Genomic DNA, 72089 nt, shown 5'->3' with positions numbered 1-72089 from the left:
CATTATAAATGTAGACGCAAGCGTTCATCATAGAAAAAGTTGATGGGGAATACGTGCAGATGTAACATTTTTAATATAAAATGGCTGTCAGTAATGGTTGCAGGTAATTGAACTGTACAGATTGAAAGTTCTAAAGTTTGATCCAGTTCTGTACTGAATTAATTGGTCTCAGCCAGGATAGCAGTATGGATGCCACAACTGGCTTTTGATTCTGGATCTAAAAGGGATCTGCCAATGTTTGCAATCCTGATTGCTGTCCAGTAACTCATACTGGACAGCGTGGCTACATTGACATTGTGGATGCATCCTGTCCTCACCCAAGGGCTTAAGCTATTACTTGTTGTGCAGCTCACATATAGAAGGATGGCACTCTTACAATGTACTGGTGATGCTACCAACACCTCTGAGCCATACATCAAGAACTAGTGGCTTTAGGAGAGGTGGAATAAAACTTTGATGTGCGGTTCAGTATTTTTCTTGTGGGAATTGAAATTATTGTTTCAAAAATTGCTGCCGTTGCTATCTGTCTTTTTTGAGATGCAGAATGTTTGAATTGGTTGGTTCTTTTTTCCCTGATCTCCCTTTGGGAAGTCTTTTGTAAGGCTTGGTTGTAATTTGGAATGGAGTGACAGTTCTTTTTTCCCCCTCTGTCTCTTGGAGGAAATTTTTGTATAAATCTTGCTACACTGTTCTAGAGTATTGTACCACAAATGTGTGAATTAGCATGACTCATTTTAAAAACAGAATAAAGGAAAACAATGTTTTACACTGTTGTGATACTAGATCAGTGGTGTGAGCTTGTGCTCAGAGTAAGTTTCTCAGCAGCTTTAACCTGTGGTGGTATTCTAGATTTAGGAGACAGAGCCTTAGTTTTAGTGTCTTATCCAGTTTAAAAATTTTTTTTTTTAAATTCGCTTATGGGATCTTGGCGTTGCTGGCAAGGCCAGCATTTATTGCCCATCCTTAGTTGCCCTTGAGAAGGTGGTGGTGAGCCACCTTCTTGAACCGCTGCAGTCCGTGTGGTGATGGTATTCCCATGGTGCTGTTAGGTAGGGAGCTCCAGGATTTTGACCCAGCGACGATGAAGGATCGGCGATATACTTCTAAGTCAGGATGGTGTGTGACTTGGAGGAGAACTTGGAGGTGGTGATGTTCCCATAAGAACATAAGAAATAGGAGCAGGAGTAGGCCAATCGGCCCCTCGAGCCTGCTCCGCCATTCAATAAGATCATGGCTGATCTGATCCTAACCGCCAATCTACTATCACAGAACTATCTCCTAAATCTAACAGAATTAGACACATGAAATAGGAGCAGGATCAGGCTACACGGCCCCTGGGCCCACTCCGCTACCCACAGGGCCATGACCGATCCGAACCTAGACTCGTCCAAATTCCTGCCCGCTCCCCGTAACCCTTAATTCCCTTTACTTCTAGGAAACTGTCTCTTTCTGTTTTAAATTTATGTAATGATGTAGCTTCTACAGCTTTTTGGGGCAGCATATTCCATGGACCTACCACCCTCTGAGTGAAGTAGTTCCTCCTCATCTCAGTTTTGAAAGAGCAGCCCCTTATTCTAAGACTATGCCCCCTAGTTCTAGTTTCACCCATCATTGGGAACATCCTCCCCGCATCCACCCGATCCAACCCCTTCACAATCTTATATGTTTCAATAAGATCGCCTCTCATTCTTCTGAACTCCAATGAGTAGAGTCCCAATCTACTCAACCTCTCCTCATATGTCCATCCCCTCATCCCCGGGATTAACCGAGTGAACCTTCTTTGTACTGACTCGAGAGCAAGTATGTCTTTTCTTAAGTATGGACACCAAAACTGTACGCAGTATTCCAGGTGCGGTCTCACCAATACCTTGTACAACTGAAGCAATACCTCCCTATTTTTATATTCTATCCCCTTAGCAATGAAAGCCTACATTCCATTGGCCTTCTTAATCACTTGCTGCACCTGCATACTAACCTTTTGAGTTTCGTGCACCAGGACCCCCAGATCCCTTTGTACTTCAGTACTTTCCAGTTTCTTGCCATTAAGATAATAACTTGCTCTACGATTTTTCCTGCCAAAGTGCATAACCTCACACTTTCCAGTATTGTATTCCATCTGCCAAATCTCTGCCCACTTACTTAGCCTGTCTATGTCCCCTTGCAGGTTTTTTATGTCCTCCTCACTCACTACTTTCCCTCCCATCTTAGTATCATCTGCAAACTTTGATATGTTACACTCGGTCTCCTCCTCCAAATCGTTAATATAGATTGTAAAGAGTTGGGGACCCAGCACTGACCCCTGCGGAACACCACTAGTTACTGATTGCCAGTCTGAGAATGAACCATTTATCCCAACTCTCTGCCTTCTGTTAGATAGCCAATCCTCTATCCATGCCAGAATATTACCCCCAATCCTGTGATTTTTTTATCTTATGCAATAATCTTTTGTGAGGCACCTTGCCAAATGCCTTTTGGAAGTCTAAATACACTACGTCCATTGGTTCCCCTTTATCCACCCTATATGTTACTTCCTCAAAGAACTCCAGCAAATTTGTCAAACATGACTTCCCCTTCATAAAACCATGCTGACTTTGTCCTATTAAATTAAATTATGATTATCCAAATGTCCTGTTAACTGTCTCCTTAATAATGGACTCCAACATTTTACCTACCACAGATGTTAGGCTAACCAGTCTATAGTTTCCAGCCTTCTGTCTATTGCCCTTTTTAAATAAGGGTGTTACATTAGCAGTTTTCCAGTCTGCCGGGACCTTTGCCGAGTCCAGGGAGTTTTGGAAAATTATTACCAATGCATCCACAATCCCTACCGCCACTTCCCTCAAGACCCTAGGATGTAAGCCATCAGGTCCAGGTGATTTATCCGCCTTGAGTCCCATTATTTTACCGAGTACCACTTCCTTAGTGATTTTGATCGTGTTTAGCTCCTCCCCCCCTTTAGCCCCCTGTTTGTCCAGTGTTGGGATATTCTTAGTGTCCTCTACTGTAAAGACTGATACAAAATACTCATTCAGTGCTTTTGCCATCTCCATATTTCCCACCATTAATTTCCCGGTCTCATCCTCTAAGGGACCAACATTTACTTTAGCCACCCTTTTTCTTTTTATATAACTATAAAAACTCTTACTATTTGTTTTTATATTTTTTGCTAATTTACTTTCATAATCTATCTTCCCTTTCTTAATCAATCTTTTTGTTATTTTTTGCTGTCTTTTAAAGTTTTCCCAATCCTCTATCCTCCCACTAGATCTGGCTACCTTATATGCCCTTGTTTTTAGTCGAATACTATCCTTAATTTCTTTACTTAGCCACGGATGGCTGTCTTTTCTTTTACACCCTTTTCTTTTCAGTGGAATATATATTTTTTGGAAGTTGTAAAATAACTCCTTAAATGTACACCACTGATCATGTATCGTCTTAACCTTTAATCTATTTTCCCAATCCACTCTACTCAATTCTGCTCTCATACCTTCATAGTCTCCTTTATTCAAGCTTAGCACGCTTGTTTGAGATCCAACCTTCTCACCCTTGATATACCTATCAATTCGTCCAATGAAAAGCGACGAGTTAAGAAAGTAACTATAGGTTTTTATTGACTAAATAACAGAGCCCACCCTCGTGGGTGATCGGATCCAAGAAGGAGGAATACCAGCCAGTCGACCACCTTTATACCTGGGCAGGTAGGTGGAGGCATGGGCGGAGTCGGCAGTGGTCAGCCCAGGTATAGCAGCGTGACAAGAGGCGACCTCATACAGTGATACAACAATGTGAACAGTGATAACTATAGGGAAACGATCTAACAGTGATAACTATAGTGTAACGATAGTGAACGGTAAAAGTGGTCTACCACATTCACCCCTTGTTTAGATTTGAGTCCGGCGGGGTGAAGTGTACTACCAGTTCTGGTATGTCAGTCTGTCCGGAGGCCTCGTAAGCCTGTCTGATCGTCGCAGCGGCGGTGTTGCGTTCTCCGGTGTTAATGCTGGCGTCTGCGAGGTAGGCGAAGGCTCTTGGGGTTCCGGCGTACCGTCTACCTGGGCTGGAATTGGGGGGGTGGTGGGGGGGGGTGAAGGTGGTGTCTCCGGAGTGCCCGAGGGTGCGAGGTCTCGTAAGGAGACTGTGTCCTCCCGCCTGTCTGGGTATGCCACGTAGGCGTACTGGGGGTTGGCGTGCAGGAGGTTCACCCTCTCGACCAGGGGGTCCGTTTTATGGGCCCTCACGTGCTTTCGCAGCAAGACAGGCTCCGGAGAGGTCAGCCAGGTTGGTAGCGTGGTTCCCGTAGTCGACTTCCTGGGGAAAACAAACATTCGTTCATGGGGGGTGGCGTTAATGGCAGTGCAAAGTAGTGACCGGGTGGAATGCAGCGCCGCCGGGAGGACCTCCTGCCAGCGAGAGGTTGGGAGGCCCTTAGACTTTAAGGCTAAGAGGACGGCCTTCCATACCGTCGCGTTCTCTCTTTCCACCTGGCCGTTCCCTCGGGGGTTGTAGCTGGTGGTCCTGCTAGTGGCGATGCCTCTCGCTAGCAGGAACTGACGGAGTTCCTCGCTCATGAAGGAGGCGCCCCGGTCACTATGTATATAGTTTGGGAACCCGAACAAGGCAAAGAGGTCGTTCAGGCATTTAACGACCGTGGTGCTGGTCATGTCTGGGCAGGGGAAGGCAAAGGGGAAACGGGAGTACTCATCAACAATGTTGAGGAAGTACACATTACGGTCGGAGGACGGGAGGGGCCCCTTAAAATCGATGCTCAAGCGCTCGAAGGGGCGGGTGGCCTTGATCAGGCTTGCTCTGTCCGGCCTAAAGAAGTGCGGTTTGCACTCGGCACAGGTCTGGCAGTTCCTGGTCATGGTCCTGACCTCCTCGATGGAGTAGGTCAGGTTGCGGGCCTTAATGAAGCGGTAAAGCCTGGTGACCCCGGGGTGGCAGAGGTCGTTGTGGAGGGTCTGAAGTCTATCAATTTGCGCGCTGGCGCATGTAATTCGCGATAGAGCGTCAGGGGGTTCGTTCAGCTTACCAGGCCGGTACAAGATATCATAATCGTAGGTGGATAGCTCGATTCTCCACCTCAAGATCTTGTCGTTCTTGATTTTACCCCTCAGCTTGTTATTAAACATAAAAGCGACCGAACGCTGGTCGGTGAGGAGGGTAAATCGCTTGCCTGCGAGGTAATGCCTCCAGCGGCGTACCGCCTCCACAATCGCCTGGGCCTCCTTCTCGACCGAAGAGTGTCGGATCTCAGGGCCCTGTAGGGTCCTTGAAGAAGGCCACACCGGTCTCCCCTCCTGGTTGAGGGTAGCGGCTAGGGCGAAGTCGGATGCATCGCTCTCCACTTGGAAGGGGATGGACTCATCCACTGCATGCATAGTGACCTTAGCAATGTCTCCCCTGATGAGGGAGAAGGCCGCGCGCGCTTATTCCGTAAGGGGGAAGGAGGTGGACTTCATGAGGGGTCTGGCTTTGTCCGCATAATTCGGCACCCATTGGGCATAGTAGGCGAAGAGCCCCAGGGTTCTCTTCAGCGCCTTTGGACAGTGGGGAAGGGGTAGCTCCATGAGGGGACGCATTCTTTCGGGATCGGGGCCGATGATTCCGTTCTCTACTACGCAGCCGAGGATGGCAAGGCGCGAGGTGTTAAACACACATTTCTCCTTATTGTAGGTGAGGTTCAGCCGTTGGGCCGTACGGAGGAATCTTTCCAGATTAGCGTCATGGTCTTGCCGGTCGCGGCCGCAGATGGTGACGTTATCTAGATAGGGGAACGTGGCTTGCAGCCCGTTCTGGTCAACCATCCGGTCCATCTCCCTTTGGAAGACCGAAACCCCGTTGGTGACGCCGAAGGGGACCCTAAGGAAGTGGTAGAGGTGGCCATTCGCCTCGAAGGCGGTATACTGGCGGTCCTCGGGGCGGATAGGGAGTTGGTGGTAGGCCGACTTAAGGTCGATGGTAGAGAATACCCGGTATTGAGCAATCTGATTGACCATATCAGATATGCGGGGAAGGGGGTATGCGTCCAGCTGGGTGTACCGGTTTATGGTTTGGCTGTAGTCGATGACCAGGTGGTTTTTATTGCCGGTCTTAACGACTACAACCTGGGCACGCCAGGGGCTGCTGCTCCCCTCGATGATGCCCTCCTTCAGGAGACGCTGCACCTCAGAGCTAATGAAAGCTCTGTCCCCGGAGCTGTACCGCCTGCTCTTGGTAGCGACGGGTTTGCAGTCGGGGGTGAGGTTAGCGAACAGGGAAGGTGGCGGGACCTTGAGGGTGGATAGGCCGCAGGTGTTACGCGGTGGGCGATTTAAAGGCTGCTGGTTGTCGACTGTGAGCGGGGGGAGGGGTCCACCGTATGCTAGAGTGACGCTTTGGAGGTGGGATTGAAAATCCAGCCCTAGTAGGACGGCAGCGCATAGCTGGGGCAGGACGAGGAGTTTAAAGTTTTTATACTCTGTGCCCTTAACCGACAGGGTCACAACACAGTAGCCGCTGATGTCTGTGGCGTGGGACCTCGATGCCATCGAGATCCGGTTGCGCGTTGGCTGGACAGTGAGGGAGTAGTGGCTCACCGTGTCTGGATGTATGAAGCTCTCCGTGCTTCCGCTGTCGAACAGGCAGGTCGTGGCGTGGCCGTCTACTTTGATGTCCATCATTGACTTGGACAGCTGATGCGGGCGAGCTTGGTCTAGTGTGACGGAGGCTAGTGTGTGGCTGAGCGGGTCGCTGTAGGTGAAGCGGTCGTCAGGTCTGGAGGTAAGGTGGCGGTCGAGCGTGGTGGGTAAAATGGAGGCGCCCACGAGATGGGGCAAAATGGTGGAGAAGATGGCTGCCCCCACAACCCACATGAGGCACTGCTGGCGTCGGTTGCCTGGATCAAAGATGGCCGCCCCCATTGCTCATCTGTGGCCTTGATAGAAGATGGCCGCCCCCACAGTTCGCATGAGGCACTGCTGGCCTCTGCTGCTCTCCCTCTGCAGGCCTTCGCGAAGTGGCCTTTCTTCAGGCAGCTGGAGCACGTCGCGTTTTTGGCTGGGCAGCGCGACCTCGGGTGTTTCGCCTGCCCACAGAAGAAGCAGCCGGCGGCCCGGTCGCGGGGGTCCGAAGTCGCAGCCGGTACCGGGGGTGGCGGTCCCGATCGGGTCCAGGACGCCGACGCTGAGGTAGGTCCTGGGGGCGGCGTTACGAGGGGTATTGCGGTCGGGGTCGGGCCCGAGTCCCAGAGTCGCGAACTGTACCTGGAATACACCTCGAGGTCCCGCTGGGTCACTTCTAGGGAGTAGGCCAAGGCTGCAGCTGTGTTCAGGTCGAGGTCCTTTGATTCCAGCAGTCTCTGCCGTGAGTAGTCGGACCGAAGGCCTTTCACGAAGGCATCACGGATGTTATCTTCAGTGTTTTCTGCAGCCGATACTGCTTTAAAGTCACAGTCCCTGCCGAGTGTTCGTAGCGCCCGTAAAAATTCAGCTACAGACTCTCCTGGCTGTTGCGGGCGGGATCTTAGGAGGTGTCTGGCATACATGGAATTTACCGGGCTCCGGTACTGCTGTTTCAGTAGGTTGATAGCGGCCTCGTAAGTAGTAATGTCCTGGATGAGTGCGTATACTTTAGGGCTCGCTTGGGCGGTCAGAACTCTCAGTTTGGATCTCTGAGGGACGCCGGATTCTTCCAGGTACGGTGGTTTGAGGGCTCGCAGCCAAGCCGGCTGCTGTGGCTGTTGTAGCTGGGCGTCTGGCTGGTCGTTTGGCTGCTCCGTTGACTGGTTGTTTGGCTGCTCGTGACGACATTTTAAAATTTAGTCAATAAAATTGATATACCTATCAATTCGTCCAATGAAAAGCGACGAGTTAAGAAAGTAACTATAGGTTTTTATTGACTAAATAACAGAGCCCACCCTCGTGGGTGATCGGATCCAAGAAGGAGGAATACCAGCCAGTCGACCACCTTTATACCTGGGCAGGTAGGTGGAGCCATGGGCGGAGTCGGCAGTGGTCAGCCCAGGTATAGCAGCGTGACAAGAGGCGACCTCGTACAGTGATAACTATAGGGAAACGATCTAACAGTGATAACTATAGTGTAACGATAGTGAACGGTAAAAGTGGTTTACCACAACCCTCTAATTGAATATGGAATTCAACCATGTTATGGTCACTCTTTCAAGGGGATCCTTTACTAGGACATTTTTAATTAATCCTGTCTCGTTACACAGGACCAGATCTAAGGTTGCTTGCCCCCTGGTCGGTTCAGTTACATACTGCTCAAGAAACCCATCCCTAATACACTCAATGAACTCATCCTCAAGGCAGCCCTGCCCAATTTGATTTGTCCAATTAATATGATAGTTAAAATCCCCCATAATTATAGATGTTCCCTTATTACAAGCCTCAATTATTTCCTGATTGATACTCCGTCCAACAGAGTTGCAACTGTTCGGAGGCCTATAGACTACGCCCACTAGTGTTTTTTTCCCCTTATTCCTTATCTCCACCCAAACTGTTTCATTATCCTGATCTTTTGACCCAATATCATTTCTCTGTATTACAGTGATTCCTTCCTTTATTAACATAGCCACCCCACCTCCCCTTCCTTCCTGCCTGTCCTTCCTGATCGTTAAATAACCTGGTATGTTTAATTCCCAGGCATTGTCACCTTGCAGCCATGTTTCTGTAATGGCCACAAGATCATACCCATATGTAGTTATTTGTGCCATTAACTCGTCTATTTTGTTACGAATGCTGCATGCATTCAGATAGAAAACTTTCAAATATGTTTTGTGACACTTAGTTCCTGCTTTTGCCCTTTTTATTACTTTACCTTTTACTCCATACCTTCTGCCCCTTCCTGACACTCTGGTTTTTAATTTCCCCACTGCTACCTAAGTCTATGACCTTCTCTGTTGTCATTTTTATTATTTGCTCTCTAGGAACCTCCCCCCCCCCCCCCATGCACCTGCTGCCCTTGTCCTTCTAGTTAGAAGAGGTCGCGAGTTTGGGAGGTGCTGCCGAAGAAGCCTTGGCGAGTTGCTGCAGTACATCTTGTAGATGGTACACACTGCAGCCGCGGTACACCGGTGGTGGAGGGAGTGAATGTTTAAGTTGGTGGATGGAGTGCTAATCAAGCGGGCTGCTTTGTCCTGGATGGTGTCGAGCTTCTTGCGTGTTGTTGGAGCTGCACTCATCCAGGCAAGTGGAGAGTATTCCATCACACTCCTTACTTGTGCCTTGTAGTTGGTAGAAAGGCTTTGGGGAGTTGGGAGGTGAGACACTCGCCACAGAATACCTAGCCTCTGACCTGCTCTTGTTGCCACAGTATTTGTGGCTGGTCCAGTTATGTTTCTGGTCAGTGGTGACCCCCAGGATGTTGATAGTGGGGGATTCGGCGATGGTAATGCCATTGAATGTCAAGGGGAGGTGGTTAGACTCTCGCTTGTTGGAGATAGTCATTATTGGCACTTCTGTGGCGTGAATGTTACCTGCCACTTTTCAGCCCAAGCCGGAACGTCATCCAGGCCTTGTTGCATGCAGGCATGGACTGCTTCATTATCTAAGGAGTTGTGATTGGTGCATCTGACCATGCAGCACTCCCTCAGTACTGCACTGGAGTGGTAGCCGAGATTATATATTCCTCTCTTAATTGAATTGCTTTTAAAATTTTGCTGGACGCAAGACCTGTGCTATGTGTAGCTGTGTATATCTATGCATATTGTATCCATAGTTGTACACATTTACACTCTTCTATCTTTCCTCCCTTCCTGCTTCCTCAAAAAAAAAAAAAATGCCCTAAAAATGTAAATGGTCATAACACTACTTCAAATGCTGTAGCTGTTTTCAAAGCAAGCTACTTTAGGTAAAAGTTGACTCTTCAAATTGTATTCAGGTCTGTGCCTCCGTGAAGGGTCCTGATACTGACATTTGTGTACCTTCAGGTTGACCGACTTTGAAATGCTGCCGGCTAGGTTTCTGATTTTAGTTTAGGTTTATGCCTGAATAAAATCGAGATGTAGCTGTTTATAATGTGTTAAAGTCTGCCAGTGATGCGCAGTGGCAGCTGTTGCATCGTGGACATTACACAACGCCTCAGATAATGAAGCAGTTCATGCCTGCATGCAGCAAGACTTGGACAACATTCAGGCTTGGGCTGGTAAGTGACAAGTAACATTCGTGCCAGACAATGACCTTCTCCAACAAAGAGTCTAACCACTGCCCCTTCACATTCAACAGCATTACCGTCGTCTAATCCCCCACCAGCAACATCCTGGGGGTCACCATTGACCAGAAACTTAACTGGAATAGCCGCATAAATACTGTGGCTACAAGAGCGGGTCAGAGGCTGGGTATTCTGTGGCGAGTCCCTCGCCTCCCTGACTCTCCAAAGCCTTTCTACCATCTACAAGGCGCAGGTAAGGAGTGTGATGGAATACTCTCCACTTGCCTGGATGAGTGCAGCTCCAACAACACAAGAAGGTTCAACACCATCCAGGGCAAAGCAGCCTGCTTGATTGGCACCCCATCCACCACCTTAAACATTCACTCCCTCCACCACCGGCACATCGTGGCTACAGTGTGTACCATCTACAAGATGCACTGCAGCAACTCGCCAAGGTTCCTTCGACAGCATCTCTTAAACCTGTGACCTCTACCACCTAGAAGGACAAGGCCAGCAGGTGCATGGGAACACCATCACCTGCAAGTTCCCCTCCCAAGTCTCTCACTATCTTGACTTGGAATATATTACCGTTCCTTCATTGTCGCTGTGTCAAAATCCTGGAACTCCTCCCTAACAGCACTGTTAGGAGTACCTTCACCACTCGGACTGCAGTGGTTCAAGAAGGCGGCTCATCACCTTCTCTAGGGCAATTAGGGATGGGGCAGTAAGTGCTGGCCTGGCCAGCGACACCCACATCCATGAATGAATAAAAGAAACCACAGATGAGCAGTTTGTCTGGCAGCAGTCTGTGATGAACATCACGGGATCTGTTTTGCCGAATGTTGTAGGAACAAAAACAACAAGCATTATATCTTTGTATTTGTTATAATCTTCATTCCTGTTCCGAATGGTCATCTAACACATTTTTAAAAGTATGTTAACACGACATTAAAAACATTTTTTTCTGGGAGTCTATTCCACAGAGGGCTGTGAAGGCTAATTCAATAAATATTTTCAAGAGAGAATTGGATATATTTCTGAAGGCTAAGGGGATTAAGGGTTACGGAGAAAAGGCGGGGACGGGGTACTGAACTGGTAAGATCAGCTATGATCTCAGACGAAGATCAGCCATGATCTCATTGAATGGCGGAGCAGGCTCGAAGGGCCGAATGGCCTACTCCTGTTCCTATCTCTATGTTTCTATGTTTCTTTTGGAGGGGAAGTAGAAAAAACAGAAGTGATTCCCTCTGGTTTTAAGTTTTGTTTGTATCTTGTTAATTTTATACACTGGTCCTCCTAGTTCTATTGAATACATCAGATATTGGACAGACGGATCTTAACACGGGGTCAAAACGGGAGAATAATTTGTAGGGAAGGAAATGTTATCACAATCTTAAAAACTTCTCAAAGCGCTTCACCACTAGAGAAAGAGCAGGGGAGTGGGACAAATTGGATAGCTCTTTCAAAGAGCTCGCACAGGCAAAATGGGTGGAAGAGCCGCCTTCTGTGCTGCATGAGTCTGAATTACTCTGAAATGCAGTCACTGTTACACAGTGAAATCTGACTGCTATTTTATGCACAAGATCGTAAAATGTAAATGGCAACTGTAAACAATGGAGGGATGTAGTCAGGAAACCTCCCATCAAATAGTGCCATGGATTCTTCAATCTCCACTAGAACAGAAAGCTATGCCTATCATTTAACTACTCATATTGGAAGGCTGGCACCTCTGACAATGCAGAATGCCCTCTAAATTATGGGCAGCAGGGCAGGGGAATTCTACCAATTGAGTAAAGCTGACACTTGCTTAGCTGGAGGTATTTAACACTCCTCTCCCAGCAAGTCAGCAAATGCATGGGTTTTTCAATTCACATTCAGGGTGTGGACATCGCTGACAATGCTGGAATTTATTGCCCATTCCTACTTTCCTTGTGAAGGTGATGATGCCATTGAGTGTCTTGCTAGGCCACTTCAAAGAGCAGTTAAGAATCAACCACGTTGGTGTGGGACTGGAGTCACATATAGGCCAGACAGGTAAGAAAAGCAGGCTTCCTTCCCTAAAGGAATTTAATGAACCATTTGGGTTTTTAACGACAATTCGACAGCTTCATGGTCACTTTTACTGATAGCAGCTTTTTATCAGCTTTTTATTTCTGGATTTTTCAAAAATTCTCAAACGGCCATGGTGGTATTTGAACTAGAGTTCTCTGAATTATTAGTCCGGGCCTCTGGATTCCTAGTCCAATAACATGCTATTGAAATTTCACAATGGCAAATTGTGAAATTGAATTCAATAGATATGGTAATTTGTGAAAAATTAGCCTTGAAAGCTGCCAGGTTATCATTAAAAACCCAACTAGTTCAGTAATGTTCTTCAGGGAAGGGAACCTGTACATGTGACTAGTTCACACTGACCTTTTTATCTGAGTGGCCTAGCAAGCTGTTCAGTAATAGCTTCAATAAAGGCCCTCCACCGGGAACCTCTGGATGAACAATAGATACTAACGTCGCCCACGTCCCAAGAACAAATTAAAAAAATTTTTTTTTTTTTTTTTTAAGTGTAATGTTTTAGGGATGTATTGGGACAAAATGCATTTATATATCCCATTTGAAAGATTATCAAAATGATTAACTGTGGGCGTTGAAGGAAAGCCAGCCATGTGTTTTTAATGAAATGAGAAATTTGGATAGAAACAGAAGTCATTTTTAAAACTGCTTTTAAAAAGTTAATTCTGTATTGGGAGAAAATTGGAAAGAAAGAAGCAACTGACTTTGGAAATACGGGAGAGATGCGTGGGAGAAGAAAAAATGGCAGAAATGTGACATGTTTTTGAGCGCAGGCATTCCTTTGTTACTTGTATGGGTAGGAGATGCATTTGAATTTATGGAAATTAAAAAAAATCTTTTCATTGAGTTTGTTAATAGGAAGCAGCAGGACCAGATGAAATGTATCCAGTGGTGCTTTTATATTGTCCTTAATTTAATCTGGGAAACCATGAGTTGACTCCTAGAGTTTACACTGCTGAACCTGGCTCCCTTGTCCTGGTGGCAGATTTTGCGAGTCTCCCACTAGGTTAAGGGAGCTGGATTTATTAACATAAACTTTGAAAGTCAGCTCACAAGACACCAGTCTTCTGGAATATGGATTAAAACAAAGCCAATATAAAAGCTGCTTCTAGAGATGGGAGTAGGAAGAGGGGAAGTTCTAACCTTCAGCTCACTGAATACAGTGGCAGTACCAAGCAATTGGAAAAATATCTCGTGTTCCAATTCTTAAAAAGGTCAGAAGCATGATCTACAAAATTATAGAGCTGTTAGCTTGACATCAATTGCAAGAAAAACATTGGAGTCTGTTTATAGAGGAAGCAATTCAAAATTATTAAGAGGAAATATGATTCCAAGCCAACACAGGTTTATAAAAGGCAGGTCGTGCACAAGTTTATTGGAATCTTTTTAGGATATGATGCTGTTGGATGTTTTGACTTTCAGATGCTATTTGCTGTCAAATGACTTGAGACTAAAGAAAGCTCCAATAAATGCTGAAATTGCCAAAGTAATAGGAAACCAAGAGTAGTGATTGTAAAATTTTAACACTTTACACTAAAAATCAAGCAACACACTAGGAACCAACATTAGCGATGGCGCTTTTAACCAATTAAAAAAAACATTGCTGTTAGGATGTGGGTGACATGGGTAAGTAAAGCCGCATTTAGTTGCCCTGAGTGGTGGTGGGCCTTCTTGAACCGCAGCAGCCCTTGAGGTGCTGGTGCTCCCACAGTGGTGTTGGGTAGGGAATTCCAGGATTCTGGCATATTGAGAATGAACAACAAAAGGGAAACCCTGTACAACAAAAGCGAAAGTGTCAAAGTCTCCAGGCATTCTGGCACCAATATCCAAAACCCTCGCATTAGGACTTAAAACAAGATGTCCAATCTGTGAACTGAAAGCCACATGTGGTGTGCAAACCTAGGGAACCTGCTCCATAAAGCCCATGCAATTGCATTCTGCTTGTATTTCTTGCTGTTTTGTCCAGTCTTGAATGCGTTGCAATTTCCTCCAGCTAAGCATTGATAAGACCAAAGCCATCGTCTTCAATTCCCGCCACAAACTCTGGCCATGGATTCCATCTCCATCACCAGCCACTATCTTGGGCTGAACCAGAAAGTTCACAACCTTGGTGCTCTATTTATCACTGAGCTGGGTTTCCGACCCCCTATCTACCCCATCACAGGAACGGTTCCTGCAGATTAGAGGGTGGCAAATGTAACCCCACTATTTAAAAAAGGAGGGATAGAGAAAACCGGAAACTACAGACCGGTTAGCCTAATATCAGTAGTAGGGAAAATGCTAGAGTCTATTATAAAGGATGTGATAACAGGACACTTGGAAAATATCAACGAGATTAGACAAAGTTAACATGGATTTATGAAAGGGAAATCGTGTTTGACAAACCTACTGGAGTTTTTTGAGGATGTAACTGGTAGAATAGATAAGGGAGAACCAGTGGATGTGGTGTATTTGGATTTTCAGAAGGCCTTTGATAAAGTCCCACATAAGAGGTTAGTGTGCAAAATTAAAGCACATGGAATTGCGGGTAATGTATACTGGCATGGATTGAAGATTGGTTAACAGACAGGAAACAGAGTAGGAATAAATGGGTCTATTTTGGGGTGGCAGGCGGTGACTAGTGGGGTACCGCAGGGATCAGTGCTTGGGCCCCAGCTATTCACAATATATATCAATGATTTGGATGAGGGAACCAAATGTAATATTTCCAAGTTTGCTGACGACACGAAACTAGGTGGGATTGTGAGTTGTGAGGAGGATGCAAAGAGGCTTCAAGGCGATTTAGACAAGTTGAGTGAGTGGGCAAATACATGGCAGATGCAGTATAACGTGGATAAATGTGAAGTTATCCACTTCGGTAGGAAAAGCAAAGGCAGAGTATTATTTAAATAGTGATAGATTGGGAAATGTTGATGTACAGAGGGACCTGGGTGTCCTTGTACACCAGTCACTGAAAGCAAACATGCAGGTGCAGCAAGCAGTTAGGAAGGCAAATGGTATGTTGGCCTTCATTGCAAGAGGATTTGAGTACAGGAGCAAGGACGTCTTACTACAGTTATACAGGGCCTTGGTGAGACCACACCTGGAGTACTGTGTGCAGCTTTGGTCTCCTTACCTAAGAATACTTGCCATAGAGGGAGTGCAGCGAAGGTTCACCAGACTGATTCCTGGGATGGCAGGACTGTAGAGATTGGGTCGATCAGGCCTGTATTCACTAGAGTTTAGAAGAATGAGGGGGGGGATCTCATTGAAACATATAAAATTCTGACAGGGCTAGACAGACTGGATGCAGGGAGGATGTTTCCCCTGGCTGGGTGCTCTAGAACGAGGTGTCACAGTCTCAGGATACATGGATAGAGAATTGGCTAACTAACAGAAAGCAGAGAGTCGGGATAAATGGTTCATTTTCCGGTTGGCAAACGGTAACAAGTGGGGTGCCACAGGGATCTGTGCTGGGGCCTCAACTATTTACCATCTACATTAATGACTTGGATGAAGGGACCGAGTGTAATGTAGCCAAGTTTGCAGATGATACAAAGATGGGTGGGAAAGCAAGTTGTGCAGAGGACTCAAAGAATCTGCAAAGGGATATAGACAGGCTAAGTGAGTGGGCAAACATTTGGCAGATGGAGTATAATGTGGGAAAATGCGAGGTTATACACTTTGGCAGGAAAAATAAAAAAGCAAATTATTATTTAAATGGAGAGAGATTACAAAATGCTACAGTTCAGAGGGACCTGGGGGGTCCTTGTGCATAAAACGCAAAGTTAGCATGCAGGTACAGCAAGTAATCAAAAAGGCAAATGGAATGTTGGCCTTCATTGCAAGGGGGTTGGAGTATAAAAGCAGGGAAGCCCTGCTACAACTGTACAGGGTATTGGTGAGACCACACCTTGAGTACTGCGTACAGTTTTGGTCTCCTTTATTTAAGGAAGGATATACTTGCATTGGAGGCAGTTCAGAGACGATTCACTAGGTTAATTCCAGAGATGAGGGGGTTGACTTATGAGAAAAGGTTGAGCAGGTTGGGCCTATACTCATTGGAATTTAGAAGAATGAGAGGTGATCTTATTTTGAAACATATAAGATACTGAGGGAGCTCGACAAGGTAGATGCAGAGAGGATGTTGTGGGGAAACCTAGAATGCGGGGGCACAGTTTTAGAATAAAGGGTTGCCCTTTTAGAACTGCGATGAGGAATTTTTTCTGAGGGTCGTAAATCTGTGGAATACTCTGCCCCAGAGAACTGTGGAGGCTGGGTCATTAAATATATTTAAGGTGGAGATAGACACAGATTTTTGCAAGATAAGGGAGTGAAGGGTTATTGGGAGCAGGCTGGGAAGTGGCTTTGAGCCCAAGATCAGCCATGATCTTAATGAATGGCGGAGCAGGCTCGAGGGGCCAAGTGGCCTATTCCTGCTCCTATTTTTTACGTTCTTATGTAAGACATTTAGGACTGAGATGAGGAGAAATGTCTTCACTTAGAGGGTGGTGAACCTGTGGAGTTCTCTACCACAGGAGGCTGTGGAGGCCAAGTCACTGAATATATTTAAGGAGGAGATAGATATCTAGACGCAAAAGGCATCAAGGGTTATGGGGAGAGAGCGGGAACATGGTATTGAGATGGAGGATCAGTCATGATCCTATTGAATGGCGGAGCAAGGTCGAAGGGCCTACTCCTGCTCCTATTTTTCTATGTTTCTTGTATTGCCCGCATCTGCTGCTGAAACTCTGATCCGTGCTTTTGTCACCTCCAGACTTGACTATTCCAGTGCTCTTCCATCCTGCCTCCCATCCCCCCACCCTCCGCAAACTTCACTTCATCCAAAACTCTATCTGTATCCTATCACCCATGTGCCCACTGACCTATATTGGCTCCTACTCCCTTAACGCCTGAAATTTAAAATTCTTATCCTAGTGTTTAAATTCATGGCCCCCCCCCCCCCCCCCCAACAAAATCTCTGCTTCTGGCCTCCTCCCCCTCCCTTCATCACACCATTGATTGCCACGCCAGCAGCCGTCTAGGTCCCATGCTCTGGAATTCCCTCCCTAAAACCCTCTGCCTTTCCACCTCCCTCTTCTTTAAAACCCACCTCTTTGACCAAACTTTTGGTCATTCCTCTTGATACCATTTTCTTTGGCTCGGCGCTCTTTTTTTCTTGCACCACTGTGAAACGCCTTGGGCTGCTTTATTTTTCTACACTGAAGGCACTATATAAATGCGAGCTGATATTTTTTATTTTCTGGGGTCTATTGGCTTGGAATGGGCTGCCCTTCGTGCAGCTGCTTTGTTGGTGGATAAATGTTAAATCAAAGCACCAAGATCTGTTCGTATCAGCAGTTTAAGATGTGCAAGTTAATGGAGAAGTGGAGTGGCCAGGAGACTAAAGTTTGGATATGCCTGCAATAAGGGATTAAAAGGCTAGGTGAGCTCGCTGAGTAATCACTTATGTGGGAGAGGATCATTGGCTCCCCAGACCTCCTGAGAAGACCCCAGGTTTTTCTCGTCAGAGAAATATACATCTTTTGGCAGTGATGAAAGCCCCTGAAATATGATCACACTGCAGTGGCCACCCCTTTGGGTGGTATCTACATTCTGATTGTTGTAAGAATCTATTTTTTGAGCCCTATTTCAAATCTTCTGGGAACCTGAGAACCGATGGATAGCTAAATCAATAGTGGCTAATCAAGAATCCTACATCGTCCAAAAACTGAAATCTTGGGCCCCAGTGGTCTTTTCCTGTTGTACTGAAACCTGATCATACAATCCAGATTCAGTACATGGAATTAGTGAATGTGGATTGGGTGTGACACCTTTTTTAACACACATCCTAGACAATTTTTTAATTTTCAAAATCTAGTGAGAGGAGCTGCCTTGATTTTGCTAAAGCCCCCCCCCCATGTAGTATTAAGCCATACCAGCTGAAATATCTGTTGAGGCACTACAATTGGCCTCAGCACACTTGTACTGGGGAAGGGGGAAATTAGCTGGAGCATTTGCTTCTAATTGTTACCCAGTGACTCCTGATGAAAAATGTGCATGTGTAGACATCAGGTGAACACCAGATTGGACTCGCCCATTTGCCGTGATCTGTACAGACCTAGTCAAATCACCTCCAGTTATCCGTATCTCATCTGGGTGACTTAGTAACCCCTCTAGATCATATCTAGGTGTCTTGGTAATCTTTCTTGATCTTGTCTGAATGTCTCTAACATCTGTCGATCTGATCCAGGTGTGTCTAATCTGGATCTTGGCAGGCTAGATAGTGCGCAGAGAAGTGGAAGGTGAAGCTCAACATATAAAATTGTGAACATGTCAACATTAGAAGTAGCACCAATGTGATATACACATAATGGAAATATGCTCGCAGTATCAGAGCAGGAAAGATACCTAGCAGTGGACGGGTTATTAAAAATCATAAATTTGGTGTTCACAGGCAGTGAAGAAAACAAATAAAAGGTTGGGATGTATAGCTGGGGGTGAGTTATAATTCTAAGGGGGTGATGTTGAATTTTCATCAGTCCTTGCTTTTAGGGCACAGCTGGTGTAGTGTATGTTCAGTATTGCAGGAAAGATGTAGAAATATTGGAGGGGGTTCATAGGAGGTCTACAAGGCTAATTCCTGAATTTCAATGGACTGAGTTATGAAAAGATTTCTTACCCTGGGACTTTACTCTCTGGGGAAAGAGGAGGAGGGGGAACTTCATGGGTATGGAGTTTGCTTGCTCAGCATCCCACCAACTAGCCTGAACATCATCTCCTTCCACTACCAGCATACTGTGGCTGCAGTGTGTAGCTGCAGAAGCACTGCAGAAACTCAGTAAGACTTCTGTGGCAGCATCTCCCAAACCTTGAACCTCCACCACTTAGAAGGACAAGGGCAGCAGCTGCAGGTGAATACCATCACCTCCGAGTTCCCCTCCAAGTCATACACCATCCTGACTGAACATATATTGCCGTTCTTTCGTCGTTGCTGGGTCAAAATCCTGACACTCGAGAGTCATCTGTCAGGCATAGGATTCGAAGACCTGGGTGGGGAAATGTTAAAATTAAGGGTGACAAAAACGTTGGGGGCTTTAGCCAATTTTCTTTTTGAAGAGGGTGTTGGAAAGAAAGACTTGCATTTATATAGCACCTTTCACGATCTCAGGACGTCCTAAAGTTTTTATAGCCAATGAAGTACTTTTGAATTGTAGGCATTGTTGTAATGTAGGCAATGCGGCAGCCAGTTTGCACACAGCAAGCTCCCACAAATAGCAATGAAATAAATGACCAGATATCCGTTTTAGGTGTGGGTTGAGTAATAAATGTTGGCAAGAACATCGGGAGAATTCCCCTGCTCTTCGAATACTGCCATGGGATCTTTTACATCTGCCTGAGAGGGCAGTAACTTTTCATCTGAAATACGGCACCTCCGACAGTGCAGCATTCCCTCAGTACTGCACTGGAGCGTCAACGTAGATTATGTTCTCCAGTGGGACTTGAGCCCCACAGCCTTCTGACTTGAGGAAGTGTGCTACCATTGAGCCAGAGCTGACACCTCAAATTGATAGCATTGTGGAACACATTGCCAGTAGGGTAGGTGGAACAGAAAATTATGGCAGGGTTTTATATAAAAAGGACTGGATCAATTCCGATAGGAAAAGGCGATAGTTTTAGTTCTGGAATCTTGGTAAGGAAACTGCTGAAGGATTATAAGGGTAGGTGAGGTGGATCAAGGGTTTTGAGCCCAAAGTGTTACTGTGTTAATATTCAGAATCTCTATTTGGGCGAGGTACAGGAGGGTGGCTGGTGCCTGCAAAACAGCATTTGGCACCTTCAGCGGAGGACTAAATGTAACAAGAATCTAACAGATGGCTATGGTGAAGGCAGTGATTCTGTGCATAGTCTAGTGCTGAGTATTATGTGAATCTGGATAGGTGCTGGCCTGGTGGCACAGTCCTGAGAACGGAGGGGATGTGCTGCACATCAGATCTACAAATGGTGGTTGGGTTTGGAGTTAATGTAGCTTGTGCAAATAGCTTCCTTGCTGGTGTTGATTCAAACTGAAGTGCAGGGTACTGTTTCTAACCTCCTATTAGCACTGTTCTTTCTCTCTCCTCTTACCCTCGGCCCAGGCTACTGGCATTCCACAAAGTAAGTTACAATTATGTCTACTTTCATCATCTGGAACAACATTTATGTAGTGTCTTTAATGTTTAAAAAAAAAGACCCAAGGCACTTCATAGAATCATAGAAATTTACAGCAGAGAAGGAGGCCATTCGGTCAATCGTGTCTGTGTTGGCCGAAAAAGAGCTATCCAGCCTAATCCTAATTTTCAACTCTTGGTCCGTAGCCCCGTAGGTTACGGCACTTCAAGTGCATATCCAAGTACTTTTTAAATGTGATTAGGGTTTCTGCCTCTACCACCCTTTCAGGCAGTTAGTTCCAGATCCCCACAACCCTCGGTGGAAAAAGGTTCTCCTCAACTCCCCTCCAATCCTTCTACCAATTGCTTTAAATCTATGCCGCCTGGTTATTGACCTCTTTGCAAAAATACTTCATTGGCTGTAAAGCGCTTTGAGATGTCCGGTGGTCGTGAAAGGTGCTATAGAAATGCAAGTCTTTAAGGGGAATAGGTCCTTCCTACCCACTCTATCTAGGCCCCTTATAATTTTATACACCTCAATTAAATCTCCCCTCAGCCTCCTCTGTTCCAAAGAAAACAACTCCAACCTATCCAATCTTTCCTCATAGTTAATATTCTCCAGTCCTGGCAACATCTTCGTAAGTCTCCTCTGTACCCTCTCTAGTGTAATCATATCTTTCCTGTAATGTGGTGACCAGAACTGTATGCAATACTCTAGCTGTGGTTTTATACAGTTCTAGCATAATTTCCCTGCACTTGTATTCTGTGCCTTGGTTAAGAAAATAAAGTATCCCATATGCCATCATAACTACCTTATCTACCTGTCCTACCTACAGGGCTCTGGATATGCACTCCAAGGTCCCTCTGTTCCTCTACACTTTTCAGTATCCTACCATTTTATTGTGTATTCCCTTGCCTTGTTTTCCCTCCCCAAATGCATTACCTCACACTTAACCGGATTGAATTCCATTTGCCACATTCCTGCCCACCTGACCAGTCCATTGATATCTTCCTGCAGTCTACAGCTTTCTTCCTCAATATCAACCACACGACCAATTTTTGTATCATCTGTGAACTTCTTAATCATGGTACCTACATTGAACATAAGAACATAAGAAATAGGAGCAGGAGCAGGAGTAGGCCAATCGGCCCCTCGAGCCTGCTCCACCATTCAATAAGATCATGGCTGATCTGATCCTAACCTCAAATCTTCTATCACTCTCCATCCCACCCGAACCCATGTGATCTCCCGGGAGAGGCGAAAAACCAGATAAAAAACCCAATGGCCAATTTGGGAGAAAAAATCTGGGAAATTCCTCTCTCACCCATCTAGGCGATCGAAACTCTTCCAGGAGATCACTCTGTCCCTATATTTTCTACAGTACTTACCTTCTGTAAAGGCAATCTCCACCCCAGCCAGGAACAGGAATAAAACCATCTCCTGAAATCTAACACAGAATTAGAACACAGTAGGAGCAGAACCAGGCTACACGGCCCCTGGGCCCACTCCACTACCCACAGGGCCATGACCATTCCGAACCTAGACTCATGTCCAATTTCCTGCCCGCTCCCCGTAACCCTTAATTCCCTTTACTTCTAGGAAACTATCTATTTCTGTTTTAAATTTATTTAATGATGTAGCTTCCACAGCTTTCTGGGGCAGCAAATTCCACAAACCTACCACCCTCTGAGTGAAGAAGTTTCTCCTCATCTCGGTTTTGAAAGAGCAGCCCCTTATTCTAAGATTATGCCCTCTAGTTCTAGTTTCACCCATCATTGGGAACATCCTCACCGCATCCACCCGATCAAGCCCCTTCACAATCTTATGTTTCAATAAGATCGCCTCTCATTCTTCTGAACTCCAATGAGTAGAGTCCCAATCTACTCAACCTCTCCTCATATGACCACCCCCTCATCCCCAGGATTAACCGAGTGAACCTTCTTTGTACTGACTCGAGAGCAAGTATGTCTTTTCTTAAGTATGGACACCAAAACTGTATGCAGTATTCCAGGTGCGGTCTCACCAATACCTTGTATAACTGCAGCAATACCTCCCTGTTTTTATATTATATCCCCCTAGCAATAAAAGCCAACATTCCATTGGCCGCCTTGATCACTTGCTGCACCTGCATACTAACTTTGAGTTTCGTGCACCAGGACCCCCAGATCCCTTTGTACTACAGTACTTTCCAGTTTCTTGCCATTAAGATAATAACTTGCTATGATATTTCCTGCCAAAGTGCATAACCTCACACTTTCCAGTATTGTATTCCATCTGCCAAATCTCTGCCCACTTACTTAGCCTGTCTATGTCACTTTGCAGGTTTTTTATGTCCTCCTCACTCACTACTTTCCCTCCCATCTTTGTATCATCTGTAAACTTTGATATGTTACACTCGGTCCCCTCCTCCAAATCGTTAATATAGATTGTAAAGAGTTGGGGACCCAGCACTGACCCCTGCGGAACACCACTAGTTACTGATTGCCAGTCTGAGAACGAACCATTTATCCCAACTCTCTGCTTTCTGTTAGAGAGCCAATTCTCCACCCACGCCAGAATATTACCCCCAATCCCGTGATTTTTTATCTTGAGCAATAATCTTTTGTGTGGCACCTTGTCAAATGCCTTTTGGAAGTCTAAATACACTACGTCCACTGGTTCTCCTTTATCCACCCTGTATGTTACTTCCTCAAAGAACTCAAGCAAATTTGTCAAACATGACTTCCCCTTCATGAAACCATGCTGAGTTTGTCTTATTAAATTATGCTTATCCAAATGTCCCGTTACTGTTTCCTTAATAATGGACTCAAACATTTTACCAACCACAGATGTTAGGCTAACAGGTCTATAGTTTCCAGCCTTCTGCCTACTACCCTTTTTTAAATAAGGGTGTTACATTAGCTGTTTTCCAATCTGCCGGGACCTTTGAGTCCAGGGAGTTTTGGAAAATTATTACCAATGCATCCACAATCCCTACCGCCACTTCCCTCAAGACCCTAGGATGTAAGCCATCAGGTCCAGGCGATTTATCCGGCTTAAGTCCCATTATTTTACCAAGTACCACTTCCTTAGTGATTTTAATCGTATTTAGCTCCTCTTCCCCCTAGAGGCCCCTGTTTGTCCAGTGTTGGGATATTCTTAGTGTCCTCTACCGTAAAGACTGATACAAAATATTTGTTCAGCGTTTTTGCCATCTCCATGTTTCCCACCATTTAATTTCCCGGTCTCATCCTCTAAGGGACCAACATTTACTTTAGCCACCCTTTTTCTTTTTATATAACTATAGAAACTTTTGCTATCTGTTTTTATATTTTTTGCTAATTTACTTTCATAATCTATCTTCCCTTTCTTAATCAATCTTTTAGTTATTTTTTGCTGTCTTTTAAAGTCTTCCCAATCTTCTATCCTCCCACTAGATTTGGCTACCTTATATGCCCTTGTTTTTAGTCGGATACTATCCTTATTTACTTTACTTAGCCACGGATGGCTATCTTTTCTTTTACACCCTTTTTTCCTTCAGTGGAATATATATTTTTTGGAAGTTGTAAAATAACTCCTTAAATGTACACCACTGATCATGTACCGTCTTACCCTTTAATCTATTTTCCCAGTCCATTCTAATCAATTCCGCTCTCATACCTTTATAGTCTCCTTTATTCAAGCTCAGCACGCTTGTTTGAGATCCAACCTTCTCACCCTCTACTTGAATATGGAATTCAACCATGTTATGGTCACTCATTCCAACGGGATCCTTTACTAGGACATTTTTAATTAATCCTGTCTCATTACACAGGACCAAATCTAAGGTTGCTTGCCCCCTGGTCGGTTCAGTTACATACTGCTCAAGAAACCCATCCCTAATACACTCAATGAACTCATCCTCAAGGCTGCTCTGCCCAATTTGATTTGTCCAGTTAATATGATAGTTAAAATTCCCCATAATTATAGCTGTTCCCTTATTACAAGCCTCAACTATTTCCTGATTGATACTCCGTCCAACAGAGTTGCAACTGTTCGGAGGCCTATAGACTACGCCCACTAGTGTTTTTTTCCCCTTATTCCTTATCTCTACCCAAACTGTTTCACTATCCTGCTCCTTTGACCCAATATCATTTCTCTGTATTATAGTGATTCCATCCTTTATTAACATAGCCACCCCACCTCCCCTCCCTTCCTGCCTGTCCTTCCTGATTGTTAAATAACCTGGTATGTTTAATTCCCAGTCATGGTCACCCTGCAGCCATGTTTCTGTAATGGCCACAAGATCATACCCATATGTAGTTATTTGTGCCGTTAACGCATTCATTTTGTTACGAATGCTACGTGCATTCAGATAAAGAACTTTCAAATATGTTTTGTGACACTTAGTTCCTGTTTTTTCCCCTTTTACTACTTTACCTTTTACTCCATACCTTCTGTCCCTTCCTGACATGTTCTGTTTTTTAATTTCCCCACTGCTACCTAAGTCTATGACCTTCTCCGTTGTCATTTTTGTTATTTGCTCTCTAGAAACCTCCCCCCCACTAATTAGTTTAAAGCCCTCTCTACAGCCCTAGTTATATGATTCGCCAGGACTCTAGTCCCAGCACTGGCCAAGTGGAGTCCGTCCCAACGGAACAGCTCCCTCCTGTCCCAGTACTGGTGCCAGTGTCCCAAGAAGCAAAACCCATTTCTCCCACACCAGTCTTTGAGCCACGCATTTAACTCTTTAATTTTATTTATCCTAGCCAAATTCGCTCGTGGCTCAGGTAATAATCCAGAGATTATTACCCTTGAGATTCTGTTTTTTAATTTGACCCCTAGCTGCTCATACTCCTTTAACAGAACCTTCTTCCTTGTCCTATCTACGTCGTTTGTACCAACATGGACCACGACAACTGGATCCTCCCCCTCCCACTCCAAGTTTCTTTCCAGCCCAGAAGAGATGTCCTTAACCCTGGCACCGGGCAGGCAACACAGCCTTCGGGACTCCCGCTCTTGACTGCAGAGAACCCTATCTATCCCCCTAATGATACTATCCCCTACCACTACAACATTTATTTTTACTCCCTCCACTTGAATGGCCCCCTGTACCATGGTGCTGTGGCCAGGTTGCTCATCCTCCCTGCAGTCCCCACTCCTGCCCTCACAGGGAGTAAGAACCTCAATCCTGCTTGACAAGAGCAAGGGCTGCGGCTCCTTCAACACTACATCCTGGATCCCTGTACCTTCCTCACTCGTAGTCACACCATCCTGTCCCTGACCACGGACTACATCTGCAGTAATTAATTTCATAGGTGTGACCACCTCCTGAAACAGAGTCCAGGAACTTCTCCCCCTCCCTGATGTGTCGCAGTGTCTGAAGCTCGGTCTCAAGCTCTTTAACATGGAGCTTGAGTTCCTCTAGCAGCAAACACTTATCGCAAATGTAATCACCATGAGCCTCAATGGGGTCCACCAGCTCCCACATTTCGCAACAGTGACACATCACCTGTTCACCCATATCTGTGTAATTAATTAAATTTCTTATTATTAGTTATGGAGACCCTCTGCCCCGATATAGATGATAATATTACACCACTATTTAATAGGACTTACCAACTTAAAGGTATAGAAGAGAAGGAAGAGAACCTATCAACCGGCTGATCACCAACCTCCCTCGTGGAAGCTGTCTGGGGTACCTGTCCGGTTGAATTGTCTCGCTGCTCCGTGTCCGCAGTGTTGGATTAGCCTGAGAGAGGGAAGCAAAACAGAGCAAGCACCCCCTCACCTCCCACTTGCCCGAACTCTGCCACTTACCAAACTCTACTTACACTCAATGCGACCGCACTCAGCGCTGCCGCACTAAGCCCGCCCCTTTTTATACCTGGATTCTACTTCCGGTTTAAACTCCCCAATAGCTTAATTTACACACAAAAATTAAACTTACTTCAAATAATTCACTTTTTTACTCACTAAAATTCAGTAAATGCACTTAAAAGACTTTTTCTGCCACTTACCAAAGTCTGCTTAAACTCAATGCGATTGCACTGAATCATTGATATATACCACAAAAGCAAAGGACTCAGTACTGAGCCCCGCAGAACCCCACTGGAAACAGCCTTCCAGTCACAAAAACACATGTCGACTATTGCTCTTTGCTTCCTGGCACGGAGCCAATTTTGGATCCTACTTGCCACTTTCCCTTGCATCCCATGAGTTTTTACTTTTGTGACCAGTCTGCCATGTGAGACCTTGTCAAAAGCCTTGCTAAAATCCATGTGGACTACATCAAATGTGCAACCCTAATCGACCCTCCTTGTTACCTCCTCGAAAAATTCAATTAAGTTAGTCAGATACTACCTTCACTTAACAAATCCATGCTGACTGTCCTTGATTAATCCATGCCTTTCTGAATGATGATTAATACTCTCCTTCAGAATTTTTCCCAATATTTTCCCACCACCGAGGCTAGGCTGACTGGCCTGTAATTACTCAGTCTATCCCTTTCTCCCTTTTTAAACAATGGTACAATGTTAGCAGTCCTCCGGCACCACACCTGTAGCCAGAGCGGATTGGAAAATGATGGTCAGAGCCTCCCTTGCTTCTCTTAACAGCCTGGGATACATTTCATCTGAACCTGACGACTTATCTACTTTCAAAGATGCTAAACTCCTTAATACTTCCCCCCTCAATATGTTTATCACATCTAATATTTCACACTCCTCCTTAACTACAATGTCTGCATTGTCCCTCTCTTTTGCGAAGACAGACGCAAAGTATTCATTAAGAACCATACCCATGTCTTCTGTCTCAACACACAGGTTACCTTTATTGGTCTCTGATAGGCCCAACTCTTTCTTTAGTTATTCTCTTGCTCTTTATATATTTATAAAATATCTTTGGGTTTTCCTTGATTTTACTTGCCACTATTTTTTCATGCCCTCTCTTTGCTTTCCTAGTTTCCTTCTTAATTTCACCTCTGCACTTTCTATACTCCTCTAGGCTTTCTGAAGTATTTAGTTCTTGGTATCTGACATAAGCTTCCCTTTTTTCCCTTGACCTACCCTGTATACCCCTTGACATCCAGGGGACTCTAGATTTGGGAGTCCCACCCTTTTTTCTTTGTGGGTACATATTTGGTCTGAACCCTCACTATCTCCTCCTTTAATGCCTCCTACTGCTCTGACATTGATTTACCTTCAAGCTATTTCCAGTCCATTTTTGCTAAATCACACTCAGCTTAGTAAAATCACCATTTCCCCAACTGGGAACTTTTGTTCCTGGTCTACCTTTGTCCTTTTCCATAACTATGCTAAATCTAACTGAATTATGATCTCTACCACCAAATTGCTCTCACTGATGGCCCTTCCACCTGCCCAGCTTCATTCCCTAAAACAAAGTCCAGAACCGCCCCCTCTCTTGTTGGGCTTGCTATGTACTAGCTAAAAAAGTTCTCCTGAATGCAGTTTAAGTATTCTGCACCCTCTATACCTTCTAAACTGATTCTATCCCGGTTAATATTAGAGGAGTTGCAATCCCCTACTATTACTGCTCTAATGGCCCAGAAATTCGGGTCTCCACGGGTGACTACACACGGGGTACTCACCCATAGGCCGAATGGACGTGCCGGTTTTCTGCATGCACTGCGCATGCATGGGAAACCGGCACTTGCTATCCTCTGAACGAAGAGGTTCAGAGGTCGAACGGCGTGCAGGAGAGGCTGCGCGTGCGCATCAAACTTGCGTTTTTTTTGCAGGTTTTCCCGGGATCGTAAGCCTGCAGGATTTAGAAATGTAAAAAGCAGCGTAAGGCCTGCTTTTTACAAGGTAAGTGGTCAATTAATTAAAATTAAAACATTTTTTCCACAGGTTTATTATTTTTAAATACTTTAAAGCAAGGTAAGTTTATTTTTAGCCCTGTTAGAATATAAAATTATTTTTTTTCAAAAATTTAAATTATTGTTTAAAATAGTTATTTAATGTAATTTATAGTTTATTTAAAAAGTGTGATTTAAAAAAAAAAAAAAAAAAAAAAAAATTATTTGAAGGTTTACTGCTATTTTGGGACCGTAGTATTTATAAGTCTTGACAGCTCTTCCTGTCAAGACTTATGAATGGGCTTTTCCCACCTCCGATTGGCTGCCCATGGCCCACGTGATCCCAGGGGACGCATCACACCAACTGCGCCCCTGGGATACACAAGCACTGCGCGCCGGCAGCTGGGCCAGGCCCCGGATCGAAATTCCACGGGGCCCTACAGCACAACGGCCGGCGCGCAAGGTAAGTGCAGATTGGGGACTTGCACCCACGGGAAGCCCCGGACCCGAATTTCTGGGCCATTGTTTTTGCACTTCTCAGAAATTTGCCTACATAGTTGCTCTTCTATCTCCCTCTGACTATTTGGGGGGGTCTTTAGTACACTCCCAGCAGTGTGGTTGCCCCTTTTTTGTTCTTCAGTTCAGCCCATATGGCCTCATTTGATGATCCTTCCAACATATCCTCCCTCCTCACAGCTGTAATTGTTTCTTTAACCAATATTGCGACCCCGCACCTTTTTTTATCCATCTCTGTATCTCGTCTGAAAACCCTGTAACCAGGAATGTTGAGCTGCCATTCCTGCCCTCCTTTCAGCCATGTTTCAGTAATAGCTATGATAATCATACTTCAGAACTGAATAGCAGTTAGAGAGCAAGATACACTTAGGGGACTCCTGCACCACCTGCCTGCTCCTCCTTGTCTATCTGGCAAAGGGTAGTGGAGAATGCGGCCATTGATCCGATTACTTCTCGCGTGCTAATGCTCCTGGAAGTGTTCTACTCTTATTTTAAGACTTTTCAATGCAAATTGGGTCCCCCACCCTTAACTTTTGGCTTCAGGGACTGTAGTGTCAAGGAATGCAATCAGAAGTGAGTACAATTACTTTTGTTGAGTGCTGCGGGATAACTGCTTCCTTTACAACAAGAGTGATTCTACCTGACGCAGTAGTGGGGAAAGAGACTGATTAGGAAAGCCAAGTGTGAGAGAAAGTATTTAACCTAATGGATGGGAGTGCCCTCCATTAGGTTTGTCAAACACCTAATGATTGCCATCCAACTTGTGTGCTTGCTAAGTGGATGCATTACCAAATATTTACATAGTGACCATTACTTTCAATCATCCAGTTTCCATAATGTACCAATTCATAGACTGTTAAACCTTTCATTTTGGCTTCTTTCAGGACACGGCTGTGCTTACGATGGCTGACTTCAATCTGATTGATGCACTACACGAAAGTACACCCAGTGTTGAATCGGAAATTAAGAGAGATTTCATTGCTTCTCTGGAGGCAGAGAAATACGATGATGTTGTTGGAGAAAGTGTGACGAAAGAAAGTTATGTTCCACTGCTGGATGACGATGAGACAAAACCGTCTCCTTCCAAGGCTAAAGAGAATGCGGTGGTGCACTTGTATGGAGAGGCAGCACCTGAACAAGAAACTGATCGGGGACAATTGACAGAACGTGAGTGTGTGTGCATAATATGAGCTTTAGATCAGAGCAGTGAGTGGAAGCCTCACTGAGTGGTGTGACAGTAGGGCTTGTCTGTTGAACCTTGGGTGTTCTTGAGCAGTAGAGTGCCATGTAGCACTGGGCTCTCTGTTTAAATCATTCCTAAGTGTTTGTCTAGCATGGCTGCATGAGGGTTTCAAGACAGAGCTTGGAATGAGGAACAGCCATTCAGCCCATTATGTCTGTTCCTTCTATCAACTATATACATCTCATTTGGCTGCACAAGGTACTGGTGAAACTAATTTCATTTTGAGTAATTTCAGCTGTTAAAGATGATCAACATAGGAACAGGAAGTAGGCCATTCAGCCCCTTGACTCTGTTCGGCTATTCAATTAGATCATGGCTGAATTGTACCTCGACTCCATGTACCCGCCTTTCTTTCTTATCCCTTGAGACTCTTGCTTAACAAAAATCCATCTATCTCGAAAATGTCATTTGACCCAGCATCCACAGCCTTTTGGGGGAGAGTGTTCCAGATTTCCACAACCCTTTGTGTGGAAAAAGTGCTTCCTGATTTCACTCCTGAATGGCCTACATCTCCTCCAGTTTGAATTGAATTGAAAGCGGGTGCCAATTGGTGTATGGACAGTGCTCTAATCCATGGCTGCCTACACTATATATTTTTCTTAAACTCCTCCCTATATTTCTTCTCTCTTCTCTACTTTATACTATCGCCAATTTAAGAACATAAGAGCAGGAGTAGGCCATACGGCCCCTCGAGCCTGCTCCGCCATTCAATAAAATCATGGCTGATCATCGACCTCAACTCCACTTTTCCCGTTGGATCTCCATATCCCTTGATTCCCCTAGAGTCCAAAAATCTATTTATCTCAGCCTTGAATATACTCAAAGACTCAGCATTCACAGCCCTCTGGGGCAGAGAATTCCAAAGATTCACAACCCTCTGAGTGAAGAAATTCCTCGTCATCGCAGTCTTAAATGGCCGACCACTTATCTTTAGACTATGCCCCCTAGTTCTAGACACTCTAGCCAGGGGAAACAACCTCTCAGCATCTACCCTGTCAATCCCTTTCAGAATCTTGTATGTTTTCAATGAGATCACCTCTCATTCTTCTAAACTCCAGAGAGTATAGGCCCATTCTACACAATCTCTCATCATAGGACAGCCCTCTCATCCCAGGAATCAATCTAGTGAACCTTTGTTGCACCGCCTCCAAGGCAAGTATATCCTTCCTTAGATAAGGAGACCAAAACTGTGCACAGTACTCCAGGTGTGGTCTCACCGAGGCTCTGTACAATTGTAGCAAGACTTCCTTACTCTTATACTCCAACCCTCTTGCAATAAAGGCCAACATGCCATTTGTCTTCCTTATTGCTTTCTGTACCCGCATGCTAGCTTTCTGTATTTCTTGCACGAGGAAACCCAAATCTCTCTGAACACCAACATTTGAAAGTTTCTCACCATTTAAAAAATATTCTGTTTTTCTATTCTTCCTACCAAAGTGAATAACCTCACATTTCCCTACATTATACTCCATCTGCCACCTTACTGCCCACTCACTTAGTCTATCTATATCCCTTTGCAGACTCTGTGTTCTCCTTACAGCTTACTGCCCCACCTAGCTTTGTATCATCAGCAAACTTGGATACATTACACTCGGCCCCTTCATCTAGGTCATTAATATACAGGAAACTTTCTGGTATCCGGCACGGACGGGACCGACGTGGTGCCAGTTCAGCAACAATTCCGGATAACCGAACGCTATAGTGAAAGATACGGACCTTAGAGCTCCGTATGAAGCAACAAACCCTGTTGCTTGCTTCAGAAGAACGTCCACAAGTTGCAAGCGTCTCTGTAGCTTAGCAACAGCTGCAGCCAAACCCTTGCCTTCCTCAATTTGTTGCTGTGCAAGTAATAAAAGTTAGCTGAAACCGACTCCTGAATTTTGCCGGTTAACCGACATTTCCAGTTATTTAGGGGCTGGTTAATCAAAAGTTTCCTGTAGATTGTAAATAGCTGAGGCCCCAACACTGATCCTTGCGGCACCCCACTAGTTACAGCCTGCCAACCTGAAAAAAATCTGTTTATCCCTACTCCCCTGTTTTCTGTCCGTTACCAAATCCTCTATCCATGCTACTATATTACCCCCAACCCCGTGAGCCCTACTCTTGTGTAATAACCTTTTATGTGGCACATTATTGAATGCCTTTTGGAAATCCAAATAAACTACATCCACTAGTTCCCCTTTATCTACCCTGCTAGTTACATCCTTTTACTTGGGAGGACACAACCATCTATAAACACTACTCTAAAACTGGCTTTTTTTAATGGTTGTCTACCCTTCAATAATGGGCACAAACCTGAGTTTTCTTCCTTTGCACCCCCCAACACCCCTCCAACCCTCTTCTCTCCCAAACGTCTTAATTTCTTGGAGTAAAATTTCATGATTGCAGTGTGCCCTCAAGCAACTTGTCCTACTGGCCATTACCAGCACGTTCCAGCTGCACAACCTCTATTATTGAGCAGGACAAAAGCATGAATACCACGAGGATGTCAGCCCTCCAGCTTTCTCACCATCCTGACTTGGACATATATGGCTGTTCCTTCATCGCTGTTGGGTCAAAATCCTGGAATTCCCTACCTAACACCATTGTGGGGGCACTAACACCATTGTGGGGGCACCATCACTACAAGGACTGCAGTAGTTTGAGAACATAGCCTTCTGGCACCTTATGGCAGCTGTGCTTTCATTACCCACCAATAATTGTTTGTGCATTAGCCATAAATTCAACTGGGCATTGGTTGACCTCGCACCTAAGCCTAATCCTTTGTTCACCTGTACATTTTGTTCGGCAGGGGTCTCTGGATATGACGAATAGGAACCTCAGCTTATTTTTTGTCCCTCTCTAGCACAGGAGCACTGAAACCAACATAAAATAGTTTAGAAGTTGGATATTTAAAAAAAAAAATCGTGATAAAGGTGACAATTTGCACTTTTGTGGGAAAACCGGCGAGTCACAGAATGGTAACCTGTAAAATTTCTAGAAACCCAGGTAACAAAAACTGAATTTGACTTATTCAGCCACCATAAATTAGTGACTGTGATGATGGTTCTTCATGACTGAGTTAATCATTCAGGGCCCACTTACTAGTTGTGACACACTGATCCAGCGCACAACTTCAAAAACACTCGCCACGGAATCATCGGAGGAGCTGCGCACTGCTCTTAGTTGCTCTGTAGGGTAATCTGACCTTGAACTGGTAGCACTTTCCAGAAACAGTAATAGTCTGTGTTGTTTTCCTTTCTTCCTCTATCCTAGACAGGCAGATGGTCGTGTGATTATTTTGAGCCCTGGAGCTTAGAGTATTGTGCATCGTGCCAGTCATGGTTTACAGTGTCTGACTGTCTGCTGTGTATGAACTTCTGCAGGTTCTGGAGCGAGTGAGCAGGGACCAGGGGAGCTGCCCAATGGGGAGCATGGTGTAGGACAAGCTGATGGCACAGGTAAGGTTGAAACAGGGGCTTCTATATCCCTGCTTCCTGCAGGAATCCAACTGGGAATCTTTGGTAGAAGCTGTGCTTATTTTTTGGGGGGATTTTGGATCCTCTTGTTTAGGTAAGGAGTTTATTTTTTTTTAAATGAATTCCTTTTTCTCCTGAAGGTGTTGATTCTCATCGGGATAAGATTCACCAGGTGCCCTCACCCTCTCTCAATAGGCCATTCTTAATGTGTGAACCTAGGCAATGAATGACATGAATGGTAAATAAGGTTGGTGAGCTGCAGGCGCAAATAGCCACATGGGAATCTGATGTTGTGATAACAGAGACCTGGCTCAAAAGGGCAGGATTGGGTTTTAAATATCCCTGGATATGAGGTGTTCAGGAAAGATGGGGAAGGAAAGAAAGGAGGTGGGGTGGCAGTATTGGTTAAGGAGAATGTTAGTGTTGGAGAGAGAGAGGATGTCCTGGAGGGGTCAAGGATAGAATCTATTTGGTTAGAGTTAAGAAATAATAGAGGTGTCATTACACTACTAGGTGTATTCTATAGGCCACCAACTAGTAGGAAAGATAGAGGAGCAAATTTGCAGGGAAATTAGAGAGAATCATAGAAAGTTACAGCACGGAAGGAGGCCATTTCGGCCTATTGTGTCCGCGCCGGCCAACAAAAAGCTATCCAGCCTAATCCCACTTCCCAGCTCTTGGTCCGCAGCCCTGCAGGTTACAGCATCCCAAGTGCACATCCAAGTACTTTTTAAATGTGGTTAGGGTTCCTGCCTCTACCACCCTTTCAGGCAGTGAGTTCCAGACCCCCACAACCCTCTGGTTGAAGAAATTTCCCCTCAAATCCCCTCTAAACCTTCCACCAATTACTTTAAATCTGTGCCCCCTGGTTTTTGACCCCTCTGCTAAGGGAAATAGGTCCTTTCTATCCACTTTATCTAGACCCTCATAATTTTATACACCTCTAAGGTCTCCCCTCAGCCTCCTCTGTTCCAAGGAAAACAGACCCAGCCTATCCAGTCTTTCCTCATAGCTAAGATTCTCTACTTCTGACAACATCCTTGTAAATCTCCTCTGTACCCTCTCTAGTGCAATCACATCTTTCCTGTAATGTGGTGACCGAACTGCACGCAGTACTCTAGCTGAGGCCTAACTAGTGTTTTATACAGTTGAAGCATAACCCCACTGCTCTTGTATTCTATGCCACGGCTAATGAAGGCAAGCATTCCGTATGCCTTCTTAACCACCTTATCTACTTGGCCTACTACCTTCAGGGATCTGTGGACATACACGCCAAGGTCCCTTTGTCCCTCTACACTACTCAGTGTCCTACTATTTAATGTGTATTCCCTTTCCTTGTTAGCCCTCCCCACATGCATTACCTCGCACTTCTCCGGATTGAATTCCATTTGCCACTGTTCTGCCCACCTGACCAGTTTATTGATATCTTCCTGCAGTCTACAGCTTCCTTCTTCAGTATCAACCACACAGCCGATTTTAGTATCATCTGCAAACTTCTTAATCATACCCCCTATATTCAAGTCAAGATCGTTGATATATACCACAAAAAGCAAGGGACCTAGTACTGAGCCCAGTGGAACCCCACTGGAAACAAACTTCCAGTCACAAAAACACCCATCAACCATTACCCTCTGCCTCCTGTCTCCTGAGATGCAATAACTATAGATACTAATAATGGGGGACTTCAATTATCCTAATATTGACTGGGATAATAGTGTACAGGACATAGATGGGGAAGAATTTCTGAAGTGTGTTCAGGAGAACTTTCTTGATGGTACGTTTCCAGTCCAACGAGGAAGGAGGCATTGCTGCATCTGGTTCTGGAGAATAAGGTCATAGAATCATAGAAATTTACTGCACAGAAGGAGGCCATTCGGTCCATCTTGTCTGTGCCGGCCGACCAAGAGCTATCCACCCTAATCCCACTTTCCAGCACTTGGGCCGTAGCCTTGTAGGTTACGGTACTTCAAGTGCATATCCAAGTACTTTTTAAATGTGATAAGGGTTCCTGCCTCTACCACCCTTTCAGGCAGTGAGTTCCAGACCCCCTCAAATCCCCTCTAAACCTTCCCCCCATTACTTTAAATCTGTGCCTCCTGGTTTTTGACCCCTCTGCTAAAGGAAATAGGTTCTTCCTATCCATTCTATCTAGACCCCTCATAATTTTATACACCTCAATAAGGTCTCCCCTCAACCTCCTCTGTTCCAAAGAAAACAACTGCAGCCTATCCAATCTTTCCTCATAGCTAAAATTTCCCAGCCCAGGCAACACCCTCATAAATCTCGTCTGCACCCTCTCTAGTGCAGTCACATCCTTCCTGTAAATGTGGTGACCAGAACTGCACACTGTATTCTAGCTGCGGCCTAACTAGTGTTTTATACAGTTCAAGTATAACCTCCTTGCTTTTATATGCTATGCCTTGGCTAATAAAGGCAAGTATCCCGTATGCTTTCTTAACCACCTTATCTACCTGTCCTGCTACTTTCAGGGATCTGTGGACGTGCACTCCAAGGTTCCACTTCTCGGTGTCCTACCATTTGTAGTGCATTCCCTTACCTTGTTGGCCCTCTCCAAATGCATTACCTCACACTTCTCTGGATTGAAGTCCATTGATCTCTTCCTGCAGTCTGCAGCCGCCTTCTTCATTATCAACCACACGGCCAATTTTTGTATGATCTGCAAACTTCTTAATCATACTTCCTACATTCAAGTCCAAATCAGTGATATATACCACAAAAAGCAGAGGCCCCAGTACAGAGCCCTGCGGAACCCCACTGGAAACAGCTTTCCAGTCACAGAAACACCCTTCGACCATTACCCTTTGTTTCCTACCTCTGAGCCAATTTTGGATCCAACTTGCCACTTTGCCTTGGATCCCATGGGCTTTTACTTTTGTGACCAGTCTGCCATGCGGGACCTTATCAAAAGTCTTGCTAAAATCCATATAGACTACATCAAATGCACTACCCTCATCGACCCTCCTTATTGCCGCCTCAAAAAATTCAATCAAGATAGTCAGACACGACCTTCCCTTGACAAACCCATGCTGACTGTCCCTGATTAATCCGTGTCTTCCTAAATGAAGATTTATAGTGTCCCTCAGAATTTTTGTGGCACTTGATCAAACACCATTCGGAAGTCCATATACACCACGTCAAATGCATTGCCCTCATCAACCCTCTCTCTTAACTCATCAAAAAACTCAATCAAGTTAGTTAAACATGATTTGCCTTTAAAAGATCTGTGCTGGCGTTTCTTAATTAATCCACACTTGTCCAAGTGACAGTTAACTTTGTCCCTGATTATCGTTTCAAAAAGCTTCCCCACTACCGAGGTTAAACTGACTGGCCTGTAGTTGCTGGGTTTATCTGGGTAGTAAGAGGAGGGGTGGGGCTGATTAGGGACCAAAAAGGAGACCTACATATGCAGGCAGAGGGTATGGCTGAAGAGCTAAATGAGTACTTTGCATCTGTCTTCACCAAGGAAGAAGATGCTGCCATTGACATAGTGAAGGAGGAGGTTAGAGGAGATACTGGATGGGATAAAAATTGATAAAGTGGAACTAGAAAGGCCAGACGGGATGCATCCTAGGACACTGAGGGAAGTGAAAGAAAAAATCAGAGGTACTGGCCATAATCTTCCAATCCTCCTTAGAAACGGGGGTGGTGCCAGAGGACTGGAGAATTGCAAATGTTATACCCTTGTTCAAAAAAGGGTGTAAAGATAAACCCAGCAACTATAGATCAGTCACTTTAACCTCGGTAGTGGGGAAGCTTTTGGAAACATTAATCAGGGACAAAATTAACAGTCACTTGGACAAGTGTGGAATAATTTAAGGAAAGCTAGCACGGATTTGTTAAAGGCAAATCATGTTCAACCAACTTGATCAAGTTTTTTGATGAGGTAACAGGGTTTTTGAAGGCAATGCGGTTGACAACAACAACAACTTGTACTTATATAGCACCTTTAACGCAATAAAACGTCCCAAGGCACTTCACAGGAGTATTAAAAGACAAAAATTTGACACCGAGCCATATAAGGAGAAATTAGGGCAGGTGACCAAAAGCTTGGTCAAAGAGGTAGGTTTTAAGGAGTGTCTTAAAGGAGGAAAGAGAGGTAGCAAGGCGGAGAGGTTTAGGCAGGGAATTCCAGAGCTTAGGGCCTGGGCAACAGAAGGCACAGCCACCAATGATTGAGCGATTATAATCAGGGATGCTCAAGAGGCCAGAATTAGAGGAGCGCAGATATCTCGGGGTTGTGGGGCTAAAGGAGATTCCAGAGATAGGGAGGGGCGAGGCCATGGAGAGATTTGAAAACCAGGATGAGAATTTTGAAATCGAGGCGTTGCATAACCGGGAGCCAATGTAGGTCAGCAAGCACAGGGGTGATGGGTGAACAGGACTTGGTGCAAGTTAGGACACTGGCAGCCAAGTTTTGGATGACCTCAAGTTTACGTAGGGTAGAATGTGGGAGATCAGCCAGGAGTGTGTTGGAATAGTCATGTCTAGAGGTAACAAAGGCATGGATGAGGGTTTCGGCAGCGGATGAGCTGAGGCAAGGGCGAAGACGGACGATGTTAGAGGTGGAAATAGGTGTTCTTAGTTATGCTGCAGATATGTGGTCGGAAGCTCATTTCAGGGTCAAATATGACACCAAGGTTGCGAACAGTGTGGTTCAGCCTCGGACAGATGTTGAGGAGAGGGATGGAGTCAGTGGCTAGGGAACGAAGTTTGTGGCAGGGACCGAAAACAATGGCTTCGGTCTTCCCAATACTTAATTGGAGAAAATTTCTGCTCATTCAGAACTGGATGTCGGACAAGCAGACAGACAATTTAGAGAGACCGTGGAGGAGTTGAAAAATGTGATAGTGAGGTAGAGCTGGGTGTCATCAGCGTACATGTGGAAACTGACGCTGTGTTTCCGGATGATGTCGACAAGGGGCAACATGTAGATGAGAAATAGGAGGGGGCCAAGGATAGATCCTTGGGAGATACCAGAGGTAACCATGCAGGAGCGGGAAGAGAAGCCGTTGCAGGTGATTCTCTGGCTACGATTAGATAGATCAGAATGGAACCAGGCGAGTGCAGTTCCACCCAGCTGGACGATGGTGGACAGGTGTTGAAGGATGTAGAGGTCAACTGTGTCAAAGGATGCAGACAAGTAGAGAAGGACAAGGAGGGATGGTTTACCTTTGTCACAGTCACAAAGGATGTCATTTATGACTGATGAGAGCTGTTTTGGTATTGTGATAAGGGTGGAAACCTAATTGGAGGGATTCAAACATGGAATTGCGGGAAAGATGGGCACGGATTTGACGTGGCGTACATGGATTTCCAAAAGGTGTTCAACAAAGTGCCACTTAATAGGCTTGCCAGCAAAGTTTAAGCCCATGGAATAAAAGAGACAGTGGCAGCATGGATATGAAATTGGCTAAGTGACAAGAAACCGAGAGTAATGGTGAACGGTTGTTTTTTGGACTGGAGGAAGGTATACAGTGGGGTTCTCCAGGGGTCAGTTCTAGGACCACTGCTTTTCTTGATATATATTAATGACTTGGACTTGGGTGTACAGGGCACAATTTCAATATTTGTAGATGACACAAAACTTGGAAGTATAGTGAACAGTGAGGAGGATAGTGATAGACTTGAGGAAGACCTAGACAGGCTGGTGAAATGGGCTGACACGTGGCAGATGAAATTTAACGTAGAAAAGGGCGAAGTGATACATTTTGGTAGGAAGAATGAGGAGAGGCAATATAAACTAAAGGGTACAATTCTAAAGTGGGTGCATGAACAGAGACACCTGGGGGTATATGTGCACAAATCGTTGAAGGTGGCAGGGCAGGTTGAGAAAGCGGTTAAAAAAGCATACGGGATACTGGGCTTCATAAATAGAGGCATAGAGTACAAAAGCAAGGAAGTTTTGATCCTTTATGAAACAGTGGTTTGGCCTCAACTGGAGTATTGTGTCCAATTCTGGGCACCGCACTTTAGGAAGGATGTAAAGGCCTTAGAGAGGCTGCAGAAAAGATTTATGAGTGGTTCCAGGGATGAGGGACTTCAGTTATGTGGATAGACTGGAGAAGCTGGGTTTGCTATCCTTAGAGCAGAGCAGGTTGAGAGGAGTTTTGATAGAGGTGTTCAAAATCATGAGGGATCTAGACATAGATAGAGAAAAACTGTTCCCATTGGCGGAAGGGTCGAGAACCAGAGGAGACCGATTCAAGGTGATTGGCAGAAGAACCAAAGGTGATGTGAAGAAAAACTTTTTTACGCAGCGAGTGGTTAGGATCTGAAATGCACTGCCTGAAAGGGTGGTGGAGGCAGATTCAATCATGGCTTTCAAAAGGGAATTGGAGAAGTACCTGAAAGGGAAAAAAAACTTGCAGGGCTACGGGGAAAGGGCGGGGGAGTGGGACTAGCTGAAGTGCTCTTGCAGAGAGCCGGCATGAGCTTGACAGGCCGAATGGCGGCCTCCTGTGCTGTAACCATTCTATGATTCTATCTTTGATTCTATGATTCTTTCACTTTCTGGGCATCACCATAGAGTGTGATCCTGTCCTTGCCTGTGTCTACATGTGCACTTCCAGCTAAGGTCTCTGGATAATGATTGGGTCCAGGAGCCTTCACCACTTTCCCCGCCCCCTCTAACCCAAGTGCTTTGAGACTATTTGCAGTGCTCCTACTGTTGCATTGGTGAGTTCTTACAATTCAGCATAGATTGGTGATCAAGCCTGCCAACTTACTAATCTGTGTATCTGTTGCACTGCTTTAATTAACTGAACCATTGGATATGTTCAAGAATGTTCTTTAAAAATGAATCAAGAGAGTGACTTTGCAGACCAGATTTAAATTTTTCAAAGCTGACTGATGTACGTGTTTAAAATTTACAATACAAACCTCTTCCCTTGCAGTTTCTTTCCAAATTCTGCTTTTTAAGAAAATGGGGAACTTGAGACTGAAATAGATCACAAAACTGCCCTGGTAGTTTCATAATGATCACTACATTTAGTTGGGGGTGGGCAGGTGAATAATATGTCAGTGTAGCAGTTACGGTACTAGCAACACAAGAGGTTAAGAGTTGATGTTCCACCATCTGATAATTTAAGAACTAACATAAATACATACAAAAATGATGGACATGAAAAGACCAACTAGTCCATTTAGCCTGTCCCATACAGTCGTGGTGCCTTATGCATCACAATACAGACACTCCCTACCCACCTGGAGCCATGTAATCTCCTGGGAGAGGCTAAAAACCCTAGCCAATTCCTTTCCAACCCCTTTAGGTGATTGAAACTAGTCCAGGAGATCACATTGACCCTGATTTATATTACAGGGTTCCTAGCTTTTGTAGAAGGTGATCTTTGCCCCTGCCATTAACAGATCCAGCCCTCTTGAAGCAATACAGTGAATAAATGTTAACCACATGAGCTGGCAACCTGTTCCACAGATGCACTATTCTCTGGGGAAAAGAGCAACCTCTTAACATCCAATCTAGTTCTGCCCTTGCATAACTTGTAAGCGTGACCCCGTGTCCTGCCTAACCTATCCAGTTAAAATAATTTGTCTAAATAACCACAATCTAGCCCCTTCATTATTTTATAAATCAAGTTTGTGCTTTTCTAAAGTATACTGACTCAACTCTTTGAGCCTATCTGGGTAACAAAGATGTTTTAAACCTGAAATTCATTTTGTTACCTTTCTCTGCTCCCTTTCCAATGCCTCAATGTCCCCCACTGTATGAAGAGACCAAAATTGGACACTGTATTCTAACTGAGACCTAACCAAAATCTTGTACAAGGACAAAATGGCATGCTTTGTAGTGAACTAAAAAATAACAGTAAAGACTGCCGATTGTCTTGGAGCCAACTGGTTTGCTAATGTCCTTCAGGAAGGGAACTTGCCACCCCTACCTGGTCGGCCTATATGTGACTCCAGTCTCACTGTGGTTGATGCACAATGCCTTTAAAGTAATCTAGCACACCACTTGGGTGCAAAAACAATTGCTTTAAGACAAAAGCCCACTATCGCCTTCTCAGCATCATGGGATGGGCAATAAATACCAAATTGCCAGAATTCTTCTCTTTTCTTTCTCTTCCGTGCCTAGCGTCACCTGAGACAACCTGTTTTTTCCCCTGCTTTTACATCCAGCAGATTATTTTTTGTAACAAAGACCCTTTTTACATGGACAGGTTGTTAACCTGACTCTCAAGCCCCTACCAAGAGGACCACCTAGTTACAATGGGAGGTCGCCACTCTGCTCCCAGTGAGTACCCCGCTGGCTGTAAACCCAGTACTCGGAGGTTAGAACTCTCATTTCCGCTTGCTGGGGTGATGCCAAAGTTGCACACGTCCCAGATATATTTTTTAAGATGAGAGTGAAATAATTGCTGGAACTCTCAACTGTGACAAACAGATTTACCGGATGAGGGTCAAACTTGCAGCTTTTCTGAGCAGGAAATGGTTTGCTACATGGCTACTTCGTGAACATAACTAAATTATAATAGAATCATTTATTGTGCCGAGTGCTGCCTGCCCCCTGCATCACAATTTAGCAGTAACTTTTCCAGGGTGTAAAGTGGAACTGGAGAGTTCTGCAGGAGAGCCACCCTTCTCTTTTAACTTTGGTATGGAATCTTGTATCCTCCAGTGAGGGAAACTACCATCACTCATCCCACTGTGGCTTTTTTTCTCTGTACAAGATTTGCGCAATGCTAATACTTACTGTACTACTTGGGGCTTATTCACATTTAGCACAACTTAGTGTATATCATCTGCACGTAACCTGGCATTCAGTTATGTGGTGGAAGTGGGGGGGGGGGGGGGGTGGTGGTGGGCAGATGAATTGGTGAAATATTTTTCTCCTTGTTTTATTATCTGGTGAAGGTAGTAATAGTTGAGGCAGCTAAATCACTGTGATTAGCAAGTGAGCTCTACTGCAGCAAACCTTAAAGCGGTTGGGGGGGAAGGGCGGCAAGATATTAATTTGGAATTCTGTCATTCATATTTAAATGTGTGATCTGTGACACAAGAGTTTAGAGTTATTAAACTGTGTTTTAAGAGTGCATTTTTTTTGACGGTGTACGATTTGAAAATTCCCTTTAAGACATAAAAAAAACTTGCTACTTTCTAGTTCTGTTTCAGTCTCTATCTCACCTGGTGGGTAAATACACCGACCTGGTGTAGTACCGAGTCATGCTGATCAAAAAATTGCCCAGGCTTGATCCCTGGTCTTTGCTGTCATCTCATGTCAGGGCAGCAGTTGGGGGTGTTGGCATTGCCCTGAGCTAGGGAAGAGGAACAAGGCAAATCAGCCTGGTTTCTCAAACCAATACAGTGACCTAGCTGGTTTGGATATTGGATGAGTACATGATTTGAGCCTTAGTTCTTTTTCTCTTTCCTCCCCTTCTCTCTCTTTTACCCCCCCCCCTCCCCCCCCCATAGTTAAATGGGGAGGGAGGCAGGTTACTTGAGAGTTGCTGTGCCCCCAGTGAGACTCTGCCTTCAAGAAAGTTTGTGTGTGGTGGGGAGGCTGTGGCGTGGTGAAACTATTCGATTTGCATAAATTAACTTTTGAACTATAATCCTTCAGAATGTGCTGTGGGCAGTAGGTGGAGTCTGGACAGCAATGCAACCTCTCCTAACACTTGCTGGTAGCTGTTAACAATTTCTATTCATTAAGTAATGAGACCACATGCCAAACTTGGCCCACAAGCACTTGCAATCTGTTTCTCCTGTAAACTCTTGGATTTTTATATAATTTTACCAGATGTCTGATGTTTAGGAAACTTGGCTTACCTACTAATTAGTGTAATGTAAATTAGATACAGAAGTGTTGAAACGTGCCACCCTCCCACTACATCATGTTCTAAACTAATACAGAAAAGTGCTGATCTGTTGGTCCTCCCTCTATTGTTAATTAATGACAGTTATGGTCTTTGTGAAATTGCTACTTCTGTGTTAACCCCTTGAGGATACTTCACGATCGCAAATTGGATACTGATGAGGAATGTTTCCCCCACCTTGGCTTCAGGGACAAAATCCTGCAGACTCCCTTGAATGTTAAACTTTGTGATATCAGTCCATAATTTAACCCCCCTTAGAAAAGAATAACTTGAAAAGAAGACCAGCTGCGAATGAGGTGGCAGGGAGGAGGAGGTGTGGAAGGCAGCAGTTAGTGGTCCTGTGTGTCCAGCTAATGGCAATCTGCTGTGACTTGATGCTGGTAAATGCAGATGCAGATAGACCAGCATTAGCCAAATCATATCCCTGAAACTTGTGGGATTTTCTTGTTTTAAAGTAGATTCTAATTGTTTTTAGTGCAGCAGCTGTGCATGTTGTTCAATTTGTTGCTAAAGTCAGCTGCTTAACGATGACAGATGGCTGGCCCATCCCACATGGTAGTTGATTGGGTGGCAGTCAGACTGGAGCATTAACAATAGAAATGACACTTTTTCAAATGCCCCTCCTCCAATATTGCAAAGAGAAGGAATGGAGGCTCTCTACCGTTGAAAGGAAAAGTCTTTATAAATGACCTTCGTTCCATCCCTCCTTCCTGAAAATATTTCTAAGTACTGTACTAGCAGTGAAGGGACTGAAGAGAAACTTGACTCTTTGAAGTTGTGTATATTGTACAGCTGATGTTGCACAGTGGTGCAGAGTGCTGATTAATTGGATGCATCTACTGATTTGCTTCTCGCATGGAAATTTAGCTTTAAACTGCATATACTTTCATGCTCGAGTTTCGTGAAATCGGGTGGTGTTTGTGTGTTTTGGTATTAACTGTTGCTGTGCAGACTTTTTGTTTGCATCTGAAAAGCTGGAAGTTTATCCTGAAATTTGGTAATTGCTGAATTATCAAGGGAAGTGAGTTGTGTCAGAAGTGGAAAATTGTTTTGCATAAATATTAAACATTAAGAGATAATCCCTCCGAGGAGCTTATGATTAGAAACTGAGGAATCTGCTCTTTGTTCTGCCACTTAAATGGAGTGTAGCAAATAAGATTGTTTAATTTTGATTTTAAAGAAGTATGGTGTCTACTTGTCTGTTCCTTGTGTTTAAAAAAAAAAGTTATAACCCAAGATTTGGCTGGGTGTTATGGGGGGTGGGTGGCTACATGCTCTATCCTTGCTATTGAATGTTCCCTCTGTTTGATAAAGACGGCAACAAAAGTTTCTCTTCCCCCACCCTCTCATAAAGGTATTGACTCGGGGTACTATTGCAGGGGTGCCAGCAGCCATCCAGTATCTTGTCTCAGTGGCCATTTGTGTGTGACTCTACATATGTAACTGGCTGGGATATTTGATTGTGAGGGAATAGCCATTGACAAGTGCAGTTCCCAACAGGAGTTGCTGGGTAGTGATGAGGGTGGAATCTTGCCTGACCTTTTCTTTCTTTCTTATCCATCAAACCTCTGGTTATGGAGCAAAACTTTTATTACAGCACACCTTTTATTACAGCCATGAAAGTGTTACTCATCTTTACCAAAACATATTTTTAATAAATGCACAGCGTGACCTGGTGTTAAGTCTGTGGCGAGTTAACTGATTTGCAGTTGGCAGTAGGGACATTGCAGTGTGGTAGGGAATGGTGAAAAGCAGCTCGTGTCCTTGGGACAAAGTGACACTTGTTCAAACTAGTAAAAGGTAAATTTAGGACTTGTATCAGAAAATTCTTCTCATACACCATGATCACTGTATGGAATGGAACAGACTTAGATACAGTACTGGACATGAAAGTCCTGAAATTGTTTTTAGAAACAGTTGGCTGCTGAAATAGAAGGACTTTAAAGTATTTCTGGATGGATGAATTAAAATGGGCAAATGGCCTGCCTCATCAGTAATGACCTGTGTAATGCTGAACTGTGTAAGCAAGTGGATCTTGTGTGCAGATTGGATGGGTTCGGCTATGACACTTGCCCAGTGAAATAGTTTGGTGCTCACTGCTTTGGCGTATGTGAATGGAATGGCCGCTTTGGCAAAGTGCAGAGGGCTGCTGTGGAACTGTACCCCAGCAACAGCCAATCCCTTCAGCAGAAGATGACAAATGTGTGCGTGTTTTTTTTTAAAGAGCCGTAAATGGTGAGTCATAGTCAGTATTTATACTGTACGTAACAACTCGAGGATGATAAACCGAGTCTGCAGATGACAGTGATTCAGGCAGCTGACCGAATTAAGTAGCGTTGAGTCACTAGTTTTAAAATACAGCAAACTTTTCTTTTTGGCTGCAAGTAAGAGATTAAGTACATAGGTGAAATTTAAATTGACTACCTGGATTGACCCAAGTAGTCTTTAATGTAATGTGCTAGCCCTGTAAGTAAATATTCCAGTTCATTTTATATTTGGATAGTTACCCTATTCAATGATCTGTGTAATGCAGAGGTTGGGATTTGTATAAAAGAGAGTTTTGCCTTAGAGGTAAAGTTGCTCCGTCTGAGCCATACTGACCATAAAGCTCAATTGCCAAGTGTGTGTTGAGTTGGTAAAGGCAGGTGAGCTGCATTTGGCTTCTGCCCCAATGGCTAGGGTTCCTCTTCCTGATTGTGACTAGCTGGAAATGCATGTGTGAATGCCGGATTAAACTCCGCAGTGATCTCCGCCATAGTTGGAGAGCCTGCTGACCCTGTCAAGGCTCACGCATGAATAATGGGCTTTTGGGTGAAGTACCAAATGGCAGCTGCTACCCACATAATTGAGTCGAAGACTTCAGGGAGGAGGGAGAAAATCAGAAAGAATATTGTGTGGTTTGTGAGCTAATGTTTTCTGGAGAGCTTGTATTTTTAAAATATCTGCTTTCTACTTCTTTATACTAACTTCCTGTGCTTTTTTGCTTCCTTTCTCCTTTCCCCATTTCTCTCCTCCCTTCCGAATATCTATCTAGCAGCATAGAATGGAGCTTTTTATCACTTGGGTCACTCTGCACCACACACGAGCAGCTCCAGTGATTAAATGTTTGCACAACTCGACTCTACAGCTTTGAAAGTGTCATCTTGAAAAGGTTTTTGCCAATTATTTGCAGTTCCACTTTTGGCGACTATCAAAGGTCCAAAGAGCATCTTTACGCATGTGGCCACTTCTGCTTTATTTTCATAATCTTTTGGAATCTGACTGGTTAGACTGGTGTGAAAAATGAGTGATGTTCAGCAAAAAAAAATCATATAAATTTACTCAGACTTTATTCATGTAACGCTTTAAAAAATAACTTATTGAATTGTTTACCCAACCACTGCAAACCTGCTAGTTTTTATTAGGGTTGTAACTTCATTTGTGTATGGATGGGGGGCTTGGGTGGGATGGAATCTGGTGGTATTCTGCACCACAGTTTTCATCTTTTGGACTCTGAAGGACTGCTGACGGTGCTGCTGAAGGAACTGTTGGGTTGAGGAAGCAACAGTAAGGCAGCTTCTAACCAAATCTTAGTTAATCCATCAAAGCACTCGAAGTACTGAAAGTTTATTTTGTTACAGCACTAATTTGAAGGGCTATCAATGCTGCAATCACTGCTTGCAATGACTGAAGTAGTCCCAACTCTCTCTTACTACGTGTGATTCCAAAATTTTTACGGTAAAGGAAACTTTGTGATATCCGGCACCGACGGGACCGAGCTGTTGCCGTCCCATCAAAACTGCCGGACAAACCAGCGGTAATGTTAAAACATACGGAGCTTTTGAGCTCCGTATCTAGCAACAAACCCTGTTGCTTGCTTCTAAACAGTCGGCCGTAGCTTGCAAGCATCTCTGTAGCTAAGCAACAGCTTTTGCTAGACCTTGCAGAGCCTGACTGGTGGGGGAAAAAAAGCAACGAAAAGAAAAAAAAACTTACTGAACCGACTCCTGAATTTTGCCGGTGGATCGAGCATTCCAGACAGTTAACCTCCGGATAAACCAAAGTTTCCTGTACCTGCATTTTGGGGATAGCATCCTGCGATTTTTGTCTGCATTTTACTCTAGATGTAGACAGCCATTGGCCTAGAAAGCCTGTCCTTTTTTTTGCAGCAGCAGTTTAACTGTATTTATTTACAAACTTAAACCTTTATTGCATGGCCATTTAATAAAAGAACTGGAAAGGGAGGAGAAAACAGGTGTAAATTCAGAATTGGCCATCACTAATTAACACACATGTCGCATTGAGAGACAGTATTCACACAACAGTGGGATCTTAGTAATGTCACTCAATCCAAAAAAGTCTGATCACAATCTTTGCTGGGGAAGTACAGCTGTCGAGGATGCTGTTAGCACATTGAAAGTCCTGTCATATACATGTAAGATTTCTGTAATGAGATTTGAGTAGTCTCAATCAATGGCTCAAGACCTGCCTCAGTTTGTAAACTCAGTGCCCATCTTGCTTTGCCTCCCTGGTGCAGAAATGTTCAGGAGTTGAGAGATCAACTCTGCTTCTGGCTGCTGCACTCAAGTTGTATAAAAGAAAAGCTCCTAGCCTTGGTCGTCCCTGACTTGAGAACACTTTCATATAAACCTGGTGGTTTATTGTGGGCTTGTGAATGCAAGCCTTGTGCTTCACATGCAGTCAATTCTTAAAAACCACCTCATGACTCATCATATTTATAAAAGGGTTTGTGCTGCGAGTATTGAAGTATTGGCATTATATTTCCGAGGGATTTAAAATCTGCCACTGCCTGTTGCTGTCTGAAATATCCCTGTAAGTATGTCTTGATATCGCAGTCTAGTGGCCTATACATGTAAGATTTCCTTACCACTGTGCCGGGGCTTGGATGCTGAGTGACAGGCAGGCCTGTTGCTGGAAGTCAAGTCTTATCTATTCAGCAGGCTTCCATTGTAAGCTGAACGTTTCCCATGGTACTCCTGTCTGTAGAGTGTTTCAATTTGTAAGACTTCTGGTCTCACTGATGTCAGTTGCACAAACCTTCTCTAGTGCATGTGGCATTTCTCTCCCTTTTTCTCACTCTTTTCTATTTTATCCTCTTTTACTGAAACAAAAATTATGCTTAATTATTTTTAATGCACATCTATTTGTAAATTGCTGATGATTGGTTGAAGTTTCTTTCTAGATGCACTTTCTTTAACATTTTTTATATTTTAACTTATTTTGTAAGGAGTTTTAATTTCAGCTACAGTTGCTTGTGTAGCCATTAAAGCTTTGTGACTACTTCCCCTGCAGCCTAGTGCCGAATCTAGGTATCGGCTATTACAGCACTTGTGCTGCAGTTGGCCTCAGTGCCCCTGGGCTAGGAACAAGAAAACTCACAGGGGTCCAGCTTCTGATTGCTATGCAGTCACCCTGGCTGTAGTGCTTTTCATATTTGGGTAGCATAACCTATCTAGGCTCCTTGGCTGAAGTACCAGAGAGCTGCTGGTGCCTGACAAACCATAACCTGGCAGGCACCAACACCTTCTGGAGAAGAGGGCAGACATTTGGCAAAAAAATACTGAGCAGATACTTTGAGACTCTACAGATCTCTGCCATCTGTGCTCCATTCTGAAGTTAACAAACCTGAAACTTCCCCCTTTTTAAAAATCCCTACTTATTTCACTTTCCTTTTCAATGATTAAACTAACCCAGTACAAATGATTTCCTGGAGCCAACAAACCTACTGACATCCACTTTGAGGACAGCACTTCTGATCCAGTCCAAGTTGTCCTGGTCTTGGCTTCAGGAACACGTTATGCTCTTGTGATGCATGTTGAACTCTTCATTTCCTTATTTTTGGATTTGGAGTCTCGTGCGCACTGAGGGAATGGTTTCCTGTCTTGAGAATGCTTTCCTTCTATTGGTTGTAAGAAATGCATATCAGTAGCCTTCTAGTACCTGCTTGCTCTGTATTCAGATAGGCTTTTAAAAACTCACTTCATTCTTCCAGTACCAGCCCAGTCACAATTCTGTAAGTTGTCCTTGTGGTGTATTGACTGCACAGCCAAAGAGGAGTGAGTGGAAAGATGACTTTCCAGGTGCCTTGTTAAATTGTTCTCGAGAAAGTGAGCAGTTTACATACCCCCTTTTGTAGTTTGTCTCTTGCCCGGCTTCTTAACTTCTCCAATTTGTGGGGAGTTGAAGGGGAAGAGCAATATTAAGTCAATAATTTAAGGTTTAATATCAGTGCTGTTACATGTGACTTCTCAGTCAGCCCCCCCCCCCCCCCACCCTCGCATCCCAACTTTCCAATATTTTCATTGATTGAAGCTTTAGCTGTGCTGTTTGCTTCCTTTGTTCAACTCCCATTACATCATTTAGTTGAATAACTGGGAACAGTGGGAGCAGCATTTTAAACTTGTATTGCCAAAGCACATTCATGATTTTGAGCACTTCAAATGGGATGGATTCACTACTGGAATATAAATTATGCTACTCGGTTGGAAGGGGTTTTAATTTTTGGTAAAGTCATTCTGTTAGAACGGTGGTGTGATACAACTTGCTGAGACACTGGACGTTCAGTCACTTTGCTAGTCACTGACTCCGAATTCATCCCTAGATGCTCCGGATTTAAATGTTGGACTTCGCTGCAACTGGCTGACTCTTGGTAAATTCATAGTTACTCCCCTGTCCCCTTGAAGTTTAGTCATTCCCTGTCCTGCCACTGCTGGCAGGAGGGTGTAATTACAGTGTGACAAGTTTGCACAGGCAGTTTCCATTATAAGTTCCTATGTTCACATTTCTAATAGAAATATAAAAATAAGAGCAGAATATATGACTTTTTAAAAAGGAAAATGGAGACAGTTACATTTGTATATCCCCACCCTCTAATATATATATAATATTTCACCTAAACACTGCACTTGGTCTTGACTCCTCGTGTGCAATATCAAGGGAGATCAATGAGTAGGTGAAGAAAAATACCCCCCCCCCCCCCCCCCCCCCCCCCAAGAAGAGCAGATTTTGTAGAACCAGCCTCATTCACCAGTTGACCAGCTTGGTTTGTTCTGAATTAGTTCTAAAAATTCCTAGCCAGAGAGGAGGTATTTATAAATGTCCCTGGAGTTAAAGATTGCCGCTTTTTTAAAAAGAAAATTGTACATGTTACTTTTAATCTTATTTTAACACTTTTTAAACTGGCATGGAGCTGCCTTTAACTTGTGTAACTGATGTAGCATTCAGGTTAATTGTGTGTGTGATATTTTACATTGTAACCTGGACTAATTTTGTCTTGTAAACCTCCTCTAATTCTTAACACTTTGTAATGCGTGCAGTTTCTCATCTTCAATGTACTAATGACACTAATAAACATGATTCACTAATAAGCTGAATAACTGGCACCTGTCTCTGTCATTTCATGTACCAGTGTCTGAATCTAACATGTATGATATAGAAAGATACCACTTAAATCAGTGCTGTCCAATAGAAATTGTTGAATAGTCATAGATGTGGCTACAGCAACACCGTTTGAGCCACATGCTCTAATTTTGTTACACACAATGCAAGTAAATGTACTTATTAATATCTACCACCATTCAGTAGCCAAAGAAGCAAAGCACCAACCATCAAAAAACACTCGCTATGCTTTTTGTCTTACCATTTAACCAACAAATACACAAAAAGGTTATAAAGTACATATCCATACACCATGCGAAGATGAGGATAATGATCACATGCCCAATGACTGTGTCTATTACTTGTTTTTTATTTACTAATCAGAAATGCAATCGGCCACATCTGGATTCCCAATTAGCCACATGTGGCTAAGGTATTGGACAGCACTGACTTAATTCCGATATGTTGCTGTACATTTAACATCATTCCTGTACCACTACCCATCATAGTGATGAGTAATGTCATCACTAATTATTTATATATAACACCTAAAATTTAGAAAACATCCCATAGTGCTTTAGAAGAGAAAATGGAGACTGAGCTTCAGTAGGAGAAGTTGGGAGTGAGCTGACCACAAGTAAAGTTGAAAAGGTAGGTTTTTTATATTCGTTCATGGGGATATGAGCGTCGCTGGCGAGGCCAGCATCTATTGCCTATCCCTAGTTGCCCTTGAGAAGGTGGTGGTGAGCTGCCTTCTTGAACCGCTGCAATCCGTGTGGTGAAGGTACTCCCACAGTGCTGTTGGGGAGGGAGTTCCAGGATTTTGACCCAGCGATGATGAAGGAATGGCGATATACTTCCAAGTCAGGATGGTGTGTGACTTGGAGGTGGTGGTGTTCCCATGCGCCTGCTGCCCTTGTCCTTCTAGGTAGAAGAGTTTGCAGGTTTGAGAGGTGCTGCTGAAGAAGCCTTGGCAAGTTGCTGTAGTGCATCTTTTAGATGGTACACACTGCAGCCATGGTATGCCTGTGGTGGAGGGAGTGAATTTTTTTTTTTTTTTTTTTTTTTTAAGGTGGTGGATGGGGTGCCAATCAAGCTGGCTGCTTTGTCCTGGATGGTGTCGAGCTTCTTTGAGTGTTGTTGGAGCTGCACTCATCCAGGCAAGTGGAGAGTATTCCATCACACTCTTTACTTCTGCCTTGTAGATGGTGGAAAGGCTTTGGGGAGTCAGGAGGTGAGACGCTCGCTACAGAATACCCAGCCTCTGACCTCTTATTGCCACAGTATTTATGTGGCTGGTCCAGTTAAGTTTCTGGTCATTGGTGACCCCCCAGGATATTGACGGTGGGGGATTCAGCAATGGTAATGCCGTTGAATGTCATGGGGCAGTGGTTAGATGCTCGCTTGTTGGCGATAGTCGTTGCCCGGCACTTGTGTGGCGCGAATGTTTCCTGCCACTTATCAGCCCAAGCCTGAATGTCGTCCAGGTCTTGCTGCATGCGGGCATGGACTGCTTCATTATCTGAGGAGTTGCGAATGGAACTGAACACTGTGCAGTCATCAGCGAACATCCCCACTTCTGATCTTATGGAAGGAAGGTCTTTGATGAAGCAGCTGAAGATGGTTGGGCCGAGGACACTGCCCTGCAGAACTCCTGCAGCGATGTTCTGGGGCTGTAATGATTTAGCTCCAATCACCACAACCATCTTCCTTTGTGCTAGGTATGACTCCAACAAGTGGAGGGTTTTCCCCCCATTTCCCATTGACTTCAGTTTTACTAGTTCTCCTTGATTCCACACTCAGTCAAATGCTGCCTTGATATCAAGGGCATTCACTCTGACCTCACTTCTGGAATTCTGCTCTTTTGTCCGTGTTTGGACCAAGGCTGTAATGAGGTCTGGAGCCGAGTGGTCCTAACGGAACCCAAACTGGGCATCCGTGACCAGGTTATTGGTGAGTAAGTGCCACTTGATAGCACTGTTGACGACAGCTTCCATCACTTTGCTGATGATTGAGAGTAGACTGATGGGGTGGAAATTGGCCGGATTGGATTTGTCCTGCTTTTTGTGGACAGGACATACCTGGGCAGTTTTCCACATTGTCAGATAGATGCCAGTGTTATAACTGTACTGGAACAGCTTGGCTAGAGGCACAGCTAGTTCTGGAGTACAAGTCTTCAGCATGACAGCCGGGATATTGTCGGGGCCCACAGCCTTTGCTGCATCCAGTGTGCTCGGCCGTTTCTTGATATCACGTGGAGTGAATCGAATTGGCTGAAAACTAGCTTCTGTGGTGGTGGGGATCTCGGGAGAAGGCCGATATGGATCACCCACTCGGCATTTCTGGCTGAAGATGGTTGCAAACGCTTCAGCCTTGTTTTCTGCACTCGTGTGCTGGGCTCCACCATCAGTGAGGATGGGGATATTCACGGAGCCGCCTCCTCCTGTTAGTTGTTTAATGGTCCACCACCATTCAGAACAGGATGTAGCAGGACTGCAAGGCTTTGATCTGATCCATTGATTGTGGGATCGCTTAGTTCTGTCTATAGCATGCTGCTTCTGCTTTTTAGCATGCATGTAGTCCTGTGTTGCAGCTTCACCCCAGGTTAGAACTGCATTTTTAGGTACACCTGGTGCTGCTCCTGCCCTACTCTTCTACACTCCTTATTGAACCAGGGTTGGTCCCCTGGCTTGATTGTAATGGTAGAGTGAGGGATATGCTGGGCCATAAGGTTATAGATTTTGGTGGAATACAATTCTGCTGATGGCGCACAGCGCCTCATGGGTGCCCAGTTTTGAGCTGCTAGATCTGTTCTGAATCTATCCCATTTAGCACGGTGGTAGTGCCACACAACACAACGGAGGGTATCCTCTGTGAAGACGGGACTTAGGCTCCACAATGATTGCAGTGGTCACTGCTACCAATGCTGTCATGGGCAGATGCATCTGCGACAGGTAGATTGGTAAGGATGAGGTCAATTTGAGAACTTTTGAATGCAGAGTGAGAAGTACCAATGTGGAGAGGTTTAGCGAAGACATTCTGGAAGGAGCAAGATGGCTGAAGGCTCTGCTACCGATGATGGAAGAAAGGAGAGATAGTAGAATGGAGTTGGCGGGCCAACAAGCATAGGCCGGGGACATGGGAGTTGGAGGTGATTGTAGGACTAAGGTGAGAAGAAGCTAGAGAGGAATTTATAAGTAATACATTGTGGGCCAAGGAACCAATGGCAGTTGTGGAGAATATCAGATAGGTGAATGAACCCTGAGGGATTTGTACTAGAGCCTCAGATTTTCACCATATCTTGCATGGAGGAACAGAGCTCTGTATATACAAGTTGGCAGATGACATGAAGTTAGGAGGCACAGTAAGTTGTGTAGATGGGAGAAGGAACATACATAAGAAATAGGAGTAGGCCATTCGGCCCCTCGAGCCTGCTCCGCCATTCAATAATATCATGGCTGATCTGATCTTAGCCTCAACTCTACTTTCCTGCCCGTTTCCCATAACCCTTGATTCCCTGTTTTTCAAAAATCAGTATATCTCCGCCTTGAATATGTTCAATGACTCAACCTCCACAACTCTCTGGGGTAGAGAATTCCAAAGATTCACGACCCTCTGAGAAGAAATTCCTCCTCATCTCCGTTTTAAATGGGTGACCCCTTATTCTGAAGCTATGCCCTCTAGTTCTAGATTCCCCCACGAGGGGAAACATCCTCCCTACATCTATCCTGTCAAGCCCCTTCAGAATCTTGTATGTTTCAATGAGATCACCTCTCATTCTTCTAAACTCCAATGAGTATAGGCTCAACCTTTCCTCATGAGACAACTGCTTCAACTCCGGAATTAACCTAGTGAATCGTCTCTGAACTGCCTCTAATGCAAGTATATCCTTCCTTAAATAAGGAGACCAAAACTATACGCAGTACTCAAGGTGTGGTCTCACCAATGCCCTGTACAGTTGTAGCAAGACTTCCCTACTTTTATATTCCATCCCCCTTGCAATAAAGGCTGATATTCCATTTGCCTTCCTAATTACTTGCTGTACCTGCATGCTAACTTTGTGCTTCATGTACGAGGACACCCAGATCCCTCTGTACCGCAGCATTCTGTAGTCTCTCTCCATTTAAATGATATTTTGCTTTTTTATTCTTCCTACCAAAGTGGATAACTTCACATTTTCCCACATTATGCTCCATCTGCCAAATTTTTGCCCACTCACTTAACCTATTTATATCCCTTTGCAGACTCTTTGCATACTCCTCACAACTTGCTTTCCCACCTATCTTTGTATCGTCAGCAAATTTGGCAACAGTACACTCAGTCCCTTCATCCAAGTCATTAATATAGATTGTGAATAGTTGAGGCCCCAGCACTGATCCCTGTGGCACCCGACTAGTTACAATTTGCCAACCTGAAAATTACCCATTTATTCCGAGACTCTGTTTTCTGTTAGTTAGCCAATCCTCTATTCAATCTAATATATTACCCCTAACACTCTGAGCTCTTATCTTGTACAGTAACCTTTTATGCGGCACCTTATTGAATGCTTTCTGGAAATCCAAATACACTACATCTACTGGTTCCCCTTTATCCACCCTGCTTGTTACATCCTCAAAGAACTCTAGTAAATTTGTCAAACACTGTTTCCCATTCATAAAACCATATTGACTTTGCTTGCTTCAGACTAAGTGAGTGGGCAAAACTATGGAAGATGAAGTTTACTGTGGGCAAATGTGAGGTAATCTATGAAAGACAAAGTTTTCTTAATGGAGAGAGATTGAGAACCGTGGGGGAGCAAAGGGATTCGGGTGTCCAGTTACACACATCACTAAAAGTTACTGCACAGGTTCAAAAGGCTACTGGAATGTTGGCTTTTATCTCGAGGGGGCTCGAATACAAACAGGAGGAGGTGATGCTTGAGTTGTATAGAGCCTTGGTCAGACCTCATCTGGCGTTCTGCGTTCAGTCTTGGGCGCCGAACCTCAGTAAGGATATATTGTTCTTGGTTTGTATTCCCTTGTTTAGCAGGTTGAGGCATGATCTAATTGGCGTACAGGAAACTCTCGTTTAAACGGCACCTAAATATCTGGAATTCTCTATTAACCGGCAAAATTCATACACCGAAAACACCTCAATAACCGGAAATGTTGCCGAGTCAGAGTCTCCCGTGGTGGCAGAGTTAGTCAGTGGGGGTAGTTCTCCAAACTGCCACTACTCGGCTTCTTGGCACTGTCCGAAGTCTGAACACCTCTAACAGGAGTCTGACTCTTTGTTAAAAATAGCCTTGGTAGATAACCCTCTCCGTCATCCGTTTTTTTTAATCAACCGGCACCATCCTGGTCCCATTGGTGCCGGATACCAGAGAGTTTTCTGTATTTACAACGATTAAAGGATTCAATAGGAGTAGATACAGAGAAGTTATTCCCAGTGGTGGGGGAATTCAGAACAAGGAGGCGCAATCTTAAAATTCGAGCAATTCAGAATTGAAATCAGGAAGCACCTTTTCACACGAATGGTCGTGGAAATGTGGAATTCTCTCCCCAAAAGGCTGTGGATGCTGGGTCAATTGAAATTTTCAACACTGAGATGGATAGATTTTTATTAGGTAAGGGTATCGAGGGATATGGATCAACGGCAGGTAAATGGATGCAATATTCTAATTGTGGCCTTACAAATAGTTTGTATAAGGTAAGCATTACCGAATTGCTTTTGTACTGTATACTGCTATTTAAGAAACCTAGGTTTCACATGCTTTTTATATATAACAACTTGTCCTTCTGATGTATGTATTCTTTCTGCCAAAATGTATTGCCTGTAATATATCTGCCTATTTTACTAACTGGTCTGTGTCCTCCTGAAGTTGCTTACAATCCTCTTCAGTGGCTCATTCTCACTATTTTGTGTTGTCTGCGAATTTTGATTGTTCCCCCCGTATCCCACATCATGTACATATATTTATAGGAATTGGGCGTTAATCTATGTCATGAGGGATCTGGGGGCAGGGAAAGCAGAGGAAATTTTCCACCAAGAGTGGAGGGTATGGGTAGTATTGTGGGAGATGTGGGTAGCGAGGGATGTGAAATGATCAGACAAGTTGTTGAGGATGAGGAATCACCCAGTGCAAAAAGTGAACAAATCTATGTAGGTGACCAGGTTTTTGAAAGAGGGGCGGACGAGGGTGTGGGTCTTGAATAAGGAAAAGGTGATGGAGGGCATGAGATTAGGGTGGGATGCAGTGTTCCCTCTAATTTTTTTTCCTGTGCAGGCCTGTAAATTTGCTCCGCGGCCGCATGCGCGGTATCTTCTCCAGCGTCAACAGCTGGTGTGCGGGACCTCTGATTGATGCAAGATGAAAGAATTAATACATAATTTACAACAAATATATATTCCTTTTAAGGCACAAAAACCCCACATGAAAAGTGGTCCAACTGTGGCTAACGAGAAAGTTAAAGATAGTATTAGATCAAAGGAAGAGGCTTATAATGTTGCCAAAAGAGTAGTAAGCCTGATTGAGGATTGAGAGGATTTTAGAATTCAGCAAAGGATAAATTGATAAAAGGGAAAATAGAATGAGAGTAAACTAGCAAGAGACATAAAAGCAGACTGTGAAAGCTATATAGGTATGTAAAAAGGAAAAGATTAGCAAAAATAAATGTGGGTCCCTTACAGGCTGAGAGGAGAAATTATAATACGGAATAAGGAGAAATTATAATACGGAATAAGGAAATTGCAGACAAATACTTTGTGTCTGTCTTCACAGAAGACGATGCAAAAAACTTTCCGGAAATAATGAAGAACCATGGCTCTAGCGAGAATGAGGAACTGAAAGAAATTAGTATTAGTAAAAAATAGTACTGGAGAAATTAATGGGACTGAAAGCCGATAAATCCCCAGGACCTGATGGCCTACATCCTAGGGTTTTGAAAGAGCTGGCTGTAGAGATAGTGGATACATCGGTTGTCACTTTCCAAAATTCCATAGATTCTAGAACAGTTCCCGCGGATTGGAAGGTAGCAAATGTAACCCCGCTATTTTAAGAAAGGAGGGAGAGAGAAAACGGGGAACTACAGACCAGTTAGCCTGATATCGGTAGTAGGGAAAATGCTAGAATCTATTATTAAGGACGTGGTAACAGGGCACTTAGAAAATAATAATAGGATTGGGCAGAGTCAACACTGATTTATGAAAGGGAAATCATGTTTGACAAATCTTACAATTTTTTGAGGTTGTAACTAGCAGAATAGATGAGGGGGAACAAGTGGATGTAGTGCATTTGGATTTTCAGAAGGCATTCGATAAGGTGCCACACAAGAGGTTATTAAATAAAATTAGGGCTCATGGGATTGGGGGTAATATACTAGCATGGATTGGTTAACGGACAGAAAACAGAGTGTAGGAATAAACGGGTCATAGGATCAGTGCTTGGGCCTCAACTATTCACAATCTACATCAATGATTTGGATGAGGAGAACAAATATAATGTAATACCCAAATTTGCTGATGATACAAAGCTGTGTGGGAATGTAAGTTGTGAGGAGGATGCAAGGAGGCTTCAAGAGGATATAGACAGGCTAAATAAGTGGGCAAGAACATGGCGAATGGAATATAATGTGGAGAAATGTGAAGTTATCTACTTTGGTAGGAAAAATAGAAAAGCAGAGTATTTTTTAAATGGTGAGAGATTGAGAAATGTTGGTGTTCAGAGGGACCTGGGTGTCCTTGTATACGAATCACTGAAAGTTAACATGCAGGTACAGCAAGCAATTAGGAAAGCAAATGGTATGTTAGCCTTTATTACAAGAGGATTTGAGTAGAAGTGTAAAGGCGTCTTAGTGCAATTATATAGGACCCTGGTGAGACCACACCTGGAGTATTGTGTACAGTTTTGGTCTCCTTACCTAAGGAAGGATATACTTGCCATAGAGGGAATGCAACAAAGGTTCACCAGACTGGTTCCTGGGATGGGGGGATCGTCCTATAAGGAGAAATTGAGTAGACTCGGCCTATATTTTCTAGAGTTTAGAAGAATGAGAGGTGATCTCATTGAAACATACAAAATTCTTACAGGGCTTGACAGGGTAGATGCAGGAAGGATGTTTCCCCTGGCTGGGGAGTGTAGAACCAGGGGGTCACAGTCTCAGAATAAGGGGTCGGCCATTTAGGACTGAGATGAGGAGAAATTTCTTCACTCAGAGGGTGGTGAATCTTTGGAATTCTCTACCCCAGAGGGCTGTGGAGGCTCAGTTGAGTATATTCAAGACAGAGATCAATAGATTATTGAATATTGAGGGAATCAAGGGATATGGGGATAGTGCAGGAAAGTGGAGATGAGGTAGAAGATCAGCCATGATCTTATCGAATGGTGGAGCAGGCTCGAAGGGCCAAATGGCCTACTGCTTCTATTTCTTATGTTCTTATGATGCCGCCCGTGCAGCTTAGGAGGAACATTGATGGGATGGGACCTGGTGATAAAAGCTATGGAGGTTTGAGTGGGGGATATGGTGGAATATGTGAGAAGGTGTTAGTTAAAGAAAGTGAAGGAGTCAATGTGAGCCAGAAATCATTGGGGTACAAGTTATTAGGCACACCAAAAGTGGGTAGGGAGGTGTTTATTTCCAAGGGAATGAACATTCTGGAGGTAACTTTGGAGTGTGCCACTAGTTGGAGACCTTCCAAGAGCATCTGAGATGGGAAAGTTGGATAGACAGGAGGTTGGAAAAATGGTTAAATCTTGGTAAACTTGATGCATTAAGAGAGTTTGTTGGTGCAGACATTTGCTTGTGTTCAGTTTATTGTACAGAGCAAGGTAAGCAAGGATTAATTAATTCAGATGTAGTCCGTGGCCAGGGTCAGGATGGTGTGACTAGAAGTGAGGCAGGTACGGGGATCCAGGAGGTAGTGTTGGAGGAGCCGCAGCCCTTGCACTTGTCCAACAGGTTCGAGGCTCTTACTCCCTGTGAGGATGGGAACAGGGACTGTGGGGAGGATGAGCAACCTGGCCACAGCACCGTGGAGCAGGGGGCCATTCAAGTGGGGGGAGTTAAAAGAAATGTTGTAGTGGTAGGGGATAGTATCGTTAGGGGGATAGATAGAGTTCTTTGCAGCCGAGAGCGAGAGTCCCGAAGGCTGTGTTGCCTGCCCGGTGCCAGGGTTAAGGACATCTCCTCTGGACTGGAGAGAAACTTGGAGTGGGAGGGGGAGGATCCAGTTGTCGTGGTCCATGTTGGTACCAACGACATAGATAGGACAAGGAAGGAGGTTCTGCTGAGGGAGTTTGAGCAGCTAGGGGCCAAATTAAAAAGCAAAACCACAAGGGTGGTAATCTCTGGATTATTACCTGAGCCACGAGCGAATTTGGCTAGGACAAATAAAATTAGAGAGTTAAATGCGTGGATCAAAGACTGGTGTGGGAGAAATGGGTTTTGCTTCCTGGGACACTGGCACCAGTACTGGGGCAGGAGGGAGCTGTTCCGTTGGGACGGGCTTCACTTGGCCAGTGCTGGGACTAGAGTCCTGGCGGATCATATAACTAGGGCTGTAGAGAGGGCTTTAAACTAACTAGTGGGGGGGAGGTTCCTCGAGAGCAAACAATAAAAATGACAACAGAGAAGGTCATAGACTTAGGTAGCAGTGGGGAAATTAAAAACCAGAGCGTGTCAGGAAGGGGCAGAAGGTATGGAGTAAAAGATAAAGTAATAAAAAGGGCAAAAGCAGGAACTAAGTGTCACAAAACATCTTTGAAAGTTCTCTATCTGAATGCACGTAGCATTCGTAACAAAATAGATGAGTTAATGGCACAAATAACTATATATGGGTATGATCTTGTGGCCATTACAGAAACATGGCTGCAGGGTGACAATGCCTGGGAATTAAACATACCAGGTTATTTAACGATCAGGAAGGACAGGCAGGCAGGAAGGAAGGGGAGGTGGGGTGGCTATGTTAATAAAGGAAGGAATCACTGTAATACAGAGAAATGATATTGGGTCAAAAGATCAGGATAATGAAACAGTTTGGGTGGAGGTAAGGAATAATAAGGGGAAAAAAACACTAGTGGGCGTAGTCTATAGGCCTCCGAACAGTTGCAACTCTGTTGGACGGAGTATCAATCAGGAAATAGTTGAGGCTTGTAATAAGGGAACATCTATAATTATGGGGGATTTTAACTATCATATTAATTGGACAAATCAAATTGGGCAGGGTTGCCTTGAGGATGAGTTCATTGAGTGTATTAGGGATGGGTTTCTTGAGCAGTATGTAACTGAACCGACCAGGGGGCAAGCAACCTTAGATCTGGTCCTGTGTAACGAGACAGGATTAATTAAAAATGTCCTAGTAAAGGATCCCCTTGGAATGAGTGACCATAACATGGTTGAATTCCATATTCAATTAGAGGGTGAGAAGGTTGGATCTCAAACAAGCGTGCTAAGCTTGAATAAAGGAGACTATGAAGGTATGAGAGCGGAATTGAGTAGAGTGGATTGGGAAAATAGATTAAAGGGTAAGACGATACATGATCAGTGGTGTACATTTAAGGAGTTATTTTACAACTTCCAAAAAATATATATTCCACTGAGAAGAAAAGGGTGTAAAAGAAAAGACAGCCATCCGTGGCTAAGTAAAGAAATTAAGGATAGTATTCGACTAAAAACAAGGGCATATAAGGTAGCTAAATCTAGTGGGAGGATAGAGGATTGGGAAGTCTTTAAAAGACAGCAAAAAATAACAAAAAGATTGATTAAGGGAAGATTGATTATGAAAGTAAATTAGCAAAAAATATAAAAACAGATAGTAAGAGTTTAAAAAGAAAAAGGGTGGCTAAAGTAAATGTTGGTCCCTTAGAGGATGAGACCGGGAAATTAATGGTGGGAAATATGGAGATGGCAAAAACACTGACTGAATATTTTACATCAGTCTTTACAGTAGAAGACACTAAGAATATCCCAACACTGGACAAACAGGGGGCTAAAGGGGGGGAGGAGCTAAACACGATCAAAATCACTAAGGAAGTGGTACTCGGTAAAATAATGGGACTCAAGGCGGATAAATCACCTGGACCTGATGGCTTACATCCTAGGGTCTTGAGGGAAGTGGCGGCGGGGATTGTGGATGCATTGGTAATAATTTTCCAAAATTCCCTGGACTCGGCAAAGGTCCCGGCAGACTGGAAAACTGCTAATGTAACACCCTTATTTAAAAAGGGCAGTAGACAGAAGGCTGGAAACTATAGACCGGTTAGCCTAACATCTGTGGTAGGTAAAATTTTGGAGTCCATTATTAAGGAGACAGTAACAGGACATTTGGATAATCATAATTTAATAGGACAAAGTCAGCATAGTTTTATGAAGGGGAAGTCATGTTTGACAAATTTGCTGGAGTTCTTTGAGGAAGTAACATATAGGGTGGATAAAGGGGAACCAGTGGACGTAGTGTATTTAGACTTCCAAAAGGCATTTGACAAGGTGCCACACAAAAGATTATTGCTTAAGATAAAAAATCACGGGATTGGGGGTAATATTCTGGCATGGATAGAGGATTGGCTATCTAACAGAAGGCAGAGAATTGGGATAAATGGTTCATTCTCAGACTGGCAATCAGTAACTAGTGGCGTTCCGCAGGGGTCAGTGCTGGGTCCCCAACTCTTTACAACCTATATTAACGATTTGGAGGAGGGGACCGAGTGTAACATATCAAAGTTTGCAGATGATACTAAGATGGGAGGGAAAGTAGTGAGTGAGGAGGACATAAAAAACCTGCAAGGGGACATAGACAGGCTAAGTAAGTGGGCAGAGATTTGGCAGATGGAATACAATACTGGAAAGTGTGAGGTTATGCACTTTGGCAGGAAAAATCGTAGAGCAAGTTATTATCTTAATGGCAAGAAACTGGAAAGTACTGAAGTACAAAGGGATCTGGGGGTCCTGGTGCACGAAACTCAAAAGGTTAGTATGCAGGTGCAGCAAGTGATTAAGAAGGCCAATGGAATGTAGGCTTTCATTGCTAAGGGGATAGAATATAAAAATAGGGAGGTATTGCTTCAGTTGTACAAGGTATTGGTGAGACCGCACCTGGAATACTGCGTACAGTTTTGGTGTCCATACTTAAGAAAAGACATACTTGCTCTCGAGTCAGTACAAAGAAGGTTCACTCGGTTAATCCCGGGGATGAGGGGATGGACATATGAGGAGAGGTTGAGTAGATTGGGACTCTACTCATTGGAGTTCAGAAGAATGAGAGGCGATCTTATTGAAACATATAAGATTGTGAAGGGGTTGGATCGGGTGGATGCGGGGAGGATGCTCCCGATGATGGGTGAAACTAGAACTAGGGGGCATAGTCTTAGAATAAGGGGCTGCTCTTTCAAAACTGAGATGAGGAGGAACTACTTCACTCAGAGGGTGGTAGGTCCATGGAATATGCTGCCCCAAAAAGCAGTAGAAGCTACATCATTACATAAATTTAAAACAGAAATAGACAGTTTCCTAGAAGTAAAGGGAATTAAGGGTTACGGGGAGCGGGCAGGAATTTGGACATGAGTCTAGGTTCGGATCGGTCATGGCCCTGTGGGTAACGGAGCGGGTCCAGGGGCCGTGTAGCCTGATCCTGCTCCTATTTTGCGTGTCTAATTCTGTTAGATTCAGGAGATGGTTCTGTGATAGTGGATTGGCGGTTAGGATCAGATCAGCCATGATCTTATTGAATGGCGGAGCAGGCTCGAGGGGCCGATTGGCCTACTCCTGCTCCTATTTCTTATGTTCTTATGTTAAGCTAGAGGTGGCGCTTCTTTGGGTTTTGCACTACGTAGGCTACTATACATGGCTTCCGACATCAAATATGTCATGTGTTCTGAGTCTTTGATGTTAGTGAGGGAGAGGTTCTAGTCAAGCTGAAGAGACTGAAAAGATCAATAAATTCTGTGACATGGATGAACTATCCCACAGAATCCAATGACAAGTCATTTTGAAGGAGTCACTGAACACTTGGGAGATTTTGACTGTAAAAATGTGTTCTGTATTCAAGGCTTACAGAACTTATACCAACAGCTACAGACCTGTTAACCTGACCTGAATCAGAAAACTGGCAATTCTCACAAAATGGGATAGTACCCATATAAAATATATGAACATACATACGTATAAAATATCCTAATAGACATTTAGTCTCCGACTGTATTTTTGAGGCAACATCAATGAAAAAGACATATAAAATAGTGTATCTTGTCATTTGAAAGGTCTTTAATAAAATGCAGTATGAGAGTCCTTCACACACAAAATCCCTATCACTGGTAAGATATGAACGAAGGCAAATGGCATGTTGGCCTTTATTGCAAGGGGGTTGGAGTACAAGAGTAAGGAAGTCTTAGTACAGTTAGTGGTACAGGGCTTTGGTGGGAGCACATCAGGGGTACTGTGCACAGTTTTGGTCTTATCTGAGAAAGGACATACTTGCCTTGGAGGCAATGCAACGAAGGTTCACTAGATTGATCCCTGGGATGAGAGGGTTGTCCTACGAGGAGAGATTGAGTAGATTGGGCCTAAACTCTCGAGTTTAGAAGAATGAGAGGTGATCTCATTGAAACGTACAAGATACTGAGGGAGGGATGACAGGGTAGATGCTAAGAGATTGTTTCCCATGGCTGGAGAGTCTAGAACTAGGAGGCATAGTCTCAGGATAAGGGGTCGGCCACTTAAGACTAAGATGAGGAATTTCTTCACTCAGAGGGTTGTGAATCTTTGGAATTCTCTACCCCAGTGGCTGCTGAGTCATAGAGTATATTCAAGGCCGGAATACAAAGATTTTTGGACTCCAGGGAAATCGAGTGATATGGAGATCAGGCGGGAAAGTGGAGTTGAGGTTGAAGATCAGCCATGATCTTACTGAATGGCGGAGCAGGCTCAAAGGGCCGTATGGCCGCCTACTGCTCCTAATTCTTACGTGCTTATATGGCCACTAAGGGATGCACAAGAGAAACTGATGGGTAATGACAGTGAAATGGCAAAAATATTGAATAGTTACTTTGTCTCCGTTTTTACCAGGGAGAACAACAAGGTGGACAATAGAAGAGGTCAAACAGGATATTGACATTTAAGATGGATTGGAGGGAGATCATTAATAAACTAGACCAACCTGGAGAGGATAAAACTCCACGTCCACAGGACTGGAGGACAGCTAAGGCTATTCCTAGATTCAAAAAGGGAGATAGAACAGGTCCAGGGAACTATGGGCTACTCTGTCTTCAAGGGGTTTGCAGCACCATACAGTGGATTACTTCGAAATGTAATGACTGTTGCGTTGGGAAGCAAATAGGCCATTAAGAACTAAAACAAAGATGATGCAAAACTTGTATAAAACAAGATTAGAATATTGCATCCAATTTTGGCAGCCCTACTTTAGGAAGGATGTCAAGACTATGGAGAGATTGCAGAAGACTTTTGTTAAGATGAAACCAAAGATGAAAGGCTTTAGTTCTGAGGAAAGTCTAGAGAAACTTGGCATCTTTTTATTTAGGAGCACAGAATATAAAAAGGAGACGTGGTTTTCAAAATTATGTAGGGCTTTGATACGTTAGAGGGAAAAACTACTTTCACTGGTCGAGTCGGTAACTAGAGGCCATAAATTTAAGATCATCAAAAATTAAGAAAATGTTTCGGGGATGTGTTTTTAAATACAGATGGATGTTAGGATATGAAATTTCCTACCAGAAATAGTGGTGGAAGCTGAATCTATTAGAGCTTTTAAAGGGAAGTAGATAAATATTTGAGAAAGAGAACTTTAAAAGGTGTATATGGGGAAAGAAAGAGAAAAGTTCCATATTTATGTATAACATATATAAGCGCATTTCATGTCCTCGCAGGGGAACAGGACTAAGTGAATAGCTCTAGCAGAGAGGTGGCACAGTTATGATGGGCCAAATGGCCATCACCTGTACCATATAATTACATGATTCTGACTTCATTTTATGCACAGCAGGATTTCACAAATAGGAGCGAGATGAATGATCAGTTAACCTATTCTTGCTGGTGTTGGTTGAAGGAGGAATGCTGGATGAGACACTGAAATTGCTTTGGCATCTTAAGCATCTCATCTGAAGTACTGTACCTCTGCTAATGTAGCACTTCCTCAGTACCGTGTTGAATGTCAACCTAGATTATGGCCCAGAATTTGCAGTCAATGAGGAAGCGACGGCACAGAGAAGATTTACAAGGATGATACCAGAAATGCAAGGGTATACATATCGGGAAAGGATGAACAAGCTGGGTCTCTTCTCTTGAAAAAAGAAGGCTGAGGGGTGACCTAATAGAAGTCTTTATCAAAATTTTTCCTAATTTTAGAGTGGATACAGAGTGAATGTTTCCACTTGTGGGGCAGAATGGATAGAGACAGAGAGAGAGAGAGAGAGAGAGTGCTCCCACTGAGACACCGAGAGAGAGAGAGAGAGCGTGCTCCCACTGAGACACAGAGAGAGGGACTGTCGGGCCCAGAGAGCGAGCAAGCCCGGGGCCTGAAACCCGAGAAACTCCGGGGCCGGAGAAACTCGGACAAACACCGGGCCGGGACTGCACAACCGAGCCGAGGGGCTGGGACCAGGGCAGAAAACAGCCTGGTGAGTCAGAAAACCGGGGGCCTGAGACCGACGCGAGGACGCGAGGAGATCCGCCCGGGGCGCGGAGAGTGAACGAGTCCGGGGCACGGAGAGTGGGCGAGTCTGGGGCACGGAGAGAGTGCGAGTCCGAGGCCCGGAGAGCGAGTGAGAGAGTCGGAAGAGGAAAACACTGGGTCCGGGGGAAAAAAAAAGTTTTACCTAATTCTACCCAAGTTTAATTTTATTTAAGCTTAGTTCGAAAAAAAAAAAAACCTGAAAAAAGAACAACAAACCCGCGAGAAAAAGGAATAGAAACCCCGAGAGAAACGGTAAACAACCCGAACCAGGAGCCTGTGTGTGTGAGAGAGAGAGAGAGAGAGAGAGAGAGAGAGAGAGAGAAACTTTTAAGAGCAGCTATATCAAAGATGAACCCCTGAAAAACTCAATTCTGGACCTAAAAGTGGGATAAGGTGGAACACGACACAAAAAAGAGGAAAAAAGTTATCTAGCTACGACAAAAACAAACGACTACAATGACACAGAGCAGGGAAGTGAAATATCCTGAGCAATGCAGAAGTAATAAGGCAAAGGATAAACACAAGGACACAACACTAAAAAATAACCCAGAGGTCCTCTACGTTGACTATACCACACACAAAGGGACTAAGATGAAGAACAACCTCATATTCTACACCGACTCCGTTCCCTCATGGAAGGAGACTTTACAAAAATACTACGCACACGTCTCCAGTGAAGGTATTAGCAAGGGAGGCAGACTGAAAATATGTAAAGATGGAAATCTAGATAAAGATGACCCCCTGCTTAACCATAAGCTACTACAACAAAAAAGGAAAGATCATGATACAGGGGAATGTAGAAAATCTGGACTCCTTTGAAAAGGAATTCCCCCAGTTGAAAACTAAGGCAGACACAAAGAGGACCAATGGACAGGAGGCAAATGAGAGCCGAACAGAGAATGAAGAGAGCCAAGCGGAGGAAGAAGAAGAGAGGCCAGCAGAGGCAAACACTTCCCTGACCATCTCCACATCCCCCCCCCCCCCCCCCACACCTCTCAACGCAAACAAACTGCTGAAGGAGAATCTGTCCAAACTAGAACTCTATTTCAACGAATACAGGGAAACACAGGCCAAGAATTTGAAGGAGGAACTCAAACAGCTGAAAACGGAAAACGAGTCCACCATCCACGAGCTGAGAAAGACCGTAGAGGAGCAAAGAAATGAGATCAAAGAACTCCGTACTCAGCTAAACAAAACGATGGAGGCCGTAGAAAGGCAGAAAATTGAACTCAGCAGGCAACACAAACCTCTTAAGGTCCAAAAACCTGATGAGACAAAAACAACACACACAGGGATACAGAACCCGTCGGATGCCCCCCCCCCCCCCCCCACACGAGGATGTCATACCCTCACCTTGCGACAACACACCGAAGGCCCCAAACCCTGCTCCTGCCACACAGACTATCCCAGAAACCCAGCCAACAACCAGCCCTCAGTCGAGTCCTGCCCAGACTACTGCTACCCAGTCTGAAAAGCCAGCCCCTCAGGCGGTCCTGCTGACCGACTCCAACGGGAAGTTTTTGGACCCCCAGAGGATGTTCCCAGGTCATCAAGTCCTGAAAAAATGGTGCAGCAACACAGGCCATGCAATGAAGATCCTGAACAAAGAATCCCTTGGAAGCCCCAAATGGCTTGTGATCCACACAGGCACAAATGACCTACGCACCCTACGGGAAAACACTGCTAGGGCGGTGAGCAGGATGGCGGAAAAGGCCAGCAGGGAATTCCCCGAGGCGCGGATCGTGATCTCCACACTACTGCCCCAGAAAGGACACCCCAGCCTATGTAATCCACAACACCAACAGGGAGATCGACACGAGATGTAATGCCCTCCCCAACATCTACCTGGCCCATCACCCAAACATCAACACAAGGGACCTCTACGACGAAATACATCTACTCAAACAGCGGATGTGGGTCTTCGCAAAAAACCTCAAACACTGCCAAAAGACGCACCCCTCCCACCCCCTCTACCATTGGGAGCCATAACCCAAACAGGACCACCACTGTCCCCCACCCCCCAATACAAAACCAACAACAGAACCGTGCTTTTGTACCTGACCCCAGACCCCCCTCTAGACCACAGACTGTAGACGAAGAACTGAGAAAGATCAGGACGATGTTAAGCACCCTGATGGAAAGTCGGAGAGGAATGCACTAAATTATTAATAGTTATTTTATCAATACTATTACTATTATTAGATAGCAGTATGTGCATGCCTCATGAAATTTAGCATTATAGAAACTAGTGTTTTCACACTCGTCCCACAAAATAGGTCCATTTTATTCCATTTTTGAACTATATAAATGCGTTCTTTCCACATAAGCTGCTGGAATATCCAGGGTCTCTGCTCCTCAACTTTTGGGATGAAGAGTACAGACCCTGAATTCCTAAAAGCTATAAAAAGACATTGATATAATTGTGTTAACAGAAACATGGTGCCAAAAGGACGTGCCCACCCACTGTCCTCCAATGTACCATGAAATCATTGTGCCCTCAGTAAAGAACACTAAGACACGCAAGGGCAGAACCTCCGGGGGAATCTTGGTGTGGTATAAAGGAGAACTGGACAAACACATCTCACCGATAAAACAGGGGAAATCACATGTATGGCTAAAATTAGATAAAAATATAGGAATAGCAAAAAAAGATGTCTACTTATGTGCGAGCTACATACCTCCAATAGAATCGCCATATTTTGAAGAGGAGTTATTTGATACTCTCCACATGGAAATCAGCCATTTCCAGGCCCAAGGTAAGGTGCTACTATGTGGGGACCTAAATGCAAGGACCGGATGTGAACCTGACTTTATAGACCCACAGGGCAACAACCATGTGTTTGGCCAGACCCCTTTATATGTCACACCAGCCATCGCAAATCGGAACAACCTTGACTGTGAAATAAATAAAAGCGGTAGGGAGGTAGTGCAACTCTGCCGAGCCTTAGGCCTGTACATAGTTAACGGTAGGTTCAGAGGGGACTCCTTAGGGAGACTCACATATTCCTCAACTCTTGGGTCTAGTGTGGTGGATTATACAATCACTGACCTGGACCCCTGCGATATCAACGCATTCACTGTCAGGCAGCAATCCCCCCTCTCAGACCATAACCAAATAAATGTGTACCTTAAACTTTCTGCCCAAACTACAGACACAAAAAAGGAACCCAGTAAGCTCCATAAAATAAACCAGACATACAGATGGGCCCCAGACAGTGGAGATAAATTCATCACAGCACTAAATTCACCTGATCTCACAAGTAAAATATCAAAATTTAAAGAAAATCTATATGAGATCACCAGAGATGGTGTAAACATGGCCATAGATGATATAAATATGATCTTCCATGAGGCAGCTGTAAAAGCCGACCTTGTGAAACAGAAGAGGAAACGTTACAAAAGACAAAATAAAAATGAGAAATGGTTTGACCACGAATGCAAAAATGCCAGAAAAGACCTGAGAAAAATATCAAACCAAAAGCATCGCCAACCAAACAATCCAGACCTACGTATTAGATACAATGAGACCCTCAAAAGATATAAACACACCATTAGGAAAAAAACACAAAATTATACCCACAAAATACTCGAAGAAATTGAAAACTCCATTAATCCAAATCAATTCTGGGATATGTGGAATAACCTGAGTACAACACAATTGCAAGCATTACCAATCCAAGATGGCGACATCTGGAGAACACATTTTGAAAACCTCTACAAAGACATCCCAATAAACGAAACAAACCCAAGTCAACATCATATCACAGAAAAACGCCACACATTAGAAGCAACAATTAAAGACAACCAAAACCCTCTAGACTCCCCAATCACATGGAAAGAACTAGCCACAAAAACAAAATCTCTCCACCTAAAGAAAGCCTGTGGTCCAGACAACATCAAAAATGAAATGCTCAAGTTCAGCAATATGGAGATGCAGGGTGCTGTACTCAAGTTATTCAACATCATATTACGTTCAGGCTGTTTTCCCGATATCTGGTGCCAAGGACTCATCTCTCCCATATATAAAAGTGGAAACAAATCAGACCCAAATAACTACCGCGGCATCTGTGTCAACAGTTGTCTAGGGAAGTTATTCTGCAGTATTCTAAATAGTAGATTACTGGATTTTCTTAACAAACATAATATCCTTAGAAAAAATCAAATAGGCTTTCTTCCAAAACACCGCACCACCGACCATATCTATACCCTTCACACTCTCATTGAAAAACATATACACCAAACAAAAAATGGGAAAATATTCGCTTGTTTCATTGACTTCAAGAAAGCCTTTGACTCTATCTGGCACGAAGGGCTCTATTATAAACTTCTTCAGTGTGGAATAGGGGACAAAGTCTATGACCTTATTAAATCGATGTATCTGAAAAATAAATGCGGTGTCAAAATTGGAGACAAACGCACCGGTTTCTTCACCCAGAGAAGAGGCGTCCGGCAGGGCTGCAATTTGAGCCCGACCCTGTTCAACATATACATAAATGAATTAGCAGACATGCTAGAGAAAAGCGAGTCACCGGGTCTCTGTCTCCTGGATGGAGAAGTGAAATCCCTGTTCTATGCGGACGACCTGGTTCTGCTGTCTCCCACAGAACAGGGATTACAGCAACAACTAGACCTACTCGACAAATACTGCCAAAATTGGGCCCTAACAGTAAATCTAAAGAAAACCAACATCATGATTTTTCAAAAAAGGCCCAGGTGTCAGGAAAACAAATACCAGTTTACTCTCAGTGATACCATCATAGGACACACTATGAGCTACACTTACCTTGGTCTAACCATTACAGCATCAGGGAGCTTCAGCATAGCAGTGAATGCACTAAAAGAAAAAGCCCGAAGAGCCCTATATGCAATAAAAAGAAAATTCTACAACATCCAAATCCCAATCAAAATCTGGCTCAAAATATTTGACAGCATAATCCTGCCCATTGCGCTGTACGGTAGTGAAGTATGGGGCCCGCTCAATCACCATAGCTACACTAAATGGGAAAAACACACAATAGAAGCCCTACATGCAGAATTTTGCCGAAGCATTCTTCGCACCCAAAGGAAAACACCAACAAATGCATGCAGAGCCGAACTAGGCAGATACCCACTGATAATAAACATCCACAAACGAGCACTAAACTTCCTAAATCACCTCAAATCTAGCTCCCCAGACACCCTTCATTTTAAAGCCTTCCAGACCCAAGAGCTAAACCCAGAAAAGAGTCCCCTGAGTCAGCTGCTACTGAAACTAAGTACTCCTACTCAGCCGGACCCTGACCAGTCCCAGACCAACACTGCCGTCCAAACACCAATCCGAGTGAACCAAATCATTAAACAATGCAAAGAAACCTACCTGGAACATTGGAACAATGTAACCAAAAGCCAAAGCAGATTAGAATGTTACCGGGCCCTAAAAAGAGAATATAAACTGGCAGACTATCTCTCGACCATCAGAGACACAAAACAGAGACAGACCCTCACCAGGTACAGACTAAGCGACCACCAACTGGCAATTGAAAAAGGAAGATACAAGAAATCCTGGCAGCCTAGAGAGAATAGAATATGTGATCAATGTCTGGCCGGCGAGGTTGAGACAGAGATGCATTTCCTCCTAAAATGCGAAAAATTCAACACAACAAGAAACATATTATTTGACAAGCTCAGCCAAACAACCCCAGGTTTCAAAGAATTGGATGACCTGTCAAAATTAAGATTAGTCCTGGGAGAAGGAGACAGACCATACCTTGGTGCCAAATATGTAACAACATGCCACAACCTGAGGACTGTTTAAAATTAGTACTGAATGTACCCAACGATGTTCAACGACTTTAAATTAATATTGCTTAAACTAATATTGTATG

The 72089-nt window shown here is 44.2% G+C and overlaps 1 protein-coding gene across 2 annotated transcripts; it reads left to right on the top strand.

Moving 5' to 3' along the window:
* The first annotated feature begins 29488 nt into the window (after positions 1–29488).
* LOC147114709 (microtubule-associated protein 4-like) lies at positions 29489–50166 on the top strand. 2 transcript variants are annotated; one of them, XM_085992569.1, is made up of 3 exons: positions 29489–29806; positions 33248–33322; positions 46226–50166. In XM_085992569.1, exons 1-3 carry the CDS (start codon positions 29542–29544, stop codon positions 46228–46230), a joined length of 345 nt encoding a protein of 114 aa, XP_085848695.1. In that variant the 5' UTR covers positions 29489–29541; the 3' UTR covers positions 46231–50166. The 2 variants fall into 2 exon arrangements, with proteins under 2 accessions (XP_085848695.1, XP_085848694.1); XM_085992568.1 differs by having other exon boundaries at positions 46223–50166.
* Positions 50167–72089: the final 21923 nt, after the last annotated feature.

Source organism: Somniosus microcephalus, chromosome 7 (assembly GCF_052327205.1).
Source record: "Somniosus microcephalus isolate GS21.2 chromosome 7, FLI_Smic_1.0, whole genome shotgun sequence".
NCBI lineage: Eukaryota > Metazoa > Chordata > Chondrichthyes > Squaliformes > Somniosidae > Somniosus > Somniosus microcephalus.
Note: the sequence above shows the minus strand (reverse complement) of the source record. Positions and strands in the feature narration are given on the sequence as shown.

Coding starts and splice junctions, on each gene's coding strand:
- LOC147114709 (XM_085992568.1), top strand. CDS start 29,542: ATGGCTGACTTCAATCTGATTGATGCACTACACGAAAGTACACCCAGT. Junction 29,807..33,247: donor TCGGGGACAATTGACAGAAC/GTGAGTGTGTGT, acceptor GAACTTCTGCAG/GTTCTGGAGCGAGTGAGCAG.